Source organism: Rhinopithecus roxellana, chromosome 17 (genome assembly GCF_007565055.1).
Source record: "Rhinopithecus roxellana isolate Shanxi Qingling chromosome 17, ASM756505v1, whole genome shotgun sequence".
In the NCBI taxonomy this organism is placed as follows: domain Eukaryota; kingdom Metazoa; phylum Chordata; class Mammalia; order Primates; family Cercopithecidae; genus Rhinopithecus; species Rhinopithecus roxellana.
In genome coordinates, this window is record NC_044565.1 from 90750436 (window position 1) to 90822524 (window position 72089).

General features: G+C 43.0%; 1 protein-coding gene across 2 annotated transcripts; it reads left to right on the forward strand.

Moving 5' to 3' along the window:
- Nucleotides 1–27407: 27407 nt before the first annotated feature.
- TRIB2 (tribbles pseudokinase 2) lies at nucleotides 27408–53442 on the forward strand. 2 transcript variants are annotated; one of them, XM_010383638.2, is made up of 4 exons: nucleotides 28496–28637; nucleotides 28831–29086; nucleotides 33767–34059; nucleotides 51024–53442. In XM_010383638.2, exons 3-4 carry the CDS (start codon nucleotides 33905–33907, stop codon nucleotides 51490–51492), a joined length of 624 nt encoding a protein of 207 aa, XP_010381940.1. In that variant the 5' UTR covers nucleotides 28496–28637; nucleotides 28831–29086; nucleotides 33767–33904; the 3' UTR covers nucleotides 51493–53442. The 2 variants fall into 2 exon arrangements, with proteins under 2 accessions (XP_010381933.1, XP_010381940.1); XM_010383631.2 differs by having other exon boundaries at nucleotides 27408–29086.
- Nucleotides 53443–72089: the final 18647 nt, after the last annotated feature.

Sequence of the window (72089 nt, forward strand, 5' to 3'; positions counted from 1 at the left end):
ACTATCCAGGACAATGAAACATGTTTTGTGTTTTATATGAGGTCTCCAAGATGAGAATTAATCTGAGGGTTTTTACGCTCTTGAAATTTCTCAGATAACCAAGGCTTTAAATCTTAGAAACAGGCACAGGGGGGAGGAGATTTAGAGGTTTCCAATCTAACATCTGAATTCTAAAGATAGGAATATAAAACCCAGGGGGAAAAATTCACCCGAAAGTCATGAGGGAATGTGTGTCAAAGACAACATCCTTTGCTGAATAACTCATTTGTTCATTGAGTACCTACCATATACCCAGAAGGTCAGGTCAGTGTAGAAAAGTGGTTGATAGAATGGACTTTGGATTTAGGTAGTCCTGAATGCAAATACCTATTTACATCTCATGCTCTATTAAGTCACTGCAGCAAGCTATGTAATCTGAGACTTAGCTTCCTTTCCATACAATGTGGATAGTAGTACTTACTTCAGAGGGTTGTCTTGATGGCAAAACGAGGTCCTACATTAAATCCATGTCATGTAGCTAAGCTCAATAAATGTCAGCTACATTTTTTGCAATTACCCAGCTCCAAGCACAGGGTTCTTCCCCCAGCATTATGAAGCAACAGAATGCAGAGTAATGTCTGTCAAGATATTTGGACTACAGAACCCAGGTTTTTATCTTGACTCTCTCAGCTTCAAACATAGGTATGTCCCAAATGAACTGCAAATTGGATATTATGTAATAGCAATTAACACAAGACAAATTTATTTTAAAGCAACAACAACAACATAAAGCTGGGCCACACAATTCAACTTAGTCCTAGAGAACCAGTGATTCCATTACAGGGAAAAGCCACACAGCAGACTGGGACTAATTGCATTCCACCGGTGCCAGGACAATAGATAAAAATAGATGGTTAAAATGCTCCTATTTGCCTCAGTAATAGCTACATACGTTTTGAAATAGTCACTAAACTATTAAAATGCTTCATAGGTAGCCTAGAATTGATTTTCTCACTGTATCTTCAGACAATCTACCACGTTAAATTAACCTACCAAAAAAGTAGCTGATGCAAATGTAAGAGAAAGAAACAGTTCTTTCAATCCTAAAATTAACTTGGAAAAATGAAAGATCCCAAATAGCCAAGGCAATGCTGAGAAAAAAAGAACAAAGCTGAAGGCATCATTATTTGACTTCAAAATGTATTACAAAGCTCTAGTAACCAAAACAGCATGGTAGTGGCATAAAAATGGACACATAGAACAATGGAACAGAATAGCGAGCCTACAGCCAACAGATTTTTGACAAAGATGCTCAATAAATGGTACTGGGAAAATTAGATAACCGCATGAAAAAGAATGAAATTAGATCCCTACGTCTCACCACATAAAAAGTCAACTCAAAATGGATTAAAGACTTAAATGTAAAACCCAAAACTATAAAACTAGTAGAGGAAAACATTGGGGAAACATTTTATTACATTGGGCTGGGCAAAGATGTTTTAAAATAGAAACTCAAAAGCACAAGCAACAAAAGCACAAATAGAAATATAGGATTAAATCAAACTCAAAAGCTTTTGTACAGCAAAAAGCAATTAGCAAAGTGAACAGATAATCTATGGAATGGTAAAAATACTTGCAACCTATACATCTGACAAAAAGGTAGTATCCAGATTATATTAGAAACTTAAACAACTCAACAACAACAAGAACCCAATTAAATACGGGCAAAAGACCTTAACAGACAGTTCTCAAAAGTGAACATACAAATGGCCAACAGGTACTTGAAAACACATTCAGTATAACTAATTATCAGGGAAATGCAAATCAAAACCACAATGAGATACAACCTCACCTCAATTAGAACGGTTATTATCAAAATGACAAAAGAAAAGTACAGTGAGAAAAATGAAGAAAAGGGAATACTTAAACATTTTTGGTTCGATTGTAAATTAATACCACCAGTATGGGAAACAATATGAAGATTACCTCAAAAATTAAAAATAGAACTACCATACAATCTAGCACTCCCACTACAGGGTATATATCTAAAGAAAATGAAATCAATATGTCAAAGAGATATCTGCGCTTCCCTGTTTATTGCAGTATTATTTACAATATCCCAGATATGGAAACAACTCCAGCATCCAACAATGAATGAACGGATAAAAATGTGTACATACATACAATGGAATACTAGTCAGCCATAAAAAAGAATGAAATCTTGTCATTTTCAAGAACATGGATGGACCTGAAGAACATCATGTTAGGTGAAATAAACCAGATACAAAGACAGTACCATATGATTTCACTCATTTATAGAATCTAAAAATAAAAATAAAACATTAGTATGGTAGAAGCAGAGAACAGTGGTACCGGCATCTGGGGAATGGACTGGGAAATAGGGAGAGGTTGGTCAACAGGTATAAAGTTACAATTCGGTGGGAGAAATAAGTTCTGGTGTTGTATAGGGTGATGATAGTAACAGTAAGGTATGGTATAACACAGAAGAGAGGCTTTTTGGTTTTGCCAGACTGGCCCCTCACCATCCATGAATATGCATGAGCTCTGCGAACTCTGCATTAAAGAGGCTCTGCCTCTTACCAGCCATGTGACTTTGGGTGAGTCTTTGAATCTCAATGTCCTCGTATTTGATGTGGAGAAAATAATACCCACCTTATTGGGATACTTGAGAGTTAATTATGACAAAACCTGTAGCTCACAATACACAGTAGGAGCTTAATAGTGGCTTATTCACTCCAGGCTCCATGTGTTTGCCTGTAGTTTGCTCTTCTAGAATGGGTTTCTTTGTACTCTGTCCATTTAAATCCCATCTATCATTCCAGACAAGTTTAAGGCAATAATTCCTCCAGGAAACTTTGCCTACCCTTTCTAGTCCACATAAATCTGGTACTTTTGGTTCATAGCACATTGTTAAGACTGTTCATTTATAATATTGGATTTAAAAACTAGAATCTAATCCCCAAACTATGGCAGCAGCCTGATATTGAGAGTGCTCTGCCAGTTCCCTGTTACTCCACAGGCATGCTAGACCAGCTCCTTACTCTACTGCTTGTAAATACCAGAATAAGCAGAAGATCAATTTTTTGAGATGATAGACTATGTCTTACTCTTCTTAGTAGCCTTAGAGTCTAGCACTGTTCCAGAATTCTAGCAGATCCCAGATGTATTAGTATCCTAGAGCTGCTATAATAAAGCAACACAACTGGGTGGCTTAAACAAGACATTTATTCTCTCTCAGTTCTGGAGACTAGAAGTCCAAAAGCAAGATGCTAGTAAGGTCACACTTCCTCTAAACCTTCTCAGGGAAGATGTCTCCCTGCCTCTTCCCATTTCTGGTAGGCCCAGGAGTTCCTTGCCTTGTGGCAGTGCCACTCCAATCTCTGCCTCTGTTATTACACAGCAATCTCACTATGTTTGTCTCTTTTCAAATCCTCACCAGAATCACACTTAACACCCATATTTCTATCAAAAGTCTCTTTGAGGAAATCTAGGTTTTTTTCTAACACATGCCTCAAAATTCTTCCAGTGTCTACTTATTATTCAATTCTGAAGCGAATTCCACATGTATAGGTATTCACTACAGAGCACCCCACTCTTGTTACCAATATCTGTATCAGTCAGAGGTCTCCAGAGAAACAAAACCAATTTTGTGTGTGTGTTTGTGTGTGTATGTGTGTGCATGTGCATATGTGTATACAGAGAGAAAATGAGAAAGACAGAGAGAGAGATTTATCATTTACCTTAAGGAATTGGCTCATGCAATTGTGGATATTGGCAACTCTGAATTATGTAGCATAGGCCAGCAGGCTCAACACTCAACAGGATTTTCTCTGCTGCAGTCTTAAGGTAGCATTTCTTCTTTTCCAGAAACCTCAGTTTTAGCTTTTAGGCATTAGGCCTTAAACTGAATGAGGTCCACCCACTTTATCAAGGCAAACTTTGACTTTACTTAAAGTCAGCTGACTGTAGATGTCAGTCATATGTACAAAATATCTTCACAGTAACATCTAGACTAGTACTTTACCAAACAACTGAGTGCCATAACCTAGCCAAGTTGACAATTTAACCATTACACAGGGTTAGGAATGGTGGTTAAATTTGACTTTGCCATTCAGTAATTCACTTGGAATTATTCAGAATTCATAACACTTTTTAGTTCTTCAACTGTAAAAAGAGAAGTTCGGAGCAGACTCTAGGATCTCAGCAAGTTTCAAATGCTATAGTTTATACTATGTATGATTCTAGGTTGTCCTGACTTGCTCCTCTTCCTCTAGGGTCCCTCTGCCCTTCAGCAATCTATTTCATGGCCACTCCCATCCAAATCTCTATCCTGGAACCCAATTCCTCCTTGAAGCACAATTCTAAGCTAATATCATTGGTTTCAGAGGCATGGGGTGGGGAGCCTTGATGTGCATTATACCAAACATGCCATTCTCAGTGGAAAGAAAACATATCTAGGAAAGGTATTCAGTTAGTTGAGACGAGAAATAATGTCTGCATGTATGATACATGCAGAATAACAATAAAATGCTTTGTTGGGCATAAGCTGGAAGCAAAAACTGAAGGCCTTCAGAACATAAGAGTTCCAACCCCATGAGTCGTTTGAGTTACCTGAGGAACAAATTGGACAGATACAGAATGATGTGGTGTAATGAGCACACACAGATGCCACTTGAATCCTGTACATATGGCAGCATTTTTCCAGACATCTTATTTTCTCTAGCCTCAAAGTCTTCCTGATATTACAAATTCATGCTGTGATTTTTTAGTAGAATGAAATTACAGTAGCTCAAAATTATACCAATAATTATATTCTGCTAGATGAGAATCATTACATGTTCCAAGTTGCTAGCAGGGCCTCTAGCAACAGTCAGGAAATCATTTTCTTAGTGCCAAATAATTAGGTAAAGCATTTTAGCAAAACAGTTAAGAGGAGAGGCTGAGAGGTCATTCACACCTGCGGAATTTTGTCTGTCATCCATTAGCTCTGTGGTCAAGAGTTCAGTTCTCCAAGTTTCACTTTATTTGTAAATTGGAAATAACAACATGCCCATCTCATAGAACTTTGAGGATTAAATGAGAAATATATTTATACATATATTGTAAAGCATATCACAAAAAGATAGTGCATCAGAAAAATCGACAAAATGAAATGGGAAAACTCTTCATCGGGGCTCCCTGAAAATTCCCTATGTAGGAGTTCAGGTTACTGTTCAAAAATATTAACTTTTTTCTCCCTATTCTCATCAGTGGACTAATTCTCTGCCCCTTGAGTCTAGAATTAGTCATGTGCCCCACTTCGGCCAATGAGATGTTAGATGTGACATAAAGTATGACATGGGCTTGAGAAGCAGGTGCAGTTTTGGGCTTGCTCTCTTCTGCTTGCTATTACCTTGAGTAAAACTCACTCAGGCTGGCCTGCTGATCCCAGGAGAGGATTAGAGACACACAGATCAGAGCCCATCCATGATGAGTTGACCCCAGGGGACTTGAAATAGCATGTATAAATCCAGCAAAATGAGACCCTCAGTTGACCCATAGAGCCAGGAGAAGGAATGACTGTTGAGTTAGGCCATTAAGTTTTGCAGTGCTTTGTTAAGCAGTAATTTTGTGATATTAACTAACATCTACTCTGTGTATATTGTAATCATATATCACAGTTTACTCAGCACAGACCTAGTTTAAACCTACTGTTTCGTGTCTCAACTATTTTACATTGTCCATTATCTGTTTTATTTAGACAGAGTAATAATTATTTGATGCATTGAAATGAATTAAGTTGGATTTGGTAGACCTTCACTTGGCACTTAAAAATTCCTTTATGATCTATCTAGTGAAGTTGGAATGAGTGCAGTTAAGAGACCCCACTTCAACCTATGATTAAATCCGAAAGATGACCAAAAATAACATCTCTTTTCCTGACCCTTTCCAGACACACTGTAACCAACACTTCTTTTTCAAATGAAAGTATGTAGGAGACTTGCAAATAAAACAAAATGTGCTCGAACACTAGCATATAGGGAGAACTAACTCTTCCCGGTCTTGAGTAGTAGTGAGAGAAGTATTTCAGCTGCTGCTGCCAGTCATCTGGTATACTACCCACTGGGCCAGGGCCATAGTGAAGCTTGAAAGTTTCACAAAGTTCCTAGGCCACAAGTCAGATGGCATGCATAGGAAACAAGTAAAATAGAGGTTAAATGTATACAAAGTATAAAAAAAAAAAGATGCCAATTATTATGTAATGCAAATCTACAGACTTTTTAAAAGATTTTATTTGATAACACTTTTCTTTTGCTATTAATCATGTTAACATCAAAACCTAAAAAGTATAATTAACGAAAAGTATAAATTGCTGTTTTTCAAGAAAATGAATCATGACATGGCAAAAAATATTCCTCAATGCTTTATCTTTTACCATGGATGTTGTTGTGATATTACTAACTGTAGGGAAACTGAAAGACCAATGGTGCTGAAAAAATACCAGTATCTATTTCAAAATTATTTTAAGGAAGTGCCTGCCAATTATTATTTAACATATGATGTGGCAGAAGGTGAGATTACAGTCATTCTACAGAGCAAGACTTTGCAGTTAGATCAAATTATTCCTTAAATTAATTGTACTCACTTTTAAAATTAAGTATTTTTGAACCTGAACCAAGTGTAAAACTATAATTATTAATATGTCAGTTTTACTAGTAGAATAAGTTCATACAGGGTTAAATAATTTCAGTTTTATTAAAAAATCCTAAAAATAGGAAGTCAGATTAATTTCAATAATAAATTTTTGTTTTTCCATTTTATGGAATCAAAGTAAAGCTAATTGCATGTTAAAATGAATTGAAAATTCAATTAAAAGTTCAATATCAAAGATCAAATTATGTGTTTTTATGATGTAATATAAATACAAAATTAGCAAATCTATGGAACAGTCTGTCCTTGGAATTTCTTGTGAGATAAAACTGACAATAAAATTCAGACAAGCTGAAATAATCTGCCAATCAAAATAAAGTCTGTCATTGTCAAAACATAATATATATATATATATAGAGAGAGAGAGAGAGAGAGACATATCAACATCTTAAGCAACTAAATTACAAAATTTTTGACAAAGCTAATGTTGAATATTTTTATAATCAGTGTGTGTGTGTGTGTGTGTGTGTGTGTGTGTCTACCTTCTTTGTTCTTCTCTGATCAGATTTTAGAAATTTTTGATTTATTCAGAACTACTCTGTAAATCAATCTAAGTGCCCTGCAATGCCATTAAACGTTTTGTTAACAGGTCTCTAAATTTGTTCATATTTTATTCAGAATTGGTTGGGAATCTTTAATCAAGGTATTCAGCAAGTGGAGGGCACCCTTTGCCCAAAAATAAACAATAAAAAACCCTGCAGCTCTTGAAGCTCTTAACAAGTTGTAATTATTAAAACAAAGCTTGCAAATAACAGGATATTCACCTTTGTCCCTGCAAGAGAAAGGGAAGACCTGAATGATGAGAAAAATGTAAGTGTTGTACAAGTAAAAATGTAAGTGTTGTTCTAATAAAAGATTGAAGGAGGATAGGTGCTATGAATGGAAGCAAAGATAGGAACTGGGACGCTATTTGATGTGAAATATGTACACTTTTCAGTATGAAGAAAATTATTAAGAGTATCTTCTGCCAGTAGAATTTGTTCTAATCCTACCAAATACTTCAGCAGCCATAGAGAATGTTTTCGCAATTTAAAAAATAGGATCTATAGAAATGTGTCAGTTGAATGTGTCAAATTTCAAAATTATAACTAACATATTTTTCTTAAAAAATATGTAATATCAATTCTTTTTATACAAATGTCACTCCCCTCCCGATTTGCCCTTGATCTTCAACTCTTAAAAAGTCCAATATTTGGGTTAAGAAAGTTCTGAGTAAGTACCTGCCATGGCAAATTGTGACAGTGTAGGGTTTTGACGTGCTTCCTAGGTGCTACTTACATATTATTAAGTGCTCTCACTATTCACATTTAATTAGAGGAACCTCCTTTAGATTAACTAGCAAAAAAATTCAAAAAGCTGGCTAAAAACGAGTTGCTCTTTTGTGTTCACAAATCAAAAGTAGTTTTAAAAATCTGACTTTAAAGCCATATCATTACCTGTGTGCTAGCTACCAGCTAGCCAGAGAACCGTATCACAAGTCACAACACTTGTGTCAGGCCTGTTCAAATTCTGTCACCCTGGTCTATGGAAAAGTGACATGTTTCGGGGTCTTTGCTACAGAATGCAGAGATAGAATGTCAGAGCGAAATGGTCACAAAGAGTTTTAGATAATGTTATGATTATTTTCTGGCACAAACACAAGGGATTTCAGTATTTCCTCATTGTTCAAGGTGACTCTGACTAGTCTCCAGCAAGTAAACATGTTACAAAGTCTTTCCCATAAATGATGAGTCATGTATGGCTAAAGAGAACTTCCCTACTGCATTCTTCTATTAATCATTTGCATCTTTATTGGAGATTTAACCATTAATGCTTCAAGGTTAATACCTTTTAAAAAATACCGCAGATGAGGATGCTGAGGTCAATTTAATGTGGCAATGCATAAGTTATGTGTGTCTTTGGATCCTAAGACATATTTCCTAGTTATAAAACACACATATTCCAAAGGTGTTTTATATTCTATAATCCCAAATATATTGCAACTAAAGAGGGCATTTAAAGATGAAAATCCAGTAGCAATTCATTCATGCAACCCTCAAGACTTGACCTTCTAGGTACAATCTCAACAGTTGTGAGCATTGTAATTACAGTTTTCACATGGTTGTGATCCTTTTCATTGGAGAAAACATCTCTACATATATCACTTCCTTGGATTTGCTAAGTCACCTGTGAGTAGGACAGACCAATGTTACAATTCTCCTTATATTTATATGGACAAATAAATAAAATGAGCTACATTTCAGTTTTTCAAGTTTTACTCCTGAAAACAACTGAATGGAAAAGTCAAGATAAACTCACTTCTCTTCTCTACCCAAGGCCAATGTGACTGTGAAAAGTTACTAGAATAATGCTGGAAGATTAAATATCTAATTACCCCTGTTACATACTTTCCTTGTGCCAGACACTAGGATCAATATTTTATATGAATTCCCTTATTTTAATCTAGCTAGCAACTCTATGCATAGATATTATTTTCATTTTTGCAAATGAAGAAACTGATTCATTGACTAGGCAAAAATCATAGGCTAAAAAGTTATAAAGTCATTCTTTTAGTTCTGGGCAGTGAACTGCAAAACAGTGCTTTTATTTGCTGTGCCATATTGCATTGCATAATCTATAAATATTACCTCAACTTGAAGAGAGAATTCTGAGATATTTATGAAGCTTAACATTTGAGTCTAAAGTTTATCTGGATAGTTAAATGTCTAAGAATTATTGAAAAAGATAGAGAATAAAAGGAAGACAAATGTATACACAGTCATGTATACTGTGTGAGTGGCAAGGCAACTGAAAGGTAACTGAAGATTCCAAAAAATTACCCACTCATTATGAGTACTTTGTATATGACGAAGTTGATATTTCAAAATGTCAGGGAGCGAATATTCACAAAATGAGGCAGAGATATTAAGTATCCAACTTGGAAAAAAATAATCAGGATGGAGCCATACTTCACACCATACAAAATTTTACATTTGAAATTCTGGATGCAATATGGGCATAAATTATTTATTTAATACATATTTATGATACACCACTATTACCTAATGCTACATAAGACAGCACTGACCTATTTCCAAAATGATTCTTAGGTCCAGTTGGTCATTTCAATAAAATATATTCTCCTGAATTACAATTTTTTTTTATTCAGCAAACACAAAGTACTTTCTCTGGGTCATGCACTAGGATTGCAAAGCTAAAAGGCATAGTCTCTGTCCTTAATTACTAACTCTGTGATTCTTCTGTATTTCCCATGACACACAGTTAATTCTGTCTGGTGTACAAAGAGTTTTGAATGCTCGTTGATAGCTAAGAACTTTGCTATACCCCAAACTTAAGGAAGAAGAGGAGGATCAGGACAAGGAGAAGGGGGAGAAAAAGGAGAATGGTAAGGAAGGAAAGAAGGAAGGAAGGAAGGAAAGAAGGAAGGAAGGAAGGAAGGAAGGAAGGAAGGAAGGAAGGAAGGAAGGAAGGAAGGAAGAAAGGAAGGAAGAAAGAAAGGAAGGAAGGAAGAAGGAAGGAGACTATTAATTAGTCTCTGCATTTAGAAAAAGTACATTGTGGTTGGAAAGATATACAGGTAAATTATTTCAATATAACACAAGAGGTCCCCCCAAAGATGTTATGTGTGACTATTAAGTATGCACAGAGAAAGGATGCTTAGCTGAAAGTGGGTGTCCAGGAAGACTTCCTCAAGGTCATGATGCTAGAGCAGAATTCTAAAAGCTCACAAAAGTCAAATAGTGGAAAAAAGAATTGGCACACACTGGATAAATACATATTGAATTGATTGAAAAAATAATGAATGATTGAATGGATGAATAAGTAAATGGATGGAGGAATTCAAAATGTCTTAACAAAGTTTCTGGACTTTAGGCTTTTAATGACCTGCTGGAGAGAAGAGTCAGAAACATAAGAACTCAATTATTTCCCCAGAAGAAATCTGAAAATAGGTTTTTAGTTGGCATGCTTTTGGCTGCACGAAATAGAATACATGACTACATGTGGCCCAAACAATCAGTGTTTGTAAATGAATCTCTAAACACAAAAATTCTCAAGATACGAATCCAGTATTTCGCAGCTCAATTACACCAGACTTCTGGGCAACAGCTCTTCAGTACTCCTGGCTTCTCTTTGTGGTCTCAAGATGCTGCCGAAAGCTTAGGCATCATATCCTTCCACGACAATATACAGAACAGGAATGGGGCTTCTCCCCACAAACCCCTCACTTCTACAGGAGAGGAAAATCTTACCCAGATTGAATTTACCAGATTGAAAACGTTTCCCAGATTGAATTTCCCTAAGTTCCATTGGTCAGGATTGACTCATATTGCCTTGCTTATTTGCATGGAAGGCCAGAAACATAAGTATCTGGCATTTCAGCTTCTATGGAGAGAATTGGCTTTGACCATTCATAGGTGGGAGAATGGCTGCTGCTTATGCAAACAGCACTGCCTGCCATATGAGCTAGATGAATACTGAAGAGAAGAATTACTGACATATACATACGGTGCTCCTCCACATGCTAAGGCAACACAAGTGAACATCAGTTCCTACATATGAAACCATGATAGTTTCAATGTGTTCTATAACTTTCACCATTTCTTGTGCTTCTGTCATGCAGAGATTCTCCTCTAGCAAAAGAAGTGACTGGTTTTACACCCTATATCAATTCTGAGAAAATCAGTGACCCCTTTGTCTTATCCCTTATATAAACTCCAAGAAAATCAATGACCCCTTGGTCTTATACCTTATATCAACTCCAAGAAAAACTCCAACCCCACTAGAAAGATGAAACAAAGAGATGGACATCTATGACATGCCAGGTTCTTTACTAAGAGTGTAATACACATCATCTCATTCAGCCCTTACATGGATCCTGACACAGGGATTAAAAGGAAACTAAGGTTCACAGGGTCAAGTACTTTTCTCAAGTCAGAATACTGAGAGATCCTATAGCTAGATGTGCATTCCTGGCCTGCCTGATGGTAAACAGCATCCCTCTGTTAGTACATCCACATGTCAGAGGTGATTTCATGTATGTCTGAATATGCTGAACATTCTACTTTTGTGAGCACTCCTGCTTGTAAAACTTATGAACAGTGACAACAGGTAGAAAATGTCTCTTTTGAGTCCCTCCTTGCTTATTTATTACTTAACACTTTAGATCCCATTTTCATAGTCCAAGAAATTTACACATTGTGCAATGACAACTATAAATCATATTCAAAATGACTTCTAGAACTAAAATACCAAGTATTTGTCTGGGGTTTACAGAAGTTTTCATTTGAAAGAGTTACATAATTTGTTTTGACTCTTACACATTATTTGTTCAACAGATTTTCACTTCACATGTACCATGCATCATGCTCTATACACATGTAGATGTTTATAAATGCTGATCTGTGATCAGCTTCTAATTCAATAAATATTCCCTGATTATCTATCATAGCACCAACATCATGCTAGATTCTCACGGGTTAAACAAGTAAGCAAAACCTTGTCCTTACACTCAGAAATTCTGTTAGTTGAGAGTCATTCTTCAGCTATTCCAGAAAAAATATTTGTCCTGCTTTTTTCCCTAACTCAGAAATGAAATTTATAAAAGCATAAAACGTGTGCTGGTTTTTCTGTTTTCACCCACTCTAGATCCCACTCTCCACCCTTCTTCTTTGCTCTTCTCTGTGCCACATGAGGCCAACTCCTGTGGACAGCCTACTTCCCTTCCTGAATGGCGTCCAGTTGGATTCATTCAATGAGCAGCACCAGGGAAATATGATAACCTTCAGGTCACTTCTTCTTGGCTCCGTTCTTGCTTAAGACTGTGTTTCTGGCAGGGGCTTCCTCCTCCCAGGAAGATGGCTGCTTCCAGGGTGGGGGGCGAAGGAAGGCTCTCCTCCAGAGATCTGGTTCTCACTGGGTTCCAGTAACACCATTTTCCCTGGGTGTCTTGACCATGGAGATGTCATAGCAGAAGCTTTTACTCATCTCTGGGTGCCTTACTCTTCCTTGTTTGTTCTCTTAACTAGCATACACATCTGTGGAGTCCCTTTATTAAAATATCTTCATCCAAACCACCCAGGGCAAATTCTGTTTCTTGCTGGGACTTGAAGTAATCAGAATATCAGAGCTGATGAAAAGTTAGAAATCCAATCTCTGTTTTTTATTTTACAGGAATGGAAACTCTGGCTCAGAGAAAGTTTCACTTGCCAGAGGTCACTCAGTCCCTGGGAAGGATGCGAACCAGCTCACCTGGCTCTTCAGAACATGCACCCCAGACCACCCCCAAGGATGTGACCTATTCCTTCTGTGGAATCTGATCTTCCAAACTTTAGACAATGGCTCCTTCTGCAAGCTTTTGAGCCTGCAAGCTAAGGACATGAATGAACTGAGTCATCCCCACAGAGCTTCATTAATTTTAAGGCAATTTAAGATTTCTGAGTCATAGGTTTCAGTCATTTAGATTTTCCCAGCTGGTACTGTACTTGCCCACACACACTTTTCTTTAAAGATTGCATCTGTCTAGATGTGTGGCTCTGCCCACCCTTCCTCAGTTTCTGAGAAGAAACCCGACCTCATAGAGTGCTGCATGCAGGGCTAAGGCATTTCCATTTGCCACGTGCATTAGAGTCTTTGCCTGAGGGATTAACGGGATTAGCAGTCTGCAGCTTGATCCAGACTCTATCCACCAGAGACATGCACAATTCCAAATTCTATATCCAACACAATATTTTACCCAGTCTCCCAAGAAAATTCAGTTATGCCATATGGTGACTCCACTCACTGAATAATATTTAGCAACTTGATGAACAAGGACTGAATCATATCTTAACCACCTTGGCCAAATATTGTTTTATATAGCAACAGTATTAGTAATATATATGTTTTATTTTTTACACTAGTACTTCCTGCTACGCCCACTGAAAATTAAGAGCTAGACCTCACTGGAAGTAGACTACACAATAAAAGAGTTCTTGCTCATTAGCAACCTCCAATTCAATATTGCATTGTATGTATGATACATTCAGAATGTCTGCTTTTTCCTTCCTCCAGAACAGCTGCTGGGATTGAGCAATAGTCTCCCAGGGTAACGCAGCAGGGAATCCTGGGGCATTTCCCAGACACTGAAAACAAAGGACATGTATCCATGGGGAGGATAGGGCTTCGGCTCTCTCCCTCCCACCAAGAAGTTCTCCATATCCTCAGTATGTGGGGGAGAAAATTAGCAAGCCTCTGAGTGAGCAGCCCCTGTGACCCAGGGATTTTAAGAAAGTCATTTTCCTCCCTGAGCCTCAATTCAACTGTTCAACAGGGATAATAATGGAAACCCTTTATAAACTGTAATACAACATGCAAATGCTAGGTTGGTCATTTACAATGTGCAGATTCTGTTAAAACTGTACATACATGCAACCATGAGGAAGATGCAATCTGTATCTTCAACCATCTTACAAGTGGAAAATAGAAACTTGTGGAGATAATAGAGATAATTTCAACAAAATACAACTTGGCTAAGATAGAGTTATGAAAAGTAGAGAGACTCTCAGGTCAACATGAAAGTTCCTGAGGTTGCTAGTGCCCAAGAAGAATCGTGAATGATCAGCAAGATTGATAGAGGCTATAAGAATATTTATTCCCAGCAGCCAGGGGCATAAGCATTAGTTACTAGTCAGGATAATGCATGGCCCAAAGTGGCAGGAAATAAGGCCATATTTATAGCAATTAAGAAATATTAGGTATTATTACTGTAGGGCTTTCTGAAAATCCAAAAAAAAAAGGGACTTCTGAGACAGTCTCATGCTAAGGCTTCAGCAACTCTTCTCACCCCACCCTGTGGGGCCCCTATTGTGCCCATCTTCTGGGAAATTGTTGTAAAATGCTCCCTTGATTTATTACTGAGTATAAAACTAACCCAATACTTACTGATGTAAAACAACTTACTTATTTATATCATGGTTTTGTGCAGCAGGAACTGGGGCAGATGGCACACCCTGGGGTCACTTAGTGATGTTCTGTTGGTTGCTGGTGCTGCTGGAAGTATTGAGATGGTTTCATTACCATGCCTGGAGCCTTGTCAGTTGGTTGGAAGCCTGGGCTCTACCAGGCCCATCTCCTTCTTCACATATTCTTGGGGACTTTCCTGCTAATTTCTCTGGCCAGGTAGCTGGTTAGACTTATTTCCTGCCACCTCGAGGCTTCAAGACACTAAGGCAGAAGTTTCTAGGTCTCTCCAAGGCAAAGCCTTGGACTGGCCATATGTCATATCTGCCATTTTCTATGGGTCCAAGCAGTCTCAGGTCAGTGCAGATTCAAGTGGAAGGAAATAGACTTCGCTTTTTAATGGGAGAAGTGTCAAGTATGTATGGCTGTCTTTACTCTGGCACATTTATCTCTCCACTTATGGTCACCCTGTGTATGTAAGAAAGGCTTTTGATTCCTGTGAGAGTAAACAAAAGAAAAAAACTCCAGTAAAAAAAAACAGTGCAGCATAAAAGAGGCTTCTGTACTTCTTTTGTGAGTTCCTATATGACCCACTATCCTGTGTCCAGCACCTAGCACAGTGCTTGGCACACAGAAGGCAATCAATCCACAGAACTTAGCTGACAGGATTTTGCTACTATATTGTTTTGTGAGTGAATTTCTCACACTGAACCTTCCAGGAAAGGTGCCAGGGGAATCTTATTGCAAAACTAGCAGTTTATTGGGTTGACAAAGAGAACATTCAATTAAAAAGATTTTCAGAACACAATGGAATCATTTTAGTTGTGAAATGCGAGCTTAAAAGTTATCATTTTGAAACATCCAACAAGCATTTCAAGACTCCATGGCAAGATCCAACCCCCTGTACACAGGCACAGATAGAGAGAGGGTCCTTGTTGGGCACAGAAAAGCAGAGGACCCTGTGTAAATCCCAGGATTATCTGCCCCAGTAAAAAGCCCAGGCTCTGTCCCTAGTGTCAGGCATCTAAAAGAATGCTACATATTGATTTATCTAACAAACAGTGATGACAACCACCATGTGCCTATCACTATCCTAAGCACTGTGAGTATAGAGGGAAATAAGACAGGCTCTACATCTCAAAGACCTCTTGTCTCCAAATTAGAAAATTTTCTGCCCATTATTAGAGTCCAGGGAAATATTTGGATGTTATGAGGTGGTAGACTAAGATGGTGAGGGGCAGAGAGGCAGAGTCAGCCCACTACCCAGCCATGGAACCACTATGCCAGAGGGAAGAATCTTCACAGTATTAGGGAGATACCAAGTGTCTCAGTGTTATGTCAGTAGCTTTTAGCTTCTGCCTCCTTCCTGTTAAATATAATAATCTCTACCCCAAAATTAGCCTAGAAGAGGGTGTGGCTTCTATTTTGTTTATACTCTCTCTCTGGTTCTTCTCACATTTGCCCTGGATAAAATAAGCTGCCATGTGTGGGCTGACCTGTGGAGAGGCCCATGTGGTCAGGAACTGAGAGTGGTTTTCAGCCAACATCCAAGAAGAAAATGAAACCCTCAGTTCAACAACTTTCAAGAATCTGAATTCTGCTAGTAACTACCTGAGTGACCTTGGACGCGGGTCCTTCCCCAGTTGAGCCTTCAGATGAGTGCACAGTCCTGGCCTACATATTGATTACATCCTTTTGAGTGATTCTGAGGCAGAAGACTTAGCTAAGCTATGACTGGATCCCTGACCCACAGAGATGATGATTTGTTTTAAGCCACTAAGTTTTGAGGGATAACTTGATATGTAGCAATATGTAACTAATACAAGTGTATAAAAGAAGAATACAATTCAACTAGCTCAGCTTCCAGTCTACTGCACTTTCTACCACCCCATGTGATTTCTGGCTCATAAGGATCTTTCATCTAGACACCACGGGAACATCTGGCTAGAGGAGTGAAGTCCTAGGGTTTTATTTCAAGAACTACATGTTTTCATGGTCTGACTACAGCCTTGTGTTTGTTCTCTGTAGCTTCTGTCTCTACCTCAGACAGACCTAACTGCTGTTTCTTATCTCAGCAGACATGTGTCTTCCTGCCTCCAGGGCTTGGCACACTGTCTTCTCTTAGAAACGCTCTTCTATCTTGACCTGCTGATAGTCTACTCAAATTTCAAGGCCAGTTCAAAAGTGTTCCTTCCTTGTCTTCCTGGCTGGCAAGATTCTTTTTCTTCTCTGAATTTTCCATATATATATATATATATATACACACACACACACACACACACACACACACACACACACACACACACGTACATATATACACACACACGATATATATATATGCCCTACTCTGTGACAAGGGGTATTCTCAAGGATAAAATGGCAAATAACATTCCCTGCCTTCGTTTATTTTATATTTGATAATTAATTGTAGTGTCTACTGTTGGCTTTGCAGTAGAATTACTTTATGTAAATTTCATGTACTGCAACTCAATTATAAATTCTGAGGGCAGTGATATGCACAGCCTCTGTGATGTCTATAGTAACAGAGTCCCAAAGCAGAGTAACTGTTTGTTATGGACTGAACTGTGACCCACCACAAATTCATATCTCAAAGTCCTAACCCCCAAAATGATTATATTTTTGGAGACAGAGCCTATAAGGAGGCAAGTAAGGTTAAAATAGATCATAAGGGTGGTTCCTAATCCATAGGACTGGTGTCCTCACAACAGGAGGAAGAAATACCAGCGATGCTCAGGCACTGACATAAAGACCCTAGGAGGACCTAGCAAGGAGTCAGCCATCTGTAAGCAAAGGACAGAGGCCTCAGGAGAAACCAAACCTGCTGACACCTTGACCTTGGACTTCCAGCCCTTAAGAACTGTGAGAAAATACATTTCTCTTTAAACCACCCAGACTGTGCCATATTGTTATGGCAGCAGAGGCAGAATAGTGCTGTCATTGACAAGACTGAGCCAAGCAGTGTAGTTGACTAAGTAGATTCACAGTAGCATGACAAAGCTATAGGCCAGAGGTATCCAATCTTTTGGCTTCCCTGGGCCACACTGGGAGAAGAATTGTCTTGGGCCACACATAAAATATACTAACACTAATGATAGCTGATGAGCTTTTTAAAAAAAGTTTCGTAATGTTTTAAGAAAGTTTACAAATTTGTGTTGGGTTTCATTCAAAGCCATCCTGGGCCACATGAAGTCCGTGGCCACGAGCTGGACAAGTTTTCTATAGGCCATGGGCTCAGACACATCTGAATTTCGATTCTGTCTCTACCCAACAAAAGTTACTCATTGTTGTTGAACCACAGTTTTTCTTGTCTATAAAATGGGGTTAATCCTCCCTGTCTTTCACTGTTACCACAAGGAAGATATGAGGTAGGGTTTGCAAAGTGCTTGTCATAAACTAAATGCAGAAAAATGTATTACCTCCTCCCTTCCTTCTTTACTCCTCCCTAGGGAGAGAGATGGAATCAGGAAGATGGCCAGGCCAGACATTTGGAGCCTGTGACAAAAGGAAAATCCATCATACTGATTCACTCTATTTATTTAAAATCTCGATGGGTTTTTCATCAGAGATTTATATTTAATAAATATAAATATTTATTAATATTTATTTTTAAATATATATTTTTATATATTAATATATTTATTTGTAAAAATATGGTGTGAAAATATTTGTCTTGATTACTGATGTTTTTTAGCTCTCCCTTTCAATTTTTGTACCTGAAACAAGTGCCTGGCTCTCCATACCCTAGTTGGGATCCTGGATATCTAACTAATCAAGAAAGCCTCCTTTGGTCTGAGTGCAAAGCTAACCAGGATTCTTTTGTAATATCCTTAACTCCAAGAGTCCCTGTATCCCAGATGGTGGCAGACTCTGGATGGAACACTTTGGTCTGCAATGCAGAACCATTTTCTCATCATTTGGGGACTTAGGGCTTTTCTTATAGCATCAGGGTAAAACTTTTTTCTTTTTCTTTTTCTTTCTTTTTTTTTTTTTTTTTGTCTGAGATGACCTAGCAAGGGACCCTGGCAGGAGGGGAGATGAGCTTCCTACAATGGGATGCTTTCCTAGTCTCATGTGTGCTTTGCCTGTGTTTCCCTGAGGAATTTTAGTGAACTTGGAGAAAAGGAACATGTTAGCAGCACGTGGGGCTGGCCTGGGAGAGGCTCTGCCAGCTCCTGATGAATCTCCATTTTCTGGCTGAGAATCCTTGTCATGCCTTCTGTCTGCCATATCTGTATGTTGAGGTTTCTGCCTCTCCCACCAGGCTGACAGCAGCCAGAAGACACGAGATCATAGCAGATCTTTAACTTTCTTGCCTTACACAGGATCCATGAGGAGAAAGAGGCAAGAGGAGAAAGAGAGAAAAGAGGAGAGGGGAGGTGTTAATTAGGATTCTCCAGAACGACAGAATTATTAATAACAGGATATATGTATACATGAAAGGGAGTTTATTAAGGAGAATTGACTCACACTATCACAAGGTAAAGGAAGTCCCATGACAGGTCATCTGCAAGCTGAGGAGGTAGGAAACCTGTGGTGGCTCAATCTGAGTCCAAAAGCCTCAGAAGTAGGGAAGCCTTCAGTCTGTGGTCAAAGTCCCGAGAGACCCTGGCAAACCACTGGTGAAAGTCCAAGAGTCCAAAGGTTGAAGAACCTGCAGTCTGATGTCCAAGGACAGGAAGCATCTAGCATGAGAGAATGATGAAGGATGGAAGACTCAGAAAGCCAGCTTATTCCACCTTCTTTTGTCTGCTTTGTTCTAGCCATGTGGGGCTGGCAGCCAATTGGACGCTGCCCAACTACATTGAGTGTGGGTCTTCCTCTCCCAGTCCACCGACTCAAATGTTAATCTCCTCTGGCAATACCCTCACAGATACACTCAAAGACAATACTTTACCAGTTATCTAGGCATTCTTCAATCTAATCAAGTTGGCATCTAGTATTAACCATCACAGGAGGAGAAAGAGAAGTTTAACTAATGTGTCTATACTAATATTGGCCGTGGTGGTGGTGAGAGCCGACACTCACTGCCAACCAGACAGAAAGTGAGCACTTTACCTGTGTGCCACCTAAACCTCACAATCAACTCTATGAGGTCTGTAGTATTGTTGTCATTTTAAAGAAGCCAAAAATAAGATCTAAGGGTATTATATAGTTTACCTAAGGCCATACAACTACTGAACTTCAGAGGAAGTGCTTAGGCAAATGCTTGGCCTATTTAATGATAGTTGGTTGACTTTTGCATTCAGCTTTTTTCTAGATGTGGTTTCTGCAGGGTCTGTCAGAGATCACACCTTGGAGTCACTGAGCAGCTGCGCTATTTAGAAAGCTGTTTACTTCCTGGAGTCAAAATCCTGTCTAACTCACATTTGTTAGTAAGCTCTTTTATTGAATCATGAGAAATTTGAATGATATCAAATTTCATATTGTCCAGAATGTAGCAATTAGATACAGTTTTTAATTGCCTAAATGAAAAAAAAATGAAATCTGTTATTTGTCTACATTTTTGTATTTTATTAACCACAAAAGCAGGTGTAAATATTTGTAATGAGAATGTGGAGATATGGGTGAGCTATATTATTTATTCCATCCATAGTCTACTGAGTAGATTACATGGAGCTGAGACTCCATGCTACACTTGCTGTACTACAGTCCACGTGAGGATCCAGGACTCATAATCAGAAACCACTATTCTGTAGATGTCACCTTTTTGTTCAGACATGCTTTCCTGTTTTGCAATGGTTAATGTTGTATTCACATGAAATTTCAGGCACAGGGCCCTGGTGCATGATCCAAAAATTATCTTAGATTTAGAATCCTATTTGGACACAGAAGGTAATAAAAAGTGGAGGAAAGGGGGCAAAAGGAGAAAGTGCAGGGGAAGAGAACAGGGAGTGCCGGGAAGGAGAACCGTATGATACAAAGATCGCAGGATTTTCCACTAGAATGACCAGGTTCGTGTTCATGGGCCAGTAAATTTCTTGAGGCTCAGGTTTCTTCTACTGAGGCTAATAATAAAACCTCTTTTAAGGAATTGTTGTTTGGATTAAAGAAGACAAAATGCATAAGGGTTCTTGTTAAATTGGCAAGCCTGGTACACATATTAATTCTTAACCTTAATCTGAGTTCTCAGGGTCATCCAAAGCCAAGCTGATGATTGATTTGGTGCCCAAATGGGATGGAATCTCAATGTGTTGGTGTTCAGATATTGGTCTACTTGTTACATGCCTGATTTTCCCACACTAAAGGTTATATTGTAAAAGCTGAAGGGAATTTTAAGTGATAATTTGATTTTGCCTGTTTTCTTCATAAGGAAGGTATTATTATCTTCATTCCACCCAAGAGCAATGATGGTCAGGGAAGTTAAATACCATTCAAGACCTCTGAAGTTTGTGAAACCAGGGGTGATCTGGACCCAGGTCTGTCTGCGCCTTTGAGGTCTGTGTGCTAGGTGTGGGAACATGCACCAGACTTACCAGAACACCCTTCAAATGGAATCATTTACAGTAACCTAGCACTCTATATAATATGTAAATTTGTAGCACTTCCTGGACTAGCTGCTTCATTTTACCTGTTTTTACTTTTCTTGATTAGCTGCTCAGCAATACTTAACAGGATGGTAGGCAATTTGCGACACTCAGAAAATTCCCATATGTTGGATTTCCCACCCTACTCTAATTTAAGAACAACAACAAAATTTTCTTGTATCTCATTTCACTTGTGAGCACGCAACAGCTATTTCCCTATATAAGAAGAAGAGTTACGAAACCAGGACCTAGAAGGAAGTGGTGCTAATAGTGCTATTTCTTCTGTATTTATACACTGGTCACTTCCCAGTGGACAATTTATCCAGAGACAAAAACACATCCCCAGCCTACCCATGGTAAAGTAAGCAAGCAAGCAAACAAGCAAAAAGGCATAGGTCACTCAAGTGGAAAATCCTGCGATCTTTGTATGATACAGTTCTCCTTCCTGCCACTCCCTATTGTCTCCCCTGCACTTTCTCCTTGTGTCTCTTTTCCTCCTCTATTGCCTACTGAGTCCAAATAGCATTCTAAATCGAAGACAATTTTTGGATCATGCATTGTGGCCCTGTGCACAGAATTTCATGTAAATACAACATCGACCACTGCAAAACAGGAAAGTATATCTGCACAAAAAGGTGGCATCTAAAAGGTGACCTTTTAACAGGTACTACTAAAAAGCACCTTATAAATAAGCAGCTGCTTCTCCAACATGAGCTGTTAAAAAAATTGAGAATGGAAATCACCATTATGGAAGGATTTTACGTGGGCCATTCAATCCAAAGGTTCAGACAACTCTAGAAAGCCTAGTGACAAGCAACGTGATATAGTAAAAAATAATCACATAGTTTCAGAATAAACCTATTCTCCTGCCCCCTTTCTTCTCAATACACATATACACAAACACACACATGCACATACACATGACCCCCAGGGCCACTGAGTAATGGGCTACCATGGAATAAATTAATTAGTCTCTCTGGGTCCTGTTTCCTCAATCTGTAAAGTGGAGTAATAATTCGAAGAGTTGTATAAGAACTAGAGAGAAACAAAGTGGCTGGTCTAGCATTCAAAAGGGATAATTAAAGTACAACTATTATTAAAGTTAGTAACAGAGAATATTCTCAAAGTAATGGGGCAATTTATGACAAGGAGTTAATATAGTCAACACGAGTCAAAGCATAGAAGCAAGCCACTGACCTCATTATCACCGAATGCAGCTAGGCAGCATGACTATCTGCAAAGGATCATGTGGATCATGTGGACCAGTGGCTGCATCTATGAAGGTGTGCACCCTCTTCCCTGAACCTCTTCCTTCTTCTCTACCTACACAAATGGATGACAGAACCTCTTCATAAGTTAGCAGAACATTCAAGGAAGGCAGCAAGGGAGTATAAAGTTAATGCAAAGTAATGTATCACTAACAGTAGAACTCAGGCAATGGTGAAGGACTCAGCTTAAGATATGGCACCTCCTACAACATTATAGAGCAGGATGTATCCTGATTGGGTTTCCCATACATGGATTGGTTAAACCTTGCATGAAGCAGTAAGTGGGAGCACTTATCTTCTTGGCTACCTTTACTGACTCTGACACTAGGCAATCTGCAGATTCCACCATCAGGAGTATCTAGATGGGAGCTCAGGCATTAACACCACAAACCTCCTCATTATTGGCCAAGCATAACCATGTCACCTGGATTTTGAACATGTCATTTAAAACCTGAGACATCCACATAGCCAAATAAGAGAACGGGGGAATGTAACCTTGAGCTGAGGGAGTGCAGCAAGGTGAAGGGAATGTCCTGGAAACGATTCCAGGGAAACATGGAGGCACCAAAGACGGAGGAGGAAATGATCCAAGTCATAAGCACAAAAGTAGGAGCCTGGAGTCCATGGGGTGATGAGCAGCTGTTCAGTATGTAACCAGGAGTGAGAGATGAAGTTGTTGGGAAGTTCTTGAATTTCAGGCCAATGGGTTTACGACTAAGGCTCTAACAGCTGCTTGGTCAGAATGTTTGTGTCCCCCCAAATTCACGTTGAAACAATCACCAATGTGATAGTGTAAGCACATGAGGTCTTTGTGAGGTGACAAGGTTATGAGGGCAGAGACCACAAGAATAAGATTAGTGTCCTTATAAAAGATACCCCAGAGAGTTGTCCTGCCCCTTCCACCACATGAGGACAGTATGAAGGTGCCATCTGTGAACCAGGACTCTGGCCCTTACCAGACACAAAACGGGCCAATGCCTTGACTTGGACTTTCCAGCCTCTAGAACTTTGAGAAATACATCTCTGTTGTTTATGTGACACCAACATATATTTTATTATAGTAGCCCAAACAGACCAGGACAACTGCATTTTGCACAACCTCAGGGTTTCGTTCACAGAGCTGTCAATGAGAATGGAATGTTCTGGAGTTCAGCAGGCCACAGTCTGCATGCACATCAGCATTAGATGGAACTCTCTACAACTTAACCTAGAAGTTTGTCACAGAGTTTTGAGTCTACACATGACTTGCTGCCAGAGTTAAAACAGGGGATATGTCGTCACATATGGTAAAGGTCTTAAAGTGATATAATAGTCTTATGGTTTCTTCTCAAAAACCATTTATTATTATTTGATCAACACACACAGCACTTGGTTTAGGGCTTCACATTTAGCAGAGGCCCACTGTGTGTTTGTAAATGAAGGAACTAATGAGCAGTGAAGTAAATAAGTGAGTGAAGGAGCAGCTAAATATATTTCAGAATAAAGAATGTTCTAGAAAACATGCACAACATGCCACTGACCCAAGACAACTGGATTTGTCCTACTGCAGAGTAGACTGGTTTAAATATATCACCTTGTAATTATATGATTCTTTTTTAATTGCCACATATTTTATTATTGCTGCATACTGTATAGAACCATTCCCGTAACTGTGTTTAACAACTCCCACACACCTTGCCGATACTGTAAACATGTTATCTGTTACTATTATTCCATGCTGAATTGCTTTCTGTGAATGCATTCCAACAACAACGATAATAATAACGCTGCCTTTTTTTTTTTTTTTTTTTTTTTTTTTGGGATGGAGTCTTACTTTGTCGCCAGGCTGGAGTGCAGTGGCACGATCTTGGCTCACTGCAACCTTCGCCTCCCAAGTTCAAGAGATTCTCCTGCCTCAGCCTCCCGAGTAAGTGGCAGGATAGGCACGCGCCTCCATGCTCAGCTAATTTTTGTACTTTCAGTAGTGACGGGGTTTCACAGTGTTGGCCAGGATGGTCTCGATCTCTTGACCTCGTGATCAGCTCGCCTTGGCCTCCCAAAGTGCTGGGATTACAGGCGTGGGCCACTGCACTCAGCCTTTAGTTTTTATTATAGGCAAGACATTGTGCCAGCTACTTTATACACATCTTCCATAATTGCTATGCATTAAGGCAAAATTTCTACTTGTAATTTCACTTTATAGATTAAGATATTCTAAATTTGACCAAAGTCATATGGCTAAAAAGTGAATGAATAAAGATCCCCACCCAGATCTTCCTACTACATGTTTTTTTAAAATTTTATTTTCCAATTTGCTAAGAATTACTGAGTTAACAGACATAAAAAATATTTAAGGCACTTGGTATAAATTATCTAATTTATCCTGCACTGTAATAGCTCCATGAATTTAATCAACAAACATAGCACTGAGCCATGAATTTGGCCTTCAAGGACAGGCAGGAGAATGGCCACTGTGTAATTTCATCAGAAGTCATAAATTCACTATTAATCATGTACAGCATCACTAGAGGTTTACACTATTTCTGCTCTCTCTTTCCTTGGAAGCCCACTAGTATCTGCTCCCTGTGATCTGCAGCAGGATCTAAATCCCACAACCAACCATGTCACTTTCCAATGTCAGCCTTGCTTCACCATCTCCTCTACTGGGAAGACCACTGTTGCTAGCTGTGTCTATCAACCCCTTCCCGACCTAATCCCAATCAGTCTACTTTACCAGCCACATACCTGGACACTGCTCCCAGCTGCCACTGCTGGAACATGGTGCATTACTAGAAATTTCAGAACATCCCACTCCTTTGCTTTTCCACATTCCTTCCTTCTGCCTGAAATGCCAACAACAATCTCTTATTCATTTTATTCTATGACTCATAGGGCTATTTCAAGGTTCATGAAGACAGGAAATATATTTTTTAAATCACTGTATCTTCATATCCAATGTCTGGCACATAGTAGGTTTCAATAAATATTTGCTCTGGATTAGTTCAAGGTAATAAAAATCACATTTTCTGGGAAAACTCCCTGAGGTTCAGGAAAAGTCATTCCTTCCTCCATACTCCCTTGAGGCCTTGATATTCTAATTGCCACATTGTTACACAATGAAATTATTTGTTTCCCAGTCTTTCTGTGGGGCTAGACCCTGCGCTCTGGGGTGGCAGAGACCAGATCTTACTCATATTGGATCCCTAACACTCAGCACAGAGCCCGGCTTATAGTAAGCCTTCACAGATTTCCTGGAATTGAAAATATAATTCTAAAGCAACCACATGAGGTGAGCAGGGCGGGTACTGTGCTTCTCATCTTACAGATGAAGAAACAGGGACCTAGGGAGAAAAAACAATGTCTTCACCCAATTTCCATTTGAAATCAGAGGCCCAGCCAGGGCTAGCATAAAGGTCTCCCAACCCCTAATTATTACAAAGCTCTCTTGGCCACTGCATAGAGGCTAGGCACCTCTCTTTCTGACTCAACAGCAGAGGTTGCTTCCTAACACAGGCAGAGTCTGTTCCTAACACAGGCCACGTGACTTCCTGGGGTAAGACTGGATTGGGGACCCTGCTCGGCCAGTGGTCCTGGTGATCGCCTAGGGAAATAGATCTATTCTCCTGGGATCTGGGATTGACTCCTAGGCAGGTTTGTGGAGAGTAGGATACTGAGATGGGCTGGAAGGCGCGGGGCCACTTCTTAACCTTCCTTTTAACTCTGTGCTTGATAGTCAGTGGCCTTTCCATCTCTGGCCACATTCCCAGGACTCCTGATCGTTAGAGTGACTGTTGTCTCAAGTGGACATAATTATAAATAGCTCCCTTCTTTTACTGAAACTGTCCTACAGTGGGCAATAAATAATTTAGTTCCCTCCTCCAGTGGAAAATATACTACACGCATGCAAAAGCTCAGAGGGCTCTAGGAGTCGTTCCAACTCCCCTTTCTCAGTTCCTTGAGATTTTTTTTTTTTTTTTTAAGTTTGTCCTCTACTAGATTGCTTCTCATTCACCAGGATATCTTAGATCAAGGCTGGCGTTTGAAGCCTCTGCCTGAGTTCAAGCCCCTTTCCTCCTGTGTTCCTGTCCAAGCCCGCGGACTGGAATCTCCCAAGGAAGTTAAGAATAATTCGGGGGGTGGCGAAGGAGGGGGTGGCAAAGGGCGGTGGTGGTGGCGGGGGGTGGCGTGGGGAGGAACTGCAGCCTTCACCTGGCTAACACAAGAGGACTCAGGATGCCCAGCACCCTGGATGGGACCCAACAGCGCTCCCTGGAGGTGTGGGTGCAAGGTTTTGTCTAGCTTGGCCTCCAAGGTCCTCCGGGCAATGCCTTGGGAAGGGAAGAATTCGTGATTAAATTTGACCTGAGTCAAAAGATGCCTTCAGTTCCTCTTCTGCTGAAAATATTAGAAATACAAGCCCAAGGTGTGGGGATCGGGGGCAAGCGGTGACACCAACTAAAAGGAAGCAATGGATTTCCTTTTAAATGGAGAGGAGGATGTCGGAGAGATACCATGAAACGAATTCTCGAAACTCCAGGCAGCAATACCGATGCAAGCACATTCCTCCAAAACAAAGCTCCTCGTTCAGGGCCACATCTGAGCCTGGGGGCCCAATGCTCAGAGCGTGCCTGGCTTTCTGGGGAAAAGCGCCAGGAGTATGAACGAGCTACGGAGTCGGCGCTGCGGGAGCAGCTTGTGGGGGGACAGCTTCTGAGTCGCTGCCGTTGCGGGGCGCGCAGCCGAGACCCAGCGTGCTGCGCCCGGGGCCCCGGACCGCGGAAGGATATTTCACTTTGTTTACCTCCCCGGCCGGATGAGGGAGCTGCGAGGACGGTGCTGGCGCCCCCGGCACGGAGCTGCAATGGCAGCGGCGCGGGGAGCCGCCCGAGGACTGGCAGCGGCCGGGCTGATTGATGGGCGCCCGGCGCAATGAGGGGGGCCCGGGCGGGGGCGGGGCGGGGCCGGCTCTGGGCTGAGCCAGTCGCGGGGGCGGCGGAGGCTCCGTGGAAATGTGTCGGTGACATTGAATGGGGAGACCGAGCGCGAGCGAGGCGCGCGCGCGCACACGCGCACACACGGCCCCGCTCGCTCCGAGATCCCCGGCCACGTAAGTAACTATTAATACCGCCTCGCCAGGGGATGCGGGCGTGCTGAGCGCGGGGATTGGCCTCGGGCACCGTCGGCCGTCCCCTTTAATTTTTAAATACACGGTCCCCTTTTTTCTCTGGGGGGGCAAGCAAGAAATCAAAGAAGGAGGAGACAAGCCGTCAATTTTCTCCAAAACAAACCCCACCGGGCAATTTGGGCTCGGGGTAGTGGGAGACGGAGTGGTTGCAAATTATTCCAAGACAAGATCCAGTTCTCCAGCGGGAGAGGGGCAAAGGAACGCTGCGCGTTGGAAGGGCCGGGGACGCAGCTCCCATTGCAGCGCCCGCAGGACCCCCGCAAGCTCGTGCCGGCGAAATCGGAGACCGCCGATCTGTCCTCATTCTCTCTTGCACGTCTGGCTGCATTCGGAGGAAGACCCAGGGCGCGAGCGAGCGGCGACAGCATGAGCCTGTGCTGACCTCCGCGCGGCGGGCCGAGCCCAGGGCTTTGTCGCGGTACCTGCGCCCAGCCCGCGCCGCAACTCTGTGCCCGGCTTTTGCAATCTTTTGTTGGCAGCGCTGACCGCTCCAAGTTAAATGCTCCCTTGCTATTTTTTTTGTTTGTTTGTTTAATTTTTGGAGAGCTCGCGATCTTGGAAAAGCCTCAGACGCCATCTACAGTTAAAACGTAGGTAACTGCCCTCTCTCGCACCCCCCCTTCCACGCCCCCCACCCTTTCCACCAAAAAAAGGGGGTGCAGCGCGGATTCTGGCTGCCGTGCGTCGCCAGCCGGTAGACCAGGGCTTGTTTCCTTTCTCTTTTTGTTTGACTTCTAACGCGTTGGGACTGAGCCGCCGCCGTGAGCGCCCCGAAGACTGCACAAACTACCGCGGGCTCCTCAGCCCCGTCTGCGATTCGGAAGCCGGCCTGGGGGTCGCGTCGGGAGCCCTGGCGCTGCAGCTCCGCACCCTAGCAGCCCGGGTACTCATCCAGATCCACGCTGGGGACACACACACAGAGTAACTAAAAGTGCGGCGATTCTGCACATCGCCGACTGCTTTGGGGTAACAAAAGGACCCGAGTTGCCTGCCGACCGAGGACCCCCGGGAGCCGGGCTCGGAGCAGACAAGGTATCCGGCGGCGCCCATTTGGGGGCTTCTAACTCTTTCTCCACGCAGCCCCTCTCCTGTCCCCTCCCCTCTCGCTCCCTTTTAAAATCAGTGGCACCGAGGCGCCTGCAGCCGCACTCGCCAGCGACTCATCTCTCCGGCGGGTTTTTTTTTGTTTGTCGTGTGCGATCCTCACACTCATGAACATACACAGGTCTACCCCCATCACAATAGCGAGATATGGGAGATCGCGGAACAAAACCCAGGATTTTGAAGAGTTGTCGTCTATAAGGTCCGCGGAGCCCAGCCAGAGTTTCAGCCCGAACCTCGGCTCCCCGAGCCCGCCCGAGACTCCGAACTTGTCGCATTGCGTTTCTTGCATCGGGAAATACTTATTGTTGGAACCTCTGGAGGGAGACCACGTTTTTCGTGCCGTGCATCTGCATAGCGGAGAGGAGCTGGTGTGCAAGGTAAAGGGCCAGGGGGTTGCTTTTTGTCTTTGGAAGGGGCCCGAGGGAGCGGGAGGGCGCCAGGCCCTCGAGTCTGGGAGAGGGAGATTCACGGGATAATTACCGTGGCCTTATTAAATGGGTTTATTTATTTATTTGCTCAGGTTCGATAAGTTGCGAAGTTTTTAGACCGTTTCAGACAATGGGGCGGGCTGCAGTGGGGGCGTTTTGGGGAGAGCCCGGGGAGGGGAGGGCGGCGGGACTGCGCGGGGGCCACGGACACGCGTGCACCGAAGGCTCCAGGAGCTCTCTGCGCGAGGCCGGGTCCCGCTGCCCGGGGGGATTTCTTCCTGTGTCTAGCACCCTCCCCTTCCAAAGAGGATTAGGGAATCCCCGGGTAGTTTTAAGACTGATGACTCCGTTCCTTTCGCAGCCATTGTTCTTAGCGGCGGGCAGGTGTTAAACCTTTGTTCCGAAGGTGCCCTTTAAAACAGACACACAAAGGTGCCCCCTCTGGCCAAGCCCAGGGGCCCAGCGCAGGGAAGGAGTTTACAAAGACCTTTCTTCTGCCTGGAGCCTTGAGAGGAGGGTTGGGGTGGAAATCAAAGCCGGAGCACTTTCTGGTGAATAGTGAATGCTTTGGGTCTTTCTCTCTGGTCTTGGTCTCTCTCCCCATCTCTAGACTTCCCTGCCTGCTCATCCCCCCTTTTCCGTTCCCCTCTGAACACACACCTTTGCCTGTAAGGTTAAGGAGCTCCCATTTGCAGCCCCAGGGATCCGCAGTGGTAATACCACTGCGATGGACACTTAGGTTTCCTTTTTTGTCTTTAACCCTGAACAGTGACTGGTTTATGTGTATGTGCGTCTGTGTATCTTTGTGTGCACCCACCCGGCCCCAGACAAGTGGATGAGGGGCGAAATAGTTTCCAAAAAAGAAAATAACTACAATAGAGCATACTGCTACACAGAATTGGACATAGATCAAGGATTCGTTGTCACCTGATTTTAGATTTGCGGACTTTTTTTTTTTTTTTTTTTGAGGGGGTAAGGGGACAGTGGGGTTCCCATTCTGCCTTTGAAATGGTCACTGGGCACGGTTGTGCTGCAAATAACACATCGCACTTTCGCCATTCACCGCAGACTGCTTTCCTTATTTCATAGTGGACTGGAGTATTTCATTGCAAAATTTGGGTTTAGTGGAGATCTCCAGTCAGTTTTGCGATTGTTTAGTTCAGACCTTACGGGGAAATCGGAGACTCTTAAATGTTGCCCTTTGCTTGCACTGAGCATTTGGTATTTTGCATCTTCTCTAAGTTATTGAGACCCAGAGCAACTGTGCCTGGTTAACCAAAATTCAGTAGCTGGATTGAATTCTCAGAAGTCTGCAAGGTTGCACAATAGGATAGTCATCCTTTGAAATGAATGAATTCCACAGAACTGCCACTCTTGTATGAAATATGCACAATCACCCAGCAGTGAATATTTTCATTTCTTTTGCTCAACTTCAGTACAGCATTTTAATATTTTTCAAAGGCTGGAGATGCTTTTAAGTATAGGGACTCTGCAGCCAAATTCTGCAGGGGCATCTGGCTGTTACTTCTTTGTTTAAAATCAGAGGTGACTCTGGCCTCTGCTCTTTCTTTCTCCAGATTTTTCAAGACATATTTCACTTTGGGCTGACCTTACAGTGTCATTTGCAGACTTGCGCTCTGGCCTCAAATTGGACTTAATCTGCTGGTTTAGTTATTGCAAAGATTGAATCAGCCCCTCACCAATTATAGTGTGGCTGCAAGTGGATTTAAGTGCAGTATCATTGTTCTGCTTGACAGAGGTCATCCCTTTAAGACACAGCAGCTTCTGTTTTCCTGACTTTTTACCAAAGATGATGTGGGTGACTTCTTATGCAAGCATAGTTGTGTATCTCCTAAGAAGCTCCAAGAGAGTTTTCTAAGGCTGCTTCTCTGAACTGCCCTGAGAGATATATATGCTGTGGTCTCTTAGCTTACTTTAAGGCTCAGTGAAATCTACACATTGAATCCAGTTCCTTTTGATGTCTTAGAATAGAAGGTTCTTGTTTCCTAGCTGTGTGTTGACCAATGAAAAAATTCTTTGCAAAAACAGATCAAATGTAAAGATGCTATTTATTATAGAGGACTGCATAGAGAATTCCCTAGGACACTATTTGGAGGAATAAAGATTCCAGAGTCATTTAAACAAAATAATCAAGGCTGCTTATTGTCTCCATGTGCCTACTTTTGCTAGATAAATGAATGAAGGCATTTTAAGGAATCTTTAACTGTATGTTTTCATGGAAATACTGGTAGCTACTGTGCAGATTGACATAATTACTATCTTGGCAGAATGGGTACTTTTTTTTTTTGCAAATGTTATTAATGATGGTCTAATCTTACTGCCTTATCTGAACTGTCACATTACATAACCAAGGCTTCAAATTAAACATGTAAAGAGGCTGGCACCAGGCTTGTGGCTTGATTTTGCACGTGAAGATGATGGTTTAAATACCATTCCAAGCCCCTAAATGCCCCTGATAGCTACTAATAAAAGTTTGACTCCTTCCCATGTGCGAAAACATAAATACTTATTTTATTTTTCATACTCTGTCCACCATCTTGGAATTTGGTCTCTTCTACAAAAGGTATGGCTACATTTGAAGCTGCCACAAATATGTTAGTTTTTTAAAAAAATTCTGTCTCCATTCAGGTTTTCAGCAGTGGAGCAGGATAACAGGCTAAAAGTGCTGAGCAAAAGTCACCTTTTATGTTTTTGTAAATGCACCTGGAAACAGGAAGTAGATTATAAATAATCATAACTCTGAGCAGTGGCGACAGAAGCTGCAACCCGGTATTTCAGAACACATCATCTTCATTATATAATGCAGTGTTTACGTTAGCCACTGCAAAGCTTATTACTCCTTGAAATTTTTGAGCCTTTCCTGGGTTTCTGTTGCCTGCAGTCAGGGTGTTAAAGTTGATTCAAGCATTTCAGATTCCTAATTGAACAGGCCTCTTAGGTCACTGCTCTTAGGTCATCATTTGACGGTATCAGTGTGTGATTTGTGGTCTCTGGAGATGTTGAAGTATTCTTTCTTAAATTCTAGGTTATAGTGGCAGCAGCTGTGCCGCTTTTCTGAGATGCCTCATTATGGTTCATTCACAACATTACTGTTAACTTTGCTTCCTTGGCCGGGTTAGCACCAACTCTCTTGAGGTTTTACATCCCTATTTGACTCACAGATTTTGTTTCAATTTTTTGAAGCTTAGAGCAACTTAACTCATGGATTCTTAAATAGCAGTCAGTGGCCTTGGGTGGGCTTCAGAAAGCCCGTGAATCCCCTTAAAATGAATCCGGTATTGTGCATGCATTTGAGAATGGGCATTGCCAGCTAAGAGGGAACAGAGCTTTTATCAGATTTTATGTGACATCAGGACCCAAAAAAGATTCACACTGTTCTAAATCAACATCTTCATTTTATGAAGCGGAGGGAGGTCCAGCAACCCTAAGCTCTTTATCCATCTCATCCAGATTACTGGTGGCAGGGCCTGGATTAGTGCCTCAAGGTTGCCGATTTCCAGTCCAGCATTTTTCCCACCGCACTGCAATATGATGATCAAAGAAAGTATGCTCTAACTAGTGAAAAAGCGATTTAGGCAGCTAAATGATTGTGAACTGATAGCATGCAGTGTATTGTTAGGGCGTTCCTGTCTTAGATGCTTTCCAGCGAAGCTCACCCACGCATGCCCCTGGCTCACGCACACACTGAATAGATTCATCTTACCCACATCCCAGGCAGATAGAAAAACCACATTCCAGACCCAGGGACTTGTATTCCTGATTTAGTGGAGGTCTTGAAATGAATGAAAGCGCTTTTTTTTATAACCTCAAAAATTCTCTGTGGTGTTCATTTCTGTTAGGTCTGTTTCAAAAGGTATTGATGGTGCCTTTTCTTTTTAAGCAACCCCACAATGAGTTGGCATTTCACAGGCTAATTTTGATTCATAGAAAATCATTGCATAACTGGTTCATTGAGTTAGATATCTGTGGAGGGAAGAGGAAGAAGAAAGGCTGCTTCCCTATTAAGAAGGATTGTATTGTATTCCTACCTCTGCCACTGGGGGCTTGAGTTTTGGCTCATTCTCTGAACCTCAGTTTCCATATCTGTAAAATGAAAGTGTTGAATTAGAGACCATTAGGCAACAGCTAGCGATTTAATCTCTTAACTGCACATGTGTCGTATAACACGTGTTTATGTGCATTTCTTTTCCTTTTTTTTTGTTTTTGAAGGTAAATAAAGTGTTGTTGATGTCATTTGAGGTGGATCACTTTCTGTTTTTGCCTTAGTTCTATAAACACGCAATTGGGCTAGAGACAAAAATAGTGAAAATTATTATTTGTGTACTGTATTACATTTTGCAAAGCACTATCACCTTCATTTTCTCATATAATCTTCCTAACACTGTAAGTCAAGTATCAGTTTCCCGTGTTATACATAAAGATTTGGAGGTTAAGTGACTTGTTCAGTGCCACACAGCTGGTAGGAGGCAGGGCCAATATGGTCTGGGTCCAAGTTCAGCATATTTTCTGTCATCTCAAAAGCCCATGCCTGCGGGAGGTGCAGTGTTCTGTGTTTTGGTTGTACAAGAGGCACCTCTGACTTTGGTCCTACTGTTAATCCTGTCATAGGTGTTTGATATCAGCTGCTACCAGGAATCCTTGGCACCGTGCTTTTGCCTGTCTGCTCATAGTAACATCAACCAAATCACTGAAATTATCCTGGGTGAGACCAAAGCCTATGTGTTCTTTGAGCGAAGCTATGGGGACATGCATTCCTTCGTCCGCACCTGCAAGAAGCTGAGAGAGGAGGAGGCAGCCAGACTGTTCTACCAGATTGCCTCGGCAGTGGCCCACTGCCATGACGGGGGGCTGGTGCTGCGGGACCTCAAGCTGCGGAAGTTCATCTTTAAGGACGAAGAGAGGTAGGTCTCATTCCTATCCAGACCTGGGTTCTGTGATGGACTGCTTCTAACAACAGCTTCCTAGAAAAGTCTTGAATGGACTTTTTTTTTTTTTTTTTTACTGTTTGTGGTCCAGATGAGGGGAAGGAATCTTAGGAGGGCAAAAGAAAGTGAATATTGCAATGTTCAAGTGTTTCGGGAAAGCAAATAGCTACTATTTTAAAGGTGTCATCTGGTGCTTAAAGGACAGGTAGCAGGATATTCTGCGACCCAATGAATACGTATGATTGGTGTCTTGAATTCTGAAGGTGGCTGCAAACCTCTGTGACATTTTCAATGCTAGTAAAGGCAGGGCCTTGAAAATTCTACCTGCAGAACACTCAGCACCCAGAATCAGTCATTTATAATTCATTCATCCATGCACTCATTCAGCAGCTCTTACCTAAGCTTATATTAGCTATTAGTCACAATTCTCAGTACTATTAATATCTAGATGAATTAGATAGTCAACTGACCAATGAAGGAAATGCTACCAGCTCAGAATAGAGGTCCATGCTGGGTGGGATGAGAACTGGGTTGGTGGGGACATGTCAGTTCTCCCTAGGACATGGAGAGTCAAGGAAGGTTCTATAGGAGGGGTGATTTTGGAGCCAAGACTCGAAAGATGACTGTATTTCAGGAAATGTGGGAAAGACCACATTCCAGGTGAGGAAACTGCTGATGCAAATGCATGGCACTGCAGAGGTCTTGGTTATTTGAGGAGACAGCTGGACAGGATGCAGGCAACTGGGTTATGCCATTAACTCATTACCTTCTATTTAGCAGATGCTGCTTTCTCTCCCAGCTGATTTTGACTATAAGAACTCCTTCAAGCACTTTTTTTTCTTTTTAAGAATATGAGTTTGGAGGGACAGAGGCAACAAATCTATATTCATTGCTCACCGTAGTTCCTGAATGAGGCGCCACATAACGTGGAGACCAGCTCGTATCTTGATCTTTGCTTGTGAATGTCATTACCTTTATTAACAAACTGAGAAGGGGCAGCTGTTGGAAGATCTAGGGTGTGGAACCACACTTACCTTTTCTCTTCCGCTCAGATGCCTCTGCCCGTGGAGCCTGGAGATGTTTCCCCTGGTTTTGCCTTTGATACCGTCTGTGATCTTGGACTGGTCCTTCGTCTGTTTCCACCCTCCCTCTACCAGCATCATATTTCTCCTTCTGTTACCTTCTGTACGCTAGATTGCCTCTAAGGTCTTTACAATTAATAATAAATTGGCATATGTGCTTCTTTGAATATTCTCATTTGGAAGATGAATATATATGGACTCTCAACAGAATACTGACAAAGGTATTCTCTTTACCCTTCTATGTTCCACCTTTCTTGGAGATTTAATAACTGCATCTACAAAAATAAGAGGTCATATTTGTTTACCTCTTACCATAAGGTTACAGTTTAACTTAATTACCTCTCCCTGTTGGAGAAGTGAGTATTATCATGTCCATTGCATAGATGAGAGCTCCAAAGTGCAACGTGGTGAAGTCTCAAAGTTACGGACAGGAAAGAGTCAAAGTAAGACCACATTCACTAGTAAGTCAGCTGTCAAGAAATTCATTTGTCTGCCAGAGGGCATGAGGACAGCAAATGCCCTCTCTCGCAGGGATCTGTGTTTTTAAGTGTCGTCTTTGATTGTGTTTCCATAGGAAGGAACGCTCGGGCACCAATGGGTAGAAGGAATGGCCTGTTCAGGGATAGGACCCCCATAGTGAATACATATTTGTGCAGATGAGTAGAGCAGGGTGGAGGTCCCCAAGTCATAGAACATGGGAACAAAAGTGGACCCGGAGGTTGCAGAGTCTGTGTGGTACTCTCTTGTTTTGCTGCCAGGAGGCAGAACTCCAGAGGTGAAAGCATGCCCCAGTGCACACAGCTAGCTAGGAGCCAATGAAGCCAGGCCTCACTGGGGCTGTGGAGGGCTTTTACTACCAGCCTCTGCTTTTCCTTTATGAGTGTGTCATGGCACAGCCAAAATCCTTGATGTCCCAGGACCCAGGGAAGAAGCTTCCCACCTCAGGAGTGTGTACCTCTGACATTCCATCTGAAGTTATGTTTGACTTTTGTGAAAGAACGTGACCCTGTCCAGAGATAACCAGCAAGGAGTATCCAATATGAATGGGAAACCAAAACAATTCCCTGGAGTAAACATGTCACAGCAAAATCCTTTTTCATTTTAAAGAGCATTTTCCAAGGTAAAAAGAAAATGTAAGGGACTGTAGGGAGCTGGCCTATATAGTCCCTACAGTATGGTGGCATGTGTGATAGCCCCTTTGGCCATGCAGCCCTGTTGCCCCATGGGCCAGCCTCGAGGCTTATGCCCTGTGGGACCTTGGAGAAAATGATAACTCCTCCATCTGATCAGTGAGGTTCCTTGGCCTCATGGCAGGGTCACCTTGCTTGCTGAGTTTCGCACAGCCAGTCTGAGGGTGCAACTAGCCTAGAAATCCTGTCATTTCATCCAGAGTTCTTCCTCCAGCCCAAGTCACGTGGAGGTCCCAGTGGGCTGGCCTTTCAGGAGCATGACAAGTGTCTGTCTGGGCAGCTGTGAGAAGGTCGCTTCTGTTTTCAAGGACATTTTGAACGTTCTCAACGGTAGCTGATTGATTGATAAGAGCTTTTTTGTCTTTCTAAAATCCAACTATCAACTTTCTGTGAAAGGGGAATCATGCCTAGTCACCTTTTTCTTCTTGCTGTTTTGTATTTTAACCTCTTGATTCCAGAATGTGAAACTTCTGCTTTTTGTCCCACAATGTATTTCTCTTTCTCTGCCTCCTGGCAGCACTGAGTTTCATGGCAGATTCTCTTATTTGGCCTGCATGGTAGCCTACATGGAGCCCATCGCCAGCACTTCCTGAGGGAAGAGTGTGAGGCCAAGTGTCAAGGGCCCAGGACCTCATTGGCTCCATGCTTGCTGCTGGGAACTCTCATCTTCCATCCTAATTGCATCACTTTTAGTGGAGCTAAAGCTTCCTTCTCCCTCAAGAACATCGAAAGTGTAAGGAAGCAATGGGTTAAATTTTAAAGGCTTTTGGAAAGCTAAACCGTGGAGTCAGTGTCTGTTTCCAACCTTTTGAGCATTGGTCCCATGGTGAAAAAGCACAGAAGCAAATTTGGGAAGTGCCGCTTTATTCATCTTCTGACCATTACACACCTCTTTTGTGCATCAGTCTTCTTCCTCCCAGTGATGTGCTTCTTGAACTCTGGTGATCTGGAAAGTGATTGAAAGTGCACGCTTTACGTATGAAACTGGCTGAGGCCCACCTGGTGCAGAACAAGACCTGCCTATGGGCTGACTCCTTGTGCCTAAAGTTTCAATTGTGTGCCATCTGGGACTCTGCATCCATGGCCATCCATGGAAACGTTCTTAGTGGAACTGCCAGCGCCTTCACTTCGGTCCCCCACTGGTAGCTTTGCAGGCAGACACAGATGACTCCTAGTGTTGTGTTTGGACCTGATGCCAGCGTGCCTTGTGCTGCTAGGTAGAAAGGCAGCAGCTCAGAGTCTTCTGTTTCCATTTTACTTTGATTTGAGTTTTAGGTGTAACTTCTGGCTCTTCTTAGCTACCTGATCTTGGATAAGTCATTGAATGTTTCTAAGCTGCGGTTTCCTCAAAGCAGAAATAATAATGGCATTCCTGTCGGGCAGTTGTGAGGGTTAAATGAGATGATTCTGTGACTCACTGGGCAGGGCAGGCACTCATGATGGGACATCTGTTCCTAGAGTCATTGATGAAATAGTACCATTATAGGAGAGCAGTTCCCAGGACTCAGTGGGTTCTTGAAGAATTAAGTCGGTCTCTTGGGCAGCGTATTCTGAGAAGAGTGGCATAGGGGTTCAGATTTAGGCCACATCCTCCTCTCTGTTTCGTTTAATTGTAATCATTAAATTAGTGCCAAGGTCAAGTGCATCTGGCCTGGAACCTGAGGCTCAGAAAGGCCAGATTGACCATATGTGCGCTGGAGTACGCGGCCACAGGCACATGTAGGGGTTGAAGGATCGTACCCCACCATGCCTGCATCAGCTTCTGTGTTACTGGCATTGGACTTCTGCTTCTCCTTTGTTCCCAGAGATGTTTGTGCAGGGCAGAGCTTGGTTCTTTTTGTTTATGCTGCTGAAAAGGAAAACCTCAGGGCCCACAGGCATTGAGCAGCATTTTAAGGAAGTTAATCTCCAACTCCAGTTGAACTCACCTGGCCACACCCTGTGCATCCACAGTTCCTGTAGTAAAATCTCAGATGGTCTGTGTGTAGTAGTGACCACCCTGCCGGCTGGGGCTCAGAATCTGATAGAAGGCAGTACCCACATCCCCAAAGTGCATGCCCTGTGCACTCTGCCTCCCCCTCTCTGCTGTGGCATTGGGGTGACCTGCTTGATCGGTCTGTTCTTAGAAGCCCCATGTTTCAAGCCCCTCTAATTCCATTTTAATTCACGGGAAGGCCTAAGCTTGGGAGAAGTCCTGTTACTTCTATGTAGAGTCAGAGCTGCTGTCTGGATTCCAGTCCCTGCTCTTGCGCTTGTTAGGAAAGGACCTTGAGAAGTTACCTAAGCTTTGTGCCCAGACTGCCTCATCTGCAAAGTGGAAATAACAACAAGACTTCCCTCATGGAATTAAATGTATTAACACAAGAGAACCCAATGGCTAGCGCACAGTCAGCCATCAGCGGACGGGAGCTCCTGCCTAGCGCACAGTCAGCCATCAGCGGACGGGAGCTCCTGCCTAGCGCACAGTCAGCCATCAGCGGACGGGAGCTCCTGCCTAGCGCACAGTCAGCCATCAGCGGACGGGAGCTCCTGCCTAGCGCACAGTCAGCCATCAGCGGACGGGAGCTCCTGCCTAGTGCACAGTCAGCCATCAGTGGATGGGAGCTCCTGCTGACGGAAGCCTCGTCTGCACTCAGTGTCGCTCTGTGCTCATAGGGCCAGTTCCCTGGCTCCCTCAGGATGCGAAGAGCCCTTTGAGCAGGTGCACCCTTATGCTGCTCAAGGAAGGTGGCTAGGGCCTTGTTCCCACAGCACTTCCTGTTTGCTTTTGCCCATTGGATTTCTCTCTGGGTTCAAGGCTTCCTGCCATCCGCCTGCCACTCTCTGCCTCCAGTCTCAGTTCAGTGTTGACATTTCCTTGCACAGAAGGACCCCATGTGAACTGAGAAACATGCTTCTTTACATGTTTCTTCTTTGGGTAGAAGATCTTTATCTCTTGATGTGACAGGTTTCATTTCCTCTTCTTTGTGGAAGCCAATCAGTACCTGCTTCTGCAGGGTGGAAGCTGCGACTCTTTGCAGGAACTCAGTGGCCCGAGGGCTTTTGGTATAATAAACGCCACCTGCCCAGATTCACAGACCTGTGCCTCCCCGTGGGGTGGAGGCCTTTCTCCTTCCCCCACCAACAGAGGTCAAGGCACTCTTTCTCAGCTCTTAGTATCTCTATTGGCTCTTCCTTTAGATCTTCAAGTTGCGCCCGCCTCCATTGAGGTCGCAGTATCTAACAAAGTACAGAGGGCAGGCATCAGAGCCCTGGAGACCAGACTCAGCTTTTCTTTCATTAAAAGCTGTATACATTTTTTCAAGTTGTAGGCGCTTTGTGTTTTGGGAAAATACCTTTCGTTTTTGCTTTGAAGGAAACAGAGCTCCTGGAATTCCCTTATTTATAAGGAACCCCTTTATGTACTTGAGGTATTGCCAACCTTTGGGGAGGGCTGGCGAGCCTCCTGTTCCCCAGGGTGGATCAGTGATCTCTCTCCCATAGCACTCCCTTTCCTCATCAGAGCTCCTCTCCTCCTGTATTGTGATGGCCTGTATGTGCATCTGTAGACGGTCCTTGTGCCTTGCTGGGAGCTTCCTGGGGACAAAGGCTGTCTCATGTTCACTGCTCCTAGAACAGGTTGGACCTTGCTATTTGTTGACGGAATGTCTCCTTTTTTGAGTGGGAGCAGCTCAGGTTGGATTCTAATGACAGAGAGAGAGAGGCAGGGGTAAGTAGAGCCTTGGTGTCCAGGTCATTGCCTGGAATCAATGGGAGCCCAGGAAACTTAAACATCCCCTATGGAGATACCTTTTCATAGAGAGCTATTTTCAAAGTTTCCCATCAAGTGAGAAATTTACCCATCATTTCCCTTTTAATTTAATGATTTATGCAAAAGTGACATTTATTGAAGACATTGTTTTCAGTGTCTATGGCAGGCTGTAATTTTATTCATGAAGGGCTTTTCTAATCACAGTTAGAGAGGGGAGAGCTTCCTCCAGGTTCCACGCTGCTAAGTAGACTAAATAGTAGATATTTTTCAGCAGGATTTCTTGCTGGGATGCTTACTACTTGTACTTTGTAACTAGTTGATGGGCTAGTGTGTGTCCCCAAGCAAACCAAGCAGAGGCACAATGGTCAGATTTTTTTATTACTCCATTTAGCCCTATGATCTTAGGCTGCCTTCTCTGAAATCATGAGAAGAGACAGTGTATTAACATGTTAAGTGTCCAGCACAGTGTCTGGTGCCCTGCAGCTACTTGAATACATAGCCATCATTATTGCTCTTGGGCATCCTCTGATGTCGTTGAGCCTTATAACCCAGCAACCTGGAGATTCAATTACTTATTTAACAAATATTTATTGAGCACCTATTATGTGCCAGGCACTATTCTTGGTGTTGGGGATACTACGGAGCCCAATGAGACAGAAACCCTGTTCTCATGAGACCTACATTTCGATGAAATTATATCTAGGGCCCACCATGTGTTTTACCCATAATGTGATTCACAAATTTAATTCTAATTACCTACCGTATTTAAATTAATCAGTTTAAACCCAATGAGTAAGATACTCTTATTTTCACCGTTTTACAGATAAGAAAATTGATTCTCAGAGTCTAATGGCCAACCAGTGGCAGACCTGGGGTTGGTACCCAGGTCCCTGGCTCCAGAGCCCAGGCTCTCAAATACTAGGTTGTCTCCAGGAAATAGACAACAGGTAAACTACCGTCTCTTATGCCCAACCCTGAGAAAGAATTTTCTCATGCAGTTAGGCAACATGTGTGCACCAGGAGGACCTGACTAGCCAGGGTCAAAACTAGGCTTACGACTCGGTTTTCCTGAGCAGTCATGGACTGGGCCACCAATGAGCCAAGCCCGCGGGCAGTCCTAGGTCCTGTTTTCCCATTCTGTGGGTTTTTTTTTTTTTTTTTTTTTAATCCCAGGGAACTATACAGTGGGCTTCATTTCTTTTTCTGTCGCCCATGCCTAGCACTGGACTTACCAGTACTTAGGAAAGTGTAACTGTTGATGCCGTGGATATACAAATAGCCCCTTATGTCCCAGTGGCATGAATGTCATAAGAAAAATCCACTAGCCATATTGACAGTGGAAGGCAGTAAATGGAAACTCATTTTCAATGTTTTTTTTTTTACTCAATACTCTTGGGAGTTTCTCGAAATCATGGAACAGAGTCCAGTCTATTTGAAATTTCTTTGGACTCTAGCCATTGCACTGCTTAAGCAGAGTCTTGCCTAGATGCCCTGAACTCCAGATAGAATGTTGGAGTTGGGGGATCTTAGATATGGGGGTCATTCTATCTCACAAACATTTATTAAGCACCTACTCTGTCCTCCAGTGCTAGGTGTTGATGGTACAGGAATCAGTACAAGAGAGTCCTTGCCTAATGGACGTAATCATTATTCAGTAGCTACTTAGCTGTAAGCATTATTTAACAGTTCCAACAGTGGAGTACGGTGTGGAGAATGGTCACCTCTGGGAGGTGATGAGCTCCTGCGCGAGGTTGGCCTGAGTGCTGTAGTACGGCTGGGGAGGTGCCAGAAGGCATGAGTCAAGCCAGAGGCACAGAGAACCATGTGTAGGGAGGGCTGTGCTGCTGGAGGGTCACCTGTGCTAGGACAGAGATGAGGCTGAGTCCAGGGCCTGAAAGACACACCCCTCACCTCCAGCTTGACCTGAAGCCCAGAAGGAACCACTGAAAGGTTTTTCGGGAATGCAGGGACAGGTTTGTGATTCTGGAAGTATATGTGAAGGATGGACTGGGTAATAGCAGCCGGGCATGGGTTCCAGGAAGAAGTGGCTCAAACCGAGACTGTGGCAGTGGGATTGAAGAGGTGGGGGCAATAAGTGGGGCTTTAAAACTGACCCTTTTATCTTTAAAAAAATGAGGAGGAGAGTGTGCGTACCCAAGGTCCCAGATGTGTTAGTGGCACAGCCAAGAGCAGGACCGAGGTTTTTCGACTCGATCTCATTCATTACGTGCCTAAGCGCACAGTTCCAGAAGCCTGTGTGGGGCTCTCTGTCAAGGGCAGCATCCCCATCTGGCCCTGTGAGTGGGTGCAGAGATGCACTTGCAGGCCTCCCTGAGCTCTGTGAGCTCCCACCCCACACCTGGAACGAGACTGGGAAAATTATGGACCCTGAAGCACTCCTAAGCCACCGGGCAGGGCAGCAGCACCACCACTGGGTGTCCCTGGCCAGCACTGAGCCTGCAGAAGCTTTGTGGAGAGGTCAATCCGTTATATAGGGGAGGAGGGATTCTTCAGGAGCCGTGGCTGAATGTCTCAATGCAGGGAGTGAGTGGAGTATTGATGAGGAATTCCTGTCAGCACGGCATCCTCTTTCTTGGGTTTCCCTTTCTGTTCCTATGGCGACAGGATGGACTTCCTCCGTGAAGCCCTAACGGCCTGCAGGCTGTGCTGTGTGGTGTCTGCGTGGGGGCGTGGGAAGGTGTTCGGGTACAGGGAGACTCCCCTGCTCATCCAGGCACCACGGATGGGAGTCGGGGGCAGGAACATGCCCCTGCATGCGGACAGGGCAGGGGTTCTGTCGTGGCTGGGTAGATGGCACTGCAGAAGACACCTGAGTATTTGAGCCAGATTGGGTTTCTTATCCCAACTGTGCTATTTCCAAGCAAGTTCCTTCATCTGTCTAAGCTGCTGTCGTCTCCTGCATCAAATCGGTGTGGGCACACCCACCTTCCAGATTGTGTGGTGTTGTAAAGTAACAAGAGGCATATTCTCTCCCTGTAGACATCTCTCCCTCCACTACGATGCCCTGAGATGCTTCCCCTGTGGCTCACCTGTTGCTCTCCCTGATAATTTATGGGCCACTTGAGGTAGGAGTTGGGGTGGTTCACTGACTCTACAAGACCTGGTGCAGAGGTGGCTCTCAGAGGTGACTGTTGGAAAAGTCTGTGCATACAGGAACCAGAATTAAATGCACGACAATTTATTTGGAATCACTTAGCGGCCTGTGAAGTTCTAATGAGGCTGCCAGGCTGGCATAATGGTGCCTGTGGTGCCAGGTGGTCCTTCCCAGGCCCTTGGTAGCAGTCGTCCCGGGCGGGACCCTGGCTTTCACAACTGGACTGGCTGCCCAGAGTACTTTTTCAGTAACAGTCAGGGCAAGGTCAGATCTGGCAGCAGCTGACCTTTTCACTTGACCCTTAAGCCTATCGGGACCGCCTGACCGGACGGCCTTCAGTGACTTCTCTGGATTTCACTGACCTTAGGCCACCGGACTTCCCATCCCTGCCAGGCCCACTTTGTCTGGCTGAACTCCCAGCTCAGCCCCACCCTGGCCCACCCTGTCCTGATCTCTTCCTGCCAAGAGCCCAGGGTGCTGATTAAAGATTTAAAAGCACAGCATGATTTGCTTGTGGAGACTATTTTTTGATCTTGTGGATCAAGCACTAAACTTGGAGTTAAAAACCGGGGTTTGAATCCCAACTCTGCCACTGGCTTGCGAGGTGGCCTTGGACAAGTCAGATCTGCTTTCTGTTCCCTCAGTTTCTTCATCCGGTAAATGGGCAGGTCTAAGCACCTGTATCGACCTCATGAGCTATAGCAGTTAGCTGTGAATGGGGTGGTTTTGTACCGGATCTAGTGCTGAATAAACTGGGCCACCAGTGAGCCAACAGATGGAGACAGATTTGTCTCCATCATCTCAGGGTCTCCCTTTAAAAGTTTTTCTTTCTTTGGCCCTAAGTAAATGGGTGATTTTAGTACCAGAATGTATTTTGGAAAGGGCAATGGCAGTAGAGTCCAGATGTAGATTTCAGAGCTCAGCTTCCTCAGCTTCTTTGTGTATGGCCTGGGGCATTTAATTCCCTGTGCCTCAGCTTCCTTATTTATTAGGAAACATGCGTATATCATACTTGTCTTTTACTTTGTTATGAGAAATAAGGATGCAGGCTGTTAATAATCTTAGCATCTTGTAGATGCTTCACACATAGTTTCCATTATTGTTACTATAATTATTATTAGGATATCATACAGTGTGTTGTAATCACTAGAGCTTAAGAATTAAAGGAAACTTTAAAATCTGGAATTCTGAAGCTAGAAGAGCCCTTTTCAGGCCCTGCAGCTATTTGTTCTTATTTTACAGAAGGGAAATTGAGGCCAAAAGAACCAGGGGCCACACTGGTAGTTCAACTTACTGGCCCAAGGGAGCTCTGGAGCCTGTGCTGAGAGTGGATGGGGGTGCGGGGAGAATATTGGGGCTTTCAGGGCCGATCTGTGCTGCTCCACAGATGCTGGGAGAGGAACCACACCCTGCTGGTTTTGGCTTCCTCACCTGGCACCGGGATGCGGTGACACAAGGCCTGGCACTGGGCTGGGCCGCCATTGAGTACACAGGCTGCCCACGTGTGAGCCTTGTTCATTCAGCAGGTTGAGAGCAAAGCAGGCTGTTCTCTTCCTATGCCAGGCACAGTTTGCAAAAGGCCTGCGGGGATCCAGCTTCTCTGGCCAAACCAATCCTACCCCAGGCTGGTGGCTGGCAGGGAGATGTCTCTTCCCCTGAGAAGTTACTGGAGATAACCATTGGCAATTACAGCGTTTTAGTCACAAAAATTACCACCCCCCCCCACCCCTTATCACTTTGGAAAATGTTTGTTCTTCTCGGACTATCTCTGGTATCACCACTTCCAGGAAGCATATCCTGATCGCCGTAGTCATAACTGAATAAAGTGAGGGGACTGGGCTGGGCACAGAGCTGGGGAGAAGCATTCCAGCCCACGGGAGGAACAAGTGCAAAAGACCCAGGAAGGAACGAAAATTCACATCTACTGCCATGTGCTGGGGACTTGCATTTCATGCTTCCTCACCTGTCTTCTCCACGAGGCTTTTGGGTTGAGGGTAGGTGCAAAGGTTCATCTTAATAATAAGATCAATAATTATGGTTGCCACCAGTTTTTTGCAGATCTACCATGCTGGGCTCCTCGGTAGATACCGTACCTGCATTATTACAGTTAATTCTCACAGAAACTGAAAAGATGGGTGTTACTTGTCATGTCTGTCTCCCCAGTGTCTCCTCAATGCCTCCCCAGTGCCTTGAGTTGCCTGGTTGGGCAACTCAAGCAGAGTAAATGCTCAGTAAATGTCTTTTAAATGCCTGCATGACTAGTGGGACATTTGAATTACTAGGTCCACAGATGCTTCTGTTGTTTTTTATGGAAATCAACTTCTTTGCCTGGAAAATTCATAATGCCCAGACTGAGGGGACGTGAGCCATTGCAAGACTGTTCATTCATTTCTGCTCCCATTTCTGACATGTGCTAGAGCCCCACCAGGGACTCCCCATACACATTCTTGAGACTCGTGACTGGCAGCCCTGTTTCCCAGAGAAGGGAGCCAAGGTCCAAAGACCTTCAGCAGCCTCCCTGCAGTTCCACAGCAAGTCCACAGTGACCAGAGCTGACACTCACCCCCACCTGTCGGACCTCCCTCCGTTCCTCTCACGTGGTATACATCCTGAAAGGTCCTTGTCGAAAGACGTAATCCAGACCAGTTGCCTCAACCCTTGCCTAGAAGTGATGTAAACAAGTTCACAGTGTTCTGAGAAGGAAGCAAGGTCAAAAGAATGACCTACCAAGGCCAGCAAGGCTGCATCTCCTCCCCATCCTTTCTCTCGGCTTCTTTTTTCTTCTGCCCCTCTCCTGCCTGGGATGCAGATTCTCCCCTAGAGAAAGAGCAGGCTCCTGTCCCAAGGACTGGCTGTCCCCTGACACTGGGGAGGCACATGTGCTGCACGCCTTGATGGAACCTAGTGAACTGAGCAACCCTGCTGTGGTCTCCTCCGCCAGCTTCTTGAGTAGGTGGGGTCAGGGACTAAGAAAGGTGAGCACCCAGCCACTGCCTTGCCTTGCCAGCCGTAGGAGCCTATTCAGACTCTGAGCATTAGGCTCATTGTCCATGAGAAAAGGAATCATAGTACCTGCCTTGGAAATGGATCTCCTCAATTTTGAAGAGACTGTATGTGTAAGTGCCTTGCATGCATTGGGTACATAGGTGATAATCTGACATTTGTTACTTTGTAACTTTCAAGGCCTGATCTTGAACCCAGGTCTCTGTGCCTTAGGACACTGCTTTGCTCTCTGACCTGGGCTGGTTTCTGTGGTTGTCCTTCTGCAGCATGTGCTGAACCAAATGTGACACGCGGACCTGGGCCCTCCCCACTAAAATTTCATCCTCTGAGGCAAAGGAGCATGAAGTGTTGGCTAGATGAGCTTAGGGGCAGCTGGTATTTGTCAGCATGTGGGATGGTCTTTTCATTTTATTCTCAAATTCATGAAGTATCGGGCCTAGATTCTGTGTGCTCATCTTGAGATAGGAAAGGTGAAAGGTAAACTCCAGCTTGGGGGAGGGCCAATGTGAGTGGACAGAGTGGAGGCCTTAACCATTTTCTGAGGCTTCCAGAAAGAGGAGTTAGGATGCTTTGAATGTGGGGACACCTGGTAGGAGGAGGTGAAGGAGAAAGTCAGAATCTAAAATTGTGACCTGGAAAGGGATAGGAATGGAAGAGGGCCTCAGATTTGGTCAGAGATGGGACAAAAGTGAGCTGACACAGTCGGGGAAGCATAATCCGGGTGGGGGGACACTGTGGCAAAGGCCTCAGAAGGACTGGGGTCAAGCAGGGCATGTGAGGAACAGCAAACAGGCTGGGAGGGAGTGAGAGAGAGTGGCCCAGGAGATGGTCGAGAGTCCCTTGCATAAAAAGCTTGAGGTGGTGAGCTCTGCACCCTGCCAAGGCTGAGCCAGGAGAAGTTCAAGTCCCTGTAGTCATATCTCCCTCCCACCGTTACTGACAGATGCCTGATATCCCCACCCCCTTATCACCATGGGAGATGCCTCAGTGCTGTCATTTACAAAGCCCATCTTCTGTAGAGCTCTCATTGACTGCCACTAAACCCTGGCCAGGTAGGCAGAGCACCGGCCCTTGTTCCTTTCCCGGTGAGCGCACTGAAGTTCCCCCTGGGGTTGACAGCAGGACTGTCCCTGTCGTTGATGGATTGCGTATCTGCTGTGTGCCGAGTACTCTTCTAGGTGGTCAAGGTACAGCAGCAAACTTAAGTGCTGTTCTCTACGTACAAAATGACATCAGCCACATGCCCATGGGCTCTTGGAGGTGGGAAGTGAGGTGATCATCCCGAAATGATGACCATAATGATACACAGTAAATCATGAAATGTAAATGTACACTATATCCCATGCTGAAAAGAGGAGGAGGGCTACGTAATGTAGGATGGACAGGATGAAGTTTAATAAACTTCATTCGAGCAGAGACAAGACAAAAGTGAGCTGTCACACAGTTGGGGAAGCACAGTTAGGGCGAGGGGACACTGTGGCAAAGGCCTCAGAAGGACTGGGGCCAAGCAGGGCGTGTGAGGAACAGCAAACAGGCTGGGATGGACAGAGAAGGGAATGTAGCCCAAGAGATGGTCGAGAGTCCCTGGGGGTCACCCTGCAGCCATGGCCAAAGATGAGCTGCATCACCACTGCAGGTTTGGGGCAGGGGAACCTGGGCAAAACCTGGGCCCTCTGATACCAAGATCCATGCTTGTTCCACTGGACCACCCCTTGTCCCACAGATGGAAGAGCTTGTTTTTCTTCTTACTATGATTTCCACAGTTGTAATTCTTTCCATAGCTATTCTGCTGCTAGAACAGTGAAATTGGAGGTGAGGAGTCTGGCTTGCGCTGGGTGAGAATGGGGTAGAGGAAGCTGTGGGGAAAACTCACCGTGCCTGTGGTTCGAGATCCTGGCCTTCTTCCTCCCTTCCTCTGCCCCTTGGGTTTCACCTTTTCACCTCCATCGCATCTTGACAGCTAGTAAGTCTCATGGGCCAGCTCCACCTGCCACCTTAGATTAGGAAAAACAAAAGGACAAAAGATATTGGTTTTTAATCAGCTCCATTCCAGATTAGCACATGTAGATCCTTCCTGTTTTTGTAGAACATTAGCTATAGGTGCAGAAGAGTATGTATTCTATAGATTATAATAGAGTGTGGGTGAGCACATAAAAAAGGGAGAGATGGGTGTTACAGAATCCCAGAATGATCAAACTGGCAGAGACTTTAAGACTACCTTGTACAGATGTTTGCATGACAGTGTAAATGTACTTAATGCCAATGAAATACACTTAAGTGTACTTCATTGGTCTTGTGTTGTGTCTATTTTACCACATGATTTTTTTTAAAAGACTTCCTTGTCCAGTGCTCCTCTTTAGGTCTGAAAAACAGAGAGGTTGAGTGACTCAGCCATAGCCACACAGCAGGTGAGAGACAAAACCTTGCCTGGAAACTGCCTTCCTAGCTCTTATCCCAGTGCCTTTTCCCATGACCACAACTATTGTTTGTTTGTTGGTGGAAATTAATATGGGAAGTAGTTACTCCTTGAGCTTTGAACTCCTGTAATCCAAATATGAGGTCTTAGAGTCAACCCAGGATTTCACCAAACCTTTTGCTATAGAGAACTCCTAGCAGCAATCTTTTGGTTAATTTGAACCTTGCCCCCTCCCTTCTATGACTCTTAGTGGCTGTGGTGATCACGCTGAAAGGCTAAGACCTTCAGGCAGATGGAGGAAGAGAAACAGCGGGAGATGGACTTGAGTCACAAGCTCTGACTTATGACCCAGTGTGGTTTTTCCAAGCTCTTTCTTATTCTTTGCTTACTTGAGCTTTTTTTGCACTTAGGGGCAAACAGGGCAGATGCTTGCATGTGTGCCTGCATGTGCGCTTTTGAGATGAGGGAAATACGAGATGCGAGTGAGACAGCCCTTGTAGATGCTATCTTAATCCTAACTCCAACACCTCCCCATCCCTCCTCACCTTCTCTGCAAGCCCCCAGGGGTGTGATAATGGGATAGATTAACTCAGTTTATGAGACCCAAGGACTCCCTACAACTCTGTGAGGCAGTGCCCCAGCCAGGAGAGTAGGAGGAAGATTTCAATTTCAAGTATGGGAAGGTAGCATTTCCTAGCTTTCCACGCAAAGAACAGTGGGGCAGGAAAACAGGAATTCCTAGGAGGCCCCTGAGCTAAGGAGAGGAGGCTGGTTTAGGACTTGGGGCGCTGGGTGGAGGACGCTCTCAGTGACTTTCCCCGTAGCCTTGAACAAGTCACTGCCATCCCGGCCCTCACAGTAGATTAGGTATGGTCAATGATAAGAATTCAACTCACTTCCGAAAAGTATTTCCTGAGCACTTAATTTATGTCATACACAACAATGACATCAGATCTTACTGTGTAAGGATGCGTGCTGGATTCCAGGGAGTTTAATGCAGGATTTCTTTACCTCTATTCTTGAGCATACCCTGGAGAGTCCCACTTTCCTGTCAGCAACCACGATGGACCTTAAATGGCAGGGAAAGACTGAGGGTAGGATGCCTAGTTTGAGTTGGATCTTGGGCTCATGGTTCTGTTCACACACACCCCACGCACACAGACATGTGGGAAATTGGAATCACAGATGTGCACAAGCAGAAGATGTGGATGACCTTAGTCAGATGTTAGAACCTGGTCAAGGACAAGGTCTTGGGAGTATGAGGGGCAGGACTGAAGATAAAGGCAGCAGGAAATCTGGGAAAGAAGACAGTTTTGTTTTTCTTTTTTGAGACAGAGTCTCACTCTGTCATCCAGGCTGGAATGCAGTAGTGCGATCTCAGCTCACTGCAATCTCTTGCCTCCCGGCTTCAAATGATTCTCCTGCCTCCGCCTCCTGAGTAGCTGGGATTACAGGTGTGCACCACCACGCCTGGCTAATTTTTATGTTTTTAGTAGAGACAAGGTTTCACCATGTTGGCCAGGCTGGTCTCAAACTCCCAACCTCAGGTGATCCGCCGGCCTTGGCCTCCCAAAGTGCTGGGATTACAGGTTTGGGACACTGGGCCTGGCCAGGGAAAGAAGATGGTCTTGATATGAGGGTGTCAGCCTCAGAAGGACCAGGTGATGGGAGTCCACTCCTGCTTGAACATTCCCTGCTTCCTTTCTGGTCCTAAAGAGAGGCAGCTGGTATAGAAGAAAGAGCAGCAGCATCAACTTAGGAAGATGTGGGATCAAGTCTTCTCCATTTCCCAGCTAACAGGTTTGGGGAAGTTACTCAAAATCTCTGAGTCGCCATATTCTCATCTGTAAAATGGGATATTAATATCCTACATGTCTAATACAAAGGGCTGTAGTGAGGCCAAAATGCAAGTAAGGTGAAAGCTCTTCGTGGACTGTGTTCTGTCACGTTAGTTACAAGTCTGCTAAAAGTTGTAGACAAAGCTGTGGTCTTCCCGGTTGATTAGATCTCGGTTTGAATTCTGTGGTGCCCTAGCATTATGCAAATGTGACATTGAGAAAGCTACTTAATCTCTTGTTCCTCTTCACAAGGGTGATGATAATGTGATTCATGGTTCGCTAAGGTGCTCAAGGTTTGAGCTCCCCAGTGGATTGTCAGCTGCATGAAAAGACCTTGTCAGTCTTGTTCACCCATGTGGGTGTCGTCAGCCCTGAAATAGTAGCTGGCAGCTAGAGGGTGCTCAGTGAGTAATGTTTGGCTGGTCAGATGAATGAATGAATGTGAATGAGGAGTCTTCGGAAACACTATAGTCGGGTGTTATGATGCTGGTGGTAACGTGTCTCCGAGCACCCTCAGGAGCTTATGTTTTCCTCCCTTCTTGCAGGACTCGGGTCAAGCTGGAAAGCCTGGAAGACGCCTACATTCTGCGGGGAGACGATGATTCCCTCTCCGACAAGCATGGCTGCCCGGCTTACGTAAGCCCAGAGATCTTGAACACCAGTGGCAGCTACTCGGGCAAAGCAGCCGACGTGTGGAGCCTAGGGGTGATGCTGTACACCATGTTGGTGGGGCGGTACCCTTTCCATGACATTGAACCCAGCTCCCTCTTCAGCAAGATCCGGCGTGGTCAGTTCAACATTCCAGAGACTCTGTCACCCAAGGCCAAGTGCCTCATCCGAAGCATTCTGCGGCGGGAGCCCTCGGAGCGGCTGACCTCGCAGGAAATTCTGGACCATCCTTGGTTTTCTACAGATTTTAGCGTCTCGAATTCAGGATATGGTGCTAAGGAAGTGTCTGACCAGCTGGTGCCGGACGTCAACATGGAAGAGAACTTGGACCCTTTCTTTAACTGAGCTCATGCCCCACAGAGACTTAGCAGGTACCAGGAGTGAGCGAGGGCAGTGGAAAGGAGTTCTTCCAGGGGACACGAATTGCCTGGCTGAGTAGCAAAAACAAACACTCACACTCTTAAGTTTCTTGGTTCAGAGAAGGAAAACCTTCAAGGAGCTGACTGACCATGTAGCATGGGGGCAAGAGGCGTGGGATGGGGGTTGGGGTGAGATGGATGGGAGCCCCCCTGGAGCTTGTCTTCCCTAACATAGCCTGGGAGACCACCCCTTGCCACTTGGGCCACTTCCACCTACCCCACTTTTCATTTTGTTCCAAAATAGTTGCAGATCCTCACAGAATCAAAACTCTCTGCCTCAAACACACATCCTGGCATCGCACTGTTAGCATTTAACTTCTTGTTAGGATTCAGGGAAGGAACAGTTGGCCAATAATTTTTTTTCTTTTAAACAAGCCAACCACCTAGCTGGTAATTAATGAGGTTCACTTAAAAAAAAAAATTCGGTGCACACAGACTGACATGAAACCTGGGTGCTACACTAAAAGAAAACAAAAGTCCAGTTTGTGTCTCTTAATCGCTCACTTCAACTCATTTCTTCTAAATAAACTATTTAATATCCTGGTCAGGAAATGACATGTTAATGCTTTGCTCCCTGAAGGGGAAAAAAAAAAAAATCTGTCCTTTAACAAGCTATTCTGTTTTGTGTCAATTGGTTCGTGGCAGGAAGCTATTAGAAGTCAAACGTCCAGATGCATTTCTGCTATCTTAGTTTAAAGGGGGAAAGAAAAGGGAAGAAGAAAGGAAAAGAGAAATGCAACTCCTTTTTCATGTTTTGCTTTTGAACGATGAGGGTTTGTGTGACAGGCATTCCTCTTTCTGAGATGATAGCAATGGCCTGAGATTTTAGCAAGCTCCTGGAGTCTGACGCTTTTGCAGCACTCTGATCGCAACTAAACATTTGTCTTTGTTTTATTAGAAACTAGTGAAACAAAGCAGGTTGTCCCACGTGTATAAAATACAGGGCAGCTATTTCGTTTTCTTTACGGAGAATGATCCTTTTGGCTTGTAAGGCCCTCTGGTTTGGACAAAAATCCCCAGTAGAGACAAGCGGGAAGGATAATTAGCTGAAAGCTATGATGATATAAAGAAAAACAGCTCTCTATCCCAATACGCACCTTTGTATTTTCAAGAACTCTTCTATTTATTAAGGAAAATGTCACATTGTGATGTATTAAGCCAGTACTTCAATTACGGGTTGACTTGGGATGACATATTACATGCTGTAGTTAACATTTATGATTTTTTTTCCTTGTTTGAGTATTTCTGTCTCTGAAATAACCTTTTACTTGGCTTTTCTAGATAGCTTTATTTGATTTCGAGTGGCAAAATGTTTTTTATTATGGCTTTTCTATTGCTGTATGATACAGAACTCTTTTGGCATAAATATTTGTGTTCCCAGTACCTCACTTGTTTGGATTTGACTGCCTGTATATGTTTTGTGAAATGGTCCTGTTTTTGGGTAGGTGACACGTGGACTGTAGTATGTAAATGTTACTTGAATCTGTGCTTCATTATAGTGTGTGGCATGTATGTGCAGACTCTTGGATGCTTTATGCCTGCGCAGCAGGAGCCCTGTCCTCACGTTCCCAGGAGGGCGGCTTCACCCTTCGTAACCAGGAGACAAGGCGGCCATGGATTTGCCCTTGATTCTATTTTGCTAATGGAAGATACAAAGGAGAGAAGGTTTTTTTTTTTTTAACATTCTGAAGATGGTGCTGTGTCAAGAAGGACCTTTTTTTCTTCCCTCTCCCCTATTTTTTAAGTACCTTGGAGGAGGAGAGATTGGTGGCATGCATGGTGGGGATCTATGGCCTCTGGTGCTTTGTCCTGTATTTGGTTTAATGTTTTTGTCCTAATCTCTTCAATCAATAAAATTGTGCGTATTTAACTAAAATGCTGAAGTCTAGAAAATGATGTTTTTTTTTTTTTTTTTGCCACCTGTGCTTTGTGATCACCACACACCAAGCAGAAGCTCACATCTTCTTACAGGCATTTGCTCTTTCAGGGTGAGCCACTGCTACTAATTTGAGACATGGAATCTCCCTTTCATCATATTGGGGCATATGCTGTCCAATCTGGATGCAATAGCTCACATTGAATCGTTACAACAACTGTAGGTGACCTGACTTACGTTCCTAATACAGATTAGGAAATCAACCCAGAAATGTGCATGCCTTGTCCAAGGTTAAACAACTTGCAAGTGATAGGCCCAAGACTGGACCCCATGTCTGGTTAGCCACCAAGCTTGTTTACTCTTGCTACAATGTTAAGAGTCCATATGTTCTTAGGGAGAGAGTAACAATAGCTCTGGAGTAACCAGGATTACATAGGGCACAAGTAATCCAGGCTTACACATGGTTTCCCTAGGAAAAGCCGTGTGCTGCAAACTTGATTGGAACCCTCCTAGGAGACCACCCAACTCCCAGCAACAACATCTGCCCGGCAGCCCTTACTTGAGTCTGAGATCTGCGAATATCAAGGTTGCTGGGGCTTGATAGACAGTCGCATCTATAGTGCACCTTACTTAGCAGAAGTAACTACAGCCCAGAGCAGCTCATTTCTCTCCTAAATGTTTGCTAAGCACCTCTGTAATTTCAGTGTGTGCTGTGAAGAGACATGAAAACAGACCAATGCAATGAGTAGAATGGAGTGGTGGGGGTACACCCAGGATTGATGGCAGCCCATCAGATGGGCAACTCCTGTCTAGGTCTGTCAGGAGGTGTCCTGGAATGGGTAGCACCTGAAGCAGAGTCCAGAAAGAAAAGAATTTAGACAGTAAGAGAGACAGTAGCAGCACTCTACGCAGAGAGGATGGTGTGAGAAGTATTTAGAGACTTGTCCAAGTTAACACCGTGAATGCCAAGCCCTGGATAGAGTTCATAAAAGATCTTGCAAAGACTGGATTTTGTGGTGTACAAGAGGATGTGGCCGAAGCAGAGGCTTCCTGGCCAACTGGACCAGTCTTCTAAATGCACAAAGTGCTTATTATTCAGTGACATCCCCTCTGTGTACTTAGCACCTGGCTCAGCAGCAGGCACCTGACCCAGTGCCTGGCACATGGAGGTGTTCAGTAAATAACTTCATAGGTATAATTTGTGCCAGGGGAGGTGGCCTCTATATGCTCCAAAATTTCCTTCCAACCCCAGGTGTCTTAAGATGCACATTATTATAACAAGAGCAGCCTTTTGCAAGTATTGACGCCTATCATTGACTTTTGCTAGGGCACATATAGGCTGATCCAATATTTTTGCTCTTCTCCCTGCCTGTGATTAAGCAGACATGGGTCTGTTGCCTAATGAATGCCCGTCTGAATTGTGCACTGTCAAACATTCACCTGTGTGGTTGCTGGGGGCGGGGGGTGGTGGGTTGCTGGCACGCACACCCCAAGCCACTATATAATGAGCTTCCACCTCGGTGGAAACCCGGACCCAGGAAGCTCCTGCCCCCTTTCCCTCTGAAGACTTAGCCAGTAGAAACCTTTCATTTTCTAACCCCTTTGGGGATAGACACTTTATCCTTTTTCTACCAATCTGGACCTGGGACAGGGCAAGGGGCCTAGGCCACAGAAGTGAGGACAGAGGCGTGGGGAGGTAGCAGGCCTGGGCTCTGAGTTTCTATGCTGCTATGAAATACTTACCTATTGTGAGGACCAAGGCTGTTGGGAGGGTTGACTGAGCTAAAGTGTGTGAAGGGCTTAGCCCTGCCTAGGCTGGAATAGTGACTGTTACTATTATCAGTCACAAGGATTCTAAGGCAGAGTTCTTTTGACTGGGCAGTGGTACCGGAATGGAGACTCTATTAGGATCCATTAAACAGAGGTTAGAGAGACCCTCCCCTGCTGCAACCGAAGCAGCTCCACTTTTATCATTTTTACTTATCAGTTGTTATGTAGACTTCCAGGGAGGAAAATGAAAAGTTTGGCTTGTATATATGTGCTATGGTCTGAATGTTTGTGTCCCTCCAAAGTTCATATGCTGGAAACTAGCACCAAATGCGATAGCATTAAAAGGCAGGGCCTTTTGGAAGTAAGTCATGAGAGTTCTGTCCTCATGATTAAGATTAGTGGCCTTCTCCTTGTCCCTTCCACCGTGTGAGGACACAGCAAGAGGTCCTATCTTGAAGCAGAGAGTAACCCTCAACAGACTGAACCTGCTGCCACCTTGATCTTGGACTTCCCAGCCTCCAGAACTGGGAGAAATACATTTCTATTATTTATAAATTACATAGTCTAAGGTACTTTGTTATAACAGTCTGAATGGACTGAGATGATACGTTTGAAAACCACTATCAAGTCCGAGTCTTACAACTTTTGATAGAGCAACTAAGGTCTAGAGAGGAAACAAAGGCTGAGAGTCACCCAGATAATGGAGTGTGACCTGAAGGACCAAAGTGAGCAAGAGCTTTGTAAACGATGGCCCTGTACAAACTCTAGGGGTTCTTATTAACCCACCTCTTTTCACTGTACTCCTAGGTCCCTTTCATTGTGGCCTTCTCCCCTGACCCAGCCCACCCTCATCAGTGATTAGCTCAGTGACCAATATCTTGTAGACGTGATCTTTCACAGGTATCAGATAATATCTGTAATAATTATGAATTATCAATCACACATCAGATGTCTTAAAAAGTGTGCCTATTCATCATCTGTGGCTCTTAGATGTGTACAAGTTGGATAATTGTCCAGTGTCCTAACAGCAAACAAGGGCCAAAAAATTCAACTTTGGAGCCTGCATCCCTCACTGAGCCATAAATGCCCCTTGCCAGGTAGGTGTCATTTCTGTGCGCTTGAATCCTCAGCCATATGTATGACCCCACTGTAGGAACCAAACTCTGAAACAAAGACCTTTCCTAAGAAATGAAGGGAAAGACAAAAATAGGAACCAACATTCATTTAATCCACAGATCAGTCTTTCAAGAAAGGTAGCAAGCTTCACAAATGAGTAAAGTGAGTGTGAGAGAGGTTAAATGAATTCGAGGCCATACAGCTAATAAATGGTGAATCCTTTATTGAAACCCAGTTGTCACCATCCCCAAAGCTGTTCCATGCTGATACCGCTCGGCAAAGAGACACAAACACTAAAACCTGGGAGCTATTAACAGAACCCCTCCTGTCTCTTCTTCCCACCCATTCTGGGAATGCTATCTGGAGCTCCCAGACCCAAGGGAATAGAGAGGAGATGAAAATATCATAGAAACTGAATGAATTTTTCACCTTTCCCTGAACTTGATCACAATTCAACCAGATTTGGACAGAAGCCTTTGAACACCTATATCTTCTTCCTTCTTCAAGGAGAAACTTCTCTTCACCAGACTGTTATCGTTTTTAAAGGATGAGCATGATTTTAGCCTGCTCGGGTGGTGTAACAAAACATCGTAGATGGGGTGGCTTAAACTACAGGCGTTGGTTTCTCCCAGTTCAGGAGCCACAAAGTCCAAGATCAGAAGGAGGGCAGATTTGGTGTTTTTTGAGGACCAGCTTCCTGGTGGGCGGACAGCCATTTTCCTGCTGTGTCATCACATGGAAGAGAGAGGAGAGGGGAAGCAATCTCTCTCCTGTATCTTCCTGAGAGACACTAATCCCATTCATGAGGGTTACACTTTCTTGACCAATTACCCCCCAAGGCCCCACTTCCAAATCCCATCATCTTGGGGATTAGGGTTTCAACATATGAATTTTGAGGGGACACACAGATTTATTCCATAGCAAACATCTGATGTAAGGAAAAGAGAACAGGATTTGGAATTGGAAGACCTTAGCTCCATTTCCTGTTCTGCCCATTTATTTACTATGAGATCCCCCGGCAAGTCACTTCACTTGTTGAATCTCTGTTTTCTCATATGTGAAATAGAAACGAAGGGTTGTTGTGAAGATAACTAACTTCTTGTAAATTACCATGCTGCATAAACTGTAAAGTGGTCTACAAATGTAATTACAAGGACAGATGGCCTCAGCAATATGGCAGCTTTTAGGTATTAAAATTAAAAATCTAAGTTGGATTTCAGGGTGAAGGTAAACTGGGACTTGACTGGAGGTGAGTCAACAGCAGCAGGAGATGACCCCTGGGGTTTCCCATCCAGCGAGCATAGGTATCCCCACAGCCCCTAATCTGCAAACCTAGGCTCTGAAGACCCATATGAGATTGATAGGGAGAGGTTGAGGAAGGGCCTCACAGAAAGGAGCCTGATCCATCATGCTACACCTCCCAGACTGTACTGTTCATGATATTAACCTCAGAGCCCTCTAACCCAGACCGTGCCTGCAAGAACTTCCAAGAAACCGTCCCAGCCCTTCATTCATTCTTGTGTTCTAGGCACTCCTATCTGCATGTAGACAGACAAAAGGTGGAGTACCTTTAACTTTTATTCTCTATTTTTTAATTAACTCATAATATTTCCTGGTATTATGGATTGAAGTGTTTCCACCCAAAATATATGCTCATATCTTAACCCTGATACCTATAAATGTGACCTTATTTGAAAACAGGGTCTTTGCAGTTATGATCAAGTTAAGATAAGGTCATAATTAGGGTGAGCTTTAATCCAATATGACTGGTGTCCTTGTAAGAAACGGTGAAGAAATAGAGATACATCTAGAGAGGAAATAGCCATGCAAACATGGAAACAGGGATTGGAGTGAGGCTGCCATAAGCCAAGGAAGGCCTGGGACTACCAGAAGCTTGAAGATGCAAGGAAGCATCCTCCCCTAGAGGCTCTGGATGGAGCACAGTCCTGTCAATACCTTGGTTTCAAACTTCCAGCCTCCAATACTGTGAGTGGACAAATTTCTGTTGTTTTAGCTGCTCCATGTGTGATACACTAAGAACAAACACACTGGGGATTCTCCTGGAATTCCAGCATATTGCTGAACTATAGGGCTATGAAGAAAAATACAACATGATTCCTCCTGTAAAAACTTGCATTTCATACTAGTTATAGTATTCACAAGTAGCATAGCCTTGACTGGTTTAGTGCTCCTGTGGAATAATGGAGAGTACTCTAAATATCAGGCTGCTACCATTGCTTGGGAATCAAGCTGGAAGACACAGACCATAAGGAAAGTAAACATCTTCATTTTTCAGTCAGATAATATTCACGGAAAGTGATACTGGCAGGTAAAACAGGAGCTGCTACATGGCTATGCAACTATGGGTGCATACCAACGTCCCAGGTATGTTTCACATCCAGAAGTGCAGTGAACACAAGTTAGCCCATTTATAAGAATTCTTTTCCTCAAGACCTCACCCTTTGTTTCTGGCAGAAAACTCTCCTGTACTCTCATACGTTTTCCCAAGACCATGTGGGGCCCTACCCTTAATTACTATTTCCTAAATATTCATGAAGTGTTTCTCATTATGATATTTTCAGAGTAGAGATCCCATTTTATAGGCACGTGTGTGTGCATACTTGAACTTCAATTATCGCATTCTCTGCTGCATTCGTTCAATCTTCAACTGATTTCTTGGTGTACCTCATTTTGTAATTTAAAAGTCTAACTCACTCCACAGTTCTGCCAGCTATTCCTCCCTTTCATATTTGCCTCTTCTTAATGTCTTTCAAAAACATTTTTTGAGGTACCATTGACACATGGTAAAGTGTACATACTTGTATACAACTTGATAAGTCTGGCATATGTCTAGACTCACAAGACCATTAAATTTTGTATTTGACGTGGCATTCTGCGGTTTTTGTTAAACTTACTTGTATTAGTTGCTTTGGGGGAGTTTTCTACACAGATGATCATGTGGTCTGCAAATGGATAGCTTTATTTCTTTCCAATCTTGATGCTTTTAATTAATTATTATTACTATTTTTGCCTGTTGCACTGGCTCAAGCTGCCAGAACAATGTTGAATAGACATAATGAGAGCAGAGATCATCTATACATTTCCTAAATTTCAGTCCACTTGTTCTACCAATTATCGAGAAATGAAGTATTAAAATCCCTGACTATAGTTGTCGGTTTTGCTCTTTCTCTTCCCAATTCTATCGGTATTTGCTTTATGTGTTTTGTAGCACTGTTAGTAGGTGCAAAAATGTTTTGTACTGTTGTGTTATTTTAATGAATTGACCACTTTATGAAATCACCTCATTGAATTTTGATAACACTCTTTGCTCTGAAATTTATATTGTTTTATATCAGTATAGCCACTCCGGCTTTCTTTTATTTTATTTTATTTTTTTTTAATTTTTTTATTTTGAGATAGAGTCTCGCTCTGTCACCCAGGCTGAAGTGCAGTGGTGTGATTTTGGCTCACGGCAAGCTCCACCTTCTGGGTTCATGCCATTCTTCTGCCTCAGCCTCCTTAGTGGCTGGGACTACAGGCACCCACCACCATGCCCCGCTAATTTTTTTGTATTTTGTTTGTTTGTTTGTTTTTAGCAGAGACGGGGTTTTACCATGTTAGCCAGGATGGTCTCAATCTCCTGACCTCATGATCCACCCGCCTCGGCCTCCCAAAGTGCTGGGATTATAGGTGTGAGCCACCATGCCCAGCCGCCACTCTAGCTTTCTTTTGGTTAGTATCATCATGATATATCTTGTTTTCCATCTACTTACTTTTAACCTATTTATATATTCATATTTATGGTAATTTTCTTATCAGCAGTTTATAGTTTTCTCTTGCATTTTTATCCAATCTGACAATCTCTGCCTTTTGGTAACATTTAATGCAATTATTGGTATGATTGGTCTTGAATCAACCAATTTGCTATTTGTCTGCTATTTGTGCCATTTATTCTTTTGTTTTCCTTTTCGCTTTCTTATTATGTTTTTAAAAAATTAATTGAGCACATAATTCCATTGTCTCTCCTTTGCTGGTTTATTAGCTATAGCTGTGCTTTGTTATTTCAGTGGTTGCTGTCAGATTTTCACTATACTTCCTTAACTTGCAACAGTCCATATTCAAGTGATATTGTGCCACTTTACATATTGCATAAGAACCTTATAACAATAAGAAGTAGACTTCTAATATTTCTTTTCATATCTTGGGCTCTTTTTGACATGCATTTTATTTCTTCAGGTTACAAACCCACAATATGTTGTTATTGTTTTTACTTAAAACCAACGATTATTTTTAGTGTATTTAAAATAATACAAACAAACATCTTTATATTTACCTGTGCCATTACCATTTTTTATTTCTTTGTGTACCTAAAGAGGCCTGGTAGACCTTGTGCTTCTTTTGAAGTAGGAGATGAAAAATGCAGCCGTTTATATTTTATTCTGAAAAGAACATCCTTGACGATTGGATCTTTAAAACTTTGCTGAAGTGGCAGGCCCTGAATTGTCTTAAGGTTTATCTCCCACCCTCTGAATGATAGGTATCTTCATAAGGCTAGCCCATCCATCTTGATCAGTATCATGTCATCGGTGTAATGGAATAATGTGATGATCTGTGAGATGTTCAGATGGTTTTATCTTTTCAGACTACGTTGTGAAAGAAAGCAGCAGACTTAACACAGTCCTGGGAAAATTGGTGACTATATATTGTTGCCCATTCCATGTCAGGGCAAACCGTTTTTGATCTTCTTTTGTGAGTTTGATAGAAAATAATACAGTTACAAAATCAGTGGCCTCTTATCCTGTGCCTGAGGTCATTTAATCTTCTCTAGCAATGACGTTACATCTGGCAAAACATTTTTGATTGAGGCTAATGATTGCTTGAGCTTGTGGTCATCTGCAGCCATTGCCCAGGATCTATCTGGTTTCTGCAGGAAGCCAATTACTCTATCAAATGGAAATGTGACAGAGGCCATCGCTCCTTCATTCTTTAGACACTTTGGGGTAGCATTGATTACCATCATCTGTCTGAAAATGCAATGCTATTTTTTATTTGCTTTATTGACTCAGGGAGGAGTGACTGGGTAACCAATTTCAGAACCCTTTATTTGGCCATCTCTACTGTGCTGGCCACAGGCCAAAGAGCCAGTTTGGGGCTTATTACAACTGCTTAATATGTCAAATCCAATTATACATTTTGGTAATGGAGAAATGACCATCAAGTATGTCTACAGAGCTGGTGGCTCCAATTTGAGCTGGACTTCGGCAAGGACTCATGATTCTTTGGCTCCAATGTCTCCACTTTAATAAGGACTCATGATCACACTTTGGGTTTCTGAGTATCAGTGTTAATCCTGCCCTGAGTTCAGAGGTCCTTGAAGTGTTTCAATATTCCTCTTTCCTCAGTGATAGTCACCCAAATGAATGGCTTTAGTTCCATTTGGAAAGAGACTTAGGAATCATTATAGTATTTACAGTATATAGGAATCATTTATAGTATTATACAAGACATATAGTATATACTTCTTGTGGTATTCATGGCCCTTTCTCCTGAGGATCCAGCTGCCTTTAATGGTAATGGGTCTGGGTCTAAAACTTTACTGAAATATGGAAGCTTGGCAAAATTTTGTGACATTCTATTGAAGTCATTTTATTGCCCTGAGTCTCTCGTGCTCATCATTCTTATTTTCTTTGTAATGTCTAACAGACATCATGGTAACTGTGGCCTCTTAACGTTTTGGCAATTCGTTGTCAACAACTTACCTCTACTGATTCAGGCGCCATCCTCCCTATCACTATCTGAAAGTTAGCTCCATAGCAGCCTCTTTTCCACCCTCAGCTGAGACCTCTAAAAAAATGCTACCAAGGATCTCCTTAGTGATGCCTCTCATCAGCACATTTCAGTACCAAATAGCCCTATTACAATACAGTACACTCTTGATAATCTTGATAGACTTTTGAGCCACCATAAATCATAATCCTCTGGTGACTTTTCTGGCCTCACATAATACATCCACTCCAGCAGCCTCTCTTCCCTGAGGCTTTAGCCCCTTTTCTATTGTGCCGTAATAATTCAGGCATTTTAAAATGGCTCATTCTTGGCCATTACCTTCTCCAGGTTTCCAGGAACCTCCCTCTCAGCATGTTTTCACCATCCCCAAGGATCCTTGCTGGGTGTGTTTTAACTTTCTACTGCTGCTATGCTGAATGATCACAAACTTAGGTAGATTACAAGTCAAACACAGGTCTCACTGGGTTACAATCAGGGTGTTGGAAGGGCTGTCATTTTTATTGTAGGTTCTACAGGAGAATCCAAAATCAAGTTGTTGGTAGGGCTGTCTTTTTTTCTTAGGCTCTAGAGGACAATTCATTTCCTTTCCTTTTCCAGCTTTTAGAGGTCAGCTGCATTCATTTGCTCTCCTTCTCCAGAAACGCAGCATCTCTGACCCTGCTTTCATAATCACATCTCTTTCTCTGACCCTTCTTTTGCCTCTCTCTTCAACTTTTAAGGACCTTTGTGATTAGATTGGGACCACCTGGATAATCCAGGCCAATCTCCCTATTTTAAGGTCAGCTGATTAGCAACATTAATTCCGTCTGCAACTTTGATTTTCTTAGTATATAACCAAACATATTTACAGATTCTGGGGATTAGTACTTAGACATCTTTGAGGGGTCATTGTTTTTTCATTCACAGGTAGCAAATTCTCTATTCAAAGGAAGTGTCACCAAATCAGTAAACTCTTCCCTATCAACTTTTATATCCTAATCACCTTGATCCAAGAATCTTTAAAATCCAGGATCACAAATATTTGCTGGTCTTCACTAACATACGGTGGCTAATTATTGTACCTGGTTTTGGATGGTACAGACAACCTTCAACTTACATATTTCAACTTACAATTTTCCAACTTTATGATGGTGCATTCAGTGGAAATCATACTTTGAGTACCTATACAACCATTCTGTTTTTCACTTTCAGTATAGAATTTAATAAATTTAATAAATTACACAATATATTCAATACTTTATTATAAAATAAGCTTTGCGTTAGATGATTCTGCCCAACTGTACACTAACGTAAGTGTTCCAAGCACAGTTAAGGTAGGCTAGGTTAACCTATGATGTTTGGGAGGTTAGGTGTGTTAGATACATTTTTGACTTATGATATTTTCAACTTACAATGGGTAGTAAGTAAGGATATCACTCACCATAATTCAAGAAAAAAAGAAGTCCCTTTCCTCCCTGATCAGACGCTGTAAGGAGCCACGATGGCACTCTGGGTTTCTTGGTATCAGTGTCAGTCCTACCTTGTGTCCAAAGGTCCTTGAAATATGTAGATATTCCTCTTTCCCTAGTGTACAATTGCCCACGTAAATGACTGGAGTTCCCTGGGTGGAAGGAGTGAGAAGTCATTAAAGTGTATATGTATATAGATTATATATTTGGGTTATGCAGCTAGTAACATAAACTATTGACCTGACATCCAAAAGAGGAGGTTTTGAAAGGAGACATGTTGTCTTGCAAGGGAAATGCCTTTGCAAATGTCTGTTAGGTTGGGAAAAAAGTAATTGCAGTTTTTGCCATCAAAACTACACATGAGGAATGCTAGTTCTTAATGGGCAGAGGAGAAGCACCTCTTTGGGCTTTGAGGCTCCAGGATTCCCGGGAGCTAAAGTCATCAGGGAAAATGCACCAAGATGTATCAGGAATGCAGATTTTCCCCAGTAGGGTGAGGAGTTTGGCAAAATAGACCTGCATTGGCTGAATGTTCAGTTGCCACTGAAGCTCTGCACTAAGTATTAAATCCTGAGTTTGAACTCCCGCATTTTGTGTTTTCCCACCATAAAAAAATGAACACTGATGTCACTCCAAAATGCACATGTTGAAATCTTAACCCTTAAGTTGATGGTATTAGGAGGTGAGGCCTTTGGGTTATGATTAGGTCATGGGCGCAGAGCTCTCATGCCCTTATAAGAGGAGGCCAGAGAGCTAGTTTACCTTCTCTTCCTCAGGTGAGGATACCCTTAGACATCTGTCTGCAAACAAGAAGAGAGGCCTCGCCAGAACCTGACCATGCTGACATTCCAATTTTAGACAACTTCTGTTGTTTATAAGCCATTCAGTTAAAGGTATTTTTATTATAGCACCCTGAATGGACTAAGATACCCACTAAACCATTTGAAGAACTTTTCTGTAAGCTACCCAAGAGATCCTCTTAATTTCACACTTTGCTAATGGTCCTCGATTTTTCATTATCCTTTAGTACTGCAATGCAATCCCGTTGTCCTTCTACACATTGTTTTTTCCCACACTTTTAAAATGCTTGAATCAATGTGTTGGTCATATCTCTTCACCAGAACATTTTTCTAAAGTTACCATTAGTGGAAATGTTAGCAGTTGAGCCACCCCTTTATGCTAGGGATTATCTGTACCCCACATACTACCTGGTGTGGGGTCTTCACTACCCACAGACTGGCAAGTGATCCAGTCTCCAAAACCCATCTAACCACGTGCTTTCTTGGACCATCCCACTTTGGTGTCACTGTGTCAGTTGGGTCTTCTCTAGGTAGAAGCTAAGCTGCAATCGTATGTGCAGGTGCTCTACTAGGGAGGAATACCTGTGAATGAAAGCCAGAGGAAGCAAGGCTGGGCAGGAGTCATCAGACATTGATGCAGAGCTGAAAAAGGCTCTACCATCCCAGAAGGGAGCTCCACAGCAAATATTGCCCATTAGAGACAGGGTCTTTGTAACATCATCCCTCACTTGGTCATTGGTGGGGCCACTCTGAGAACAGCACAACTTTAGCTCCAGTGCTGAGATGGACCTGAAAGAATTAACTGCTAGAGGTTGCTAACTAGTTAAACTCAACCTATCCTTTCTTGAAGTGGAATCTGAGCTTCACCTTCCTGGGTCTGCTGCCTTGATCCACACTATTTGTGGAATATGTCAATGCAGATAATTCTTAGGAAAATGTAATTTCCACCGGGAAGATTTGGTTTTCCAGTTTAAATACGTCCTGCTCATTTCTGTGTGAGGCTGGTGTGAGGGATGGCTCAGGTTCTGAAGGGGCCTAAAAGCTAGTTGGAGAGACACAAGTTTAAGGCATTATGTTTTCAGAGCCAATAGGATTCCAAGGTCTGTGATCATTTCTCATTAAAAAATAATCATAATAAATTAAGACTTCAAAGGGAAGTTGAAGTTCCTTCCTGGAACAACCCGGCCCATAGGAAGGAGAAACAATGGAGTTACATCCTGAGGCTAGCTTTTCCTCTTCTGGGAAGGAAGTGTGAGATCTATGGGCCTGGCAGTAATCTGAGGCTCCAGGTCCTCCCTCTGCCCTGGCTGCAGAGGCAGAGGCTATAAAGGTGGCCTATGGAGAATCTCCTGGGGATGACCCTGGAAGAGGTGTGGGGGGAGAATACCCACCCATGCATGACAATTGCTAAAGTCTATCCTTTTCTGCTAGCACCGCTCCTATCCCCACAGTGCCCTGAAAAGCAGAGACAGGGAGATGAGGAAATTTGCCCTGGGAGGCCAGCATACCTGAGATGTTCTCTCCACAGAAGTCACAGAGCCATGGTCAGGGGCCAGGTCTTTTGACTTCAAGTATATTGCTCATCTAACAAAACCAGACTAAGGGCATAACAAGAAATTTAAAAATATGATATCCTTAATAACCATAAAAACCACCACTGAACTTAAGTCTTCTATGTGTATTACCACCCAGGTGCTGTCTTTAAATAGTCCCCATCTGGCAAAGGAACTTAAGAGTTATCTAGTATGGACCCGCATTTATAAAGATGAGAACACTGAGGGCCGAGGAAGGGAAGAGACATAGTGACTTGTTCTCACATCATTCTTCCAGACAGCTGTGGAGCTGCCTCCAGAAAATCAGGCTTGCCTTCATCTCTGTATACTCAGAAGTCCACAAGGGTCCTCGCACAGCAGCACTTATCAAAAATATTTTCAAATGCATGAAAAGAAACCAGAGACATCCTTAGTGTCAAACCAGAGAAACAAGTCTAACAGTTAGTTGGAGCATGGGAGCCTGATAAGTATCTCATGGCCAAGCTGGTTATGGCAAGGGCCGGAAGGCAGCAATGGAGGAGGAAAGCAAGAAGCAACTGGTGAGTTGGAGATTGCACACAGCTTTCTTCATTATCTAGGAGACTTTGTCATTTTTAATATATTGGCTTCTGCTGGCTGCTGAGATGGTAAACAAAGCTGTAAATACTATAAAGTACAGTCATGATCTGATTGAATGTCTAAGCTCTTTATACCAGTTAAAAGACTGAAATCTAGAATATATGAGCTTCCTAAACAACCACCTGTAACTTTTGTTTCTGAGCTTTCACATAGGTCTGGTCAATGGCTGGCCATCTACAAGTATATGTAGAAAGAGCGAATATTAAGTTTAACAGATTGCTGTACCTTCACAAAGCTGTTGTGGCTTGATACCTTTTTGCCAGGAATAATTTTCAGGAGAATAGTTTAGAAGTTGTCTCAATGTGAGTAAGAAGGGTCCTTTGTATGGTTTTTACGTTGTTAACCAGGGTCAGATTGAAATTTCTAGAGACTTAGAGGACTGGTTCAGGGATGTCCAGCTCAGTGGCTATACGCAACTGCTCCCAGTAGCTAAGCCTCCCATTGGACTGCGCTACTTTAAATAAGTTTAACAATCTCTCGACTCCACCCATCTAGCTGGATTTTCTGATATTTCCCCCAAGAGTTTGTCTTTAGCTTATAGTCATTATAGGGAGAATTTTGTCAAGCTTTGTTTTCTCTAGTTTGCATTTCTTAGGTTGCATATCTCTCCTTTTCCAAATATAAACGTGCAATGTTTTTCTAAATACTTTTTTAAAACCACACACATATCCTCCATCTCCAAAGAGATTCTGACTTTACTCCATGGGAAATGTTTCTGTGAGTCTTAACACACCAGAAGGCCAGACCAGACCACTTGACTCAATAACCCATATCACTGAATCCTACAGAGGTGCTCCTTGGCAATTAAAAGGCAGTATGTTGTAGAAAGGTCATGGATTTTAGAAAGAGAAAAGCCGTGTCTCATATTTCAATACTGTAATGCTCTCAATATGTGAATTTGGCTGTCATTTAGACTCCCTGAACCCAACTGTCATTTATAAAATTGAAATATTGGTAAGTTTCTCCTTAGTTTTAAAAATAATCTGTTGATAGGATTAGCACGGTAGGTGTGGTGGACAAGAATTACAGAGATCAAGGATTGGGGAAAGGGCCAGGCTGACACATGGCCCTGCCTTGTTCTTTAGTTTGAGCTGTTTAGTTGCAGATTGTCCCAAGAGGCAGTCTCAAAGTCTTCAACATTCCTACTGGCTTGCAAATACCTTTCCCAGGGAGAAGGGCCTGGAAATTGTATCTTTGATATTGGACACAGCTTTGCAGTTCTCATCCATGAAGGTTATTGACTCAGCTTCCCTGTGGCCCATTTGCTAACAATAGCTTAACTCCCATAGTGTAGGTGCATAAGCAATTCACTTCCATGTCTGGTTAGTTCTGGGGTTTAGCAAAGTTGTCATTGTATTTATCATGATACCTAAGTCATTTCACGGAGATCTTACACATATTTATAAATATACGTGTTACTTTACCTTTTTCTTTATTAAATAATTATATCTAATTTTAGGAATAGAAATCAAAAGATCAAAAGGATAAAGGGGGAAAAAGTACATATCTTAAAAATCCAAGGTGATAATCTTTAGGACTGAAGATAAATTTAGTTCTTTCTCTTCTCCATCTTCATTTTAAATTTCATCTCCCTCTTTCCTTTTCCTCCCTCCCTTCCTTCCTTTGTGTATTTATTCAGTCAGAAAATCAATCAGCAAATATTCCTGAGAAACTTTTCTGCATCACACATTGCACAGGAAATACAGGCGTCAGAGCTAGAATATCCAGAAAATTCCTGAGCTCAGGCTATAAAGGAGAAGCTGACAAATTACATGACCACTGTGTTCCGTGAGAATTTCTGTTCCGTAGATACACCTGAGGAGTATGGGAAGACTTGATCCAGCCTGCACAGAGATAAAGAAGGACTCACTGGAAAAGATCATGACCAAATTGAGTGCTGCAGAATGAATAAGCATCCATGAGGCAAAATTGAGTATTTTTAGATAAAGATATCAAAGGCCTATAGGTATGAGACTGTGGTATGTTCCAGGCAGCTGCTATCCAAATCCAAAATCAATTGGCTGTAAAATGCACCATGTTTGAGTCAATAAAAATTATTCAATAATCAAAGAAAACACACTTTCTTGTTTTGAAACTGAACAATTCTTTTTCAGGAATTATAAAGCGTGTACAGTGATATCATAAGCAAAGTTCTCCGATAAATTTTGTCATAGACATAGATGTAGATGTTGCCTAATTACATCTTATAGTCTCTTAGGGGCCTTAAAAAGCATGTTCTCAACCTTGAAACGGGTGATACAACATGCCAGAGAGTATATATGCTTAAGGAAGAGAGATAGTTTCATGGGGACTGGGGCTTTCTAGGAAGACTCTCTGGAAAGATACCTCTATCCTTGAGCATTGATTAATTTCCCAAAATTAAAATATATACCAAAAGGGGTGATAAATGACCCTTTGCTTCTGGGTTTACTGACAGCTGAGCCTGAGCTTTGAATTTTGAGATGTTCATGTTGTAGAGCACCCCAAAAGTCTAGCCCCAACTGGGAAGAATCAATGCAGGCATATTGACAGAGGATTCCATCTGATGTTATCAGCTCAGGGAGTTAAACAGGACTTGGTCCACTTGGGCCGTGTTCCCCCTGGATCCCAGGTCTAATGAAGTGGCTGCTTTCACCAAGATTCATATTTTACACTGTCAGTATTATACCACCTGGAGAAAATTGTCTCTTCCTTATAAAAAAGAATTTCCAGAAGCTTATTCCTTTATACATTCTAAGGAAAACATGGCTTCACATGTCTACAGACATAATAGGGGATGTAATTCATACGTTCATATCCTAACTTCCTAAGTGATGATATTAGGAAGTGAGGTCTTTGGGAGGTGATTAGGTCATGGTGGCGGGGGTGGGGGGGCAGAACCCTCATTAATGGGATTAATGCCATGATGAAAGAAACCCCATTGCAACATCCGACCCCTTGAGCAATGTGAGGTGACAGTGAGAAGACGGCTGTCTACGAGGAATGGGCCTTCACTGGACACAGAATCTGCCGGTGCCTCCATCTTGGACTTTCCAGCCTCCAGAATCGTGAGAAATAAATTTCTGTTATTTTATATGCTACCTAGTCGATGGTATTTTGTGATAGAAGCCTGAATGGACTAAGAGAGGGGTTGAAAACATAGGAATAGGGTAAAGTGTTCTTGGTCTGAATTTTGGTTTCACCTCTTTGAAGCTGAATAACGTTAGGCAAGTTTTTGAAATTTTCTGTGTTTCAGTTTCTTCATCTGTAACTTGGGGATGATATGTGTGTGTCTAATGTAATGTTTTCCTGGCGTAGTGTATACAGAGATGCAATAATGACTTTATTATTATTATTATTATTAGATGACCATTTTAGTCTATCTTAATTTGCTTCCTGGGAACCTCTGGGACAGACATTTCCTTAGAGGAGAGAAAAAGAAGGGGTAATTACAAACTGGCTGCCAGTGGACCCACAATCTCCCTGTGAGTCTACTGTAAGGGAGTCCTTATGTTCCATGTACCTAATGGGCCTGATAGGCAGAAACAACAAAATGCAGAAGGTATGCTCAACCGGTGGAGCCAGGGCCAGGGCTAGAAGTGACCTCAGGTGTCCCCATGCATAGCAGTGAAATCGCTCAGGAGAGATCCTATGGAAACTAGGATGGGATGCCAGGAGGTGTTGCAATATTATTTTAGAGGATTCATCTGCTTAGTATTATGCTTCCCCTCATTTAACCCTCAGAGGTTTTGGATTCTGTCTGGTGTGAAAATTTTTTTCTGTTTAGAAAGAGTTCCGCTCATTACTTTAGCAGACGGTACATGGGGAGAACTTGTTTATCCTGCTAAGTGAGTCATCAATATCCTGCTCTATACTAAGCCATGGAATGGCAGACTTGGAAGGGACCTCAGGGCTCATCCAGCTCAGCTCCCTCATGCTACCATTGCAGAAATTTGGGCCCTCTGAAGAGAAGGACTTGCATAAAATGACACCACGATGGAGCTGGCCCTAAAGTACAGGTCTGCTGATTCCACCTCATGTGTATTCTAGTAAATGCAACAGACACCTACTGAATTTTGCGGGGATGAAGGACAAAGGGAACAGTGCTAGACATCATATGCATTGTGTGCCAAATTAACCTTTCAGCAGCTCTTGAAGCAATTCATATTTAAGAAGGGAAACACACCACTCTGTTAAGAATATGTAAATGAAAAAATAGTACCATCATTCACTCTACATACAAAGTATTTGTGCATTTACACCCAGCCACTGTGCTAGGTGCAAGAATATGGCAGAGAATAAAGCGGGTACCAGCTACGGTTTTGCCGTCATTGAGTTTATAATCTGGTGAGCTCCAGAATCTATATACTACTATACCGGTGGTTTTAAAATTGGTTACTTGAAGTACTAGAGTCCCACAGAGATGCCTCAAGGTCTACTGTGAGGCCATTGAAGTCAGAATTCCTTTTTAGTTAATCCACTAAATGAGTTCACACTTCTTTCCTTGTGTTACTCAGAAAATCTTCAGCTGTAAGTACAAAAAGTTAAATTCTCTTGACAACAACAATAGAAACAATGTAATATATTGGAAATCTTCTATCAAATAAGCCAAGATCCAAGAACTTGAATGAGGACATCAGGATTTTCTCTTTCTCCCTTTCTCTCTGCCTTGCCATTCTGCTTATCTCTACTTGGCTTCATAGTCACCATCTACCTCCAAATGGCAGATAATATGACTGTTGGCAGCCCCAGGTTTACAACCTTCCAGCAGAAAGAAACATTCCCTCTCCCTATATCTATATACCACTCTCAGGGAAGAATCTTGTGGGTTCTGCTTGAGTTGCTTGCTTGTCTCTGGATGAGCCACTGGAGGTAAGCGTATAGGGATGCCCTAACTAGTTCGCAAGTGCTCAGGTGTCAACACCTGTGGAGGGTGTACAGGACACTATTATTGACAGTCCCACCAGGATCAAAAAGAATGGCAGGATAGTCATACAGAAAGACAGAATGAGAACGTGCAGGCCAGTGGGAGACCAAAGGTCTATTACACATTTTCTTTCTCTTTAAGTTGATACAGATATCTATGACCTTATTCTACTTATCGTTTTTTTTTTTTTTTTTCAAAATTAGTTAGTAGCAAAGATGATTCCAGGCAGCTCAAAATAACACATAGAAAAAACTGAAATCCAAACCCCTGACCTCATGTAAAAGGCAAAAAAGGAGTGATCATTGTGCAATACTAGATATCCTAGCTGGGAAAATAAATGAACATTGAGAACACAATGAGTTTCAACACTTGAGGCAAAAGATAGAAGAGTGGGTACAAGATTCTTATTGTCTTTGTTACACACTTTGCTCATACAACACACTTTTTGCTAATACTGCAATCTTGTTTAGTTTTCCATAGCCACTTTTGTCTATGAGGCATTCATGTATTTTGCTTTTTTTTCTGAACCAGCAGATGGTCCTTCCACCAAATCCCTGCCACCCTTGGTGGCCTTTTTATCAGTCTTTTGTGAAAAATGCACCCATCCATTATCTTTTAAAGATGTTATTCAAATGAGAGAGCCACGCTT

What these genes read in the sequence shown, in the direction of transcription:
- TRIB2 (XM_010383631.2), top strand. Translation starts at nt 28,817, where the DNA reads ATGAACATACACAGGTCTACCCCCATCACAATAGCGAGATATGGGAGA. An exon ending in GAGAGGAGCTGGTGTGCAAG is followed by an intron (nt 29,087 to 33,766) that starts GTAAAGGGCCAG and finishes ATCCTGTCATAG; the next exon opens with GTGTTTGATATCAGCTGCTA. An exon ending in ATCTTTAAGGACGAAGAGAG is followed by an intron (nt 34,060 to 51,023) that starts GTAGGTCTCATT and finishes CCCTTCTTGCAG; the next exon opens with GACTCGGGTCAAGCTGGAAA.